At 40.5% G+C, this 72,089-nt stretch overlaps 3 protein-coding genes across 6 annotated transcripts in view; 1 reads left to right on the top strand and 2 right to left on the bottom strand.

Moving 5' to 3' along the window:
* Window positions 1-25,507: 25,507 nt before the first annotated feature.
* Window positions 25,508-47,767, bottom strand: LOC117491025 (kynurenine--oxoglutarate transaminase 3-like). Of its 4 annotated transcripts, XM_034140839.1 has the most exons (15): window positions 33,914-34,048; window positions 32,368-32,458; window positions 32,195-32,241; window positions 30,573-30,634; window positions 30,068-30,212; window positions 29,038-29,187; window positions 28,865-28,951; window positions 28,616-28,738; window positions 28,390-28,510; window positions 27,397-27,473; window positions 27,219-27,308; window positions 26,961-27,147; window positions 26,292-26,365; window positions 26,112-26,198; window positions 25,508-25,995 (listed from the first exon to the last, which is right to left on the bottom strand). In XM_034140839.1, exons 1-15 carry the CDS (start codon window positions 33,914-33,916, stop codon window positions 25,939-25,941), a joined length of 1,401 nt encoding a protein of 466 aa, XP_033996730.1. In that variant the 5' UTR covers window positions 33,917-34,048; the 3' UTR covers window positions 25,508-25,938. The 4 variants fall into 4 exon arrangements, with proteins under 4 accessions (XP_033996730.1, XP_033996733.1, XP_033996732.1 ...); XM_034140842.1 differs by lacking the exons at window positions 32,195-32,241; window positions 33,914-34,048 and adding an exon at window positions 47,727-47,767; XM_034140841.1 differs by lacking the exon at window positions 32,195-32,241 and having other exon boundaries at window positions 33,970-34,054.
* An 814-nt stretch (window positions 47,768-48,581) lies between these two features.
* On the top strand, window positions 48,582-51,658 carry LOC117490954. Its single transcript, XM_034140738.1, is given in 4 exon segments — window positions 48,582-49,829; window positions 49,919-50,134; window positions 50,283-50,401; window positions 50,403-51,658. Coding segments are annotated over 4 exon segments (2,799 nt in total). The 3' UTR covers window positions 51,619-51,658.
* A 16,647-nt stretch (window positions 51,659-68,305) lies between these two features.
* Window positions 68,306-72,089, bottom strand: part of LOC117490927 — a 5,069-nt gene continuing 1,285 nt past the window's right edge. The window contains exons 3-9 of the mRNA XM_034140706.1: window positions 71,782-71,892; window positions 71,539-71,691; window positions 71,152-71,406; window positions 70,442-70,826; window positions 69,919-70,160; window positions 69,630-69,805; window positions 68,306-69,363 (exon numbers count right to left, since the gene is read on the bottom strand). Of these exons, the coding sequence (XP_033996597.1) occupies window positions 68,430-69,363; window positions 69,630-69,805; window positions 69,919-70,160; window positions 70,442-70,826; window positions 71,152-71,406; window positions 71,539-71,691; window positions 71,782-71,892 (2,256 nt within the window). The 3' untranslated portion in view covers window positions 68,306-68,429. The remainder of the gene's footprint in view (window positions 69,364-69,629; window positions 69,806-69,918; window positions 70,161-70,441; window positions 70,827-71,151; window positions 71,407-71,538; window positions 71,692-71,781; window positions 71,893-72,089) is intronic.

Below are 72,089 nucleotides of genomic sequence, written 5' to 3'. Positions count from 1 at the left end.
GAAGAACAAGAGAAAGAAGAAAAAAGCAGCACAAACAATCCTTAATGGAACTGATACAAGAGGCTTTTTAATTATCTAACTCAATCAGCTAAAGACCAGTGGATCAATGAATCCCCATTACCCTCCCAGCTCTGTGTCCAGACAGCAACAGTTTACATCACTTCCAACAGGAGGCCTGCTGCAGCTAAGTGACAGATTACAGTTTGTGGCTAATCTAATGCCGCCACAGCATTGGAACCGAGAACATCTTTAATTCAGACTGCAAGCTTCTCTCTTTGTGACCGCGTCACTTAACTGATGCAACCTCTCTGAAATATGTATTCTCCCCCACAGCAGATGTGACTTTACATTTTTGAGGACTTGTGAGTTTGCTGGTTAATTGATATTTTTAGACTTAAAGAACAAAGGAGACCTGATCAGATTTCCTGGTTTTCATCATAAATACACAACAGAAATAAACAACTTCATAAAGGAGAGATCAAACTGCAAGTAAAATTGCTTTAAAGAACATTCATCATTAAATGTTCATTGTTTGGTTCATTTACAACACAAATAAATACTGCAACAGTTGAAACAGTATCTCTAACCTGTCTTTGCAATTATAGTGTTTTTGGAATCTTGTAAATTGTTCTTGAAATCTAAAGAAAAAAGTCAAACGGAAAAACAATAATACCAGGAACTGTTATTGGATTCATTGTAAACTAGATGTATTACATTTTCCATTTCCTTGTACCAGCTTGTAAAGTAAAAGTATTTGCTTCGTTTTATGTGATAGTGAACAGAAAATATCTATATTTTCCTTTATATATTTGGATATATAAATATATATATATATATATATATATATATATATATTCTGTATACTTTGATAGTATATATAATGTAATTTATAGTTAGAGCCCTTTTTTTGTCTGTTTACTCAAAATATCCCTGAGATCTAAATGATTTGCCCAATTTGCTTTTGATGTCAAATGATAATATGTTTTAAAAGAGAAAAGCATTGAATCCTCGCATTAAGAAGCCTTAAACCAGCCAACATTCGTAAATATGCTTGATGAATGCTTAAAGCTATTAATTGATTGTTGTGATTCATTATCTGTCAACCAATTCAAAATACTCTGTCCTTGAATAATTTTAAACAGGCAGCAGAATTTAAACATTAAGCAAGCAGCTCCAGATTTTTACAGCTAAACATTTTACTTAAAGTGGACCTATCATGCTATATTTAAATGATATATTGTAGGGCCATACCTATATAAGGTATATTTATATGTTTCTGTTTTCAAAATACCAAACAGATCATGCATTTTAGCCATGCCTCATTTCGCTCTATTTGCTGTTCTCCAGCACTGTTTTTGCACGGGGCTGATTCTGTGAGCTGCAGCTGACCACGTCCCCCTGCAGGAGAGGGGAGCCGTGCTCTGATGAAGTCAGAAGAGGGGGAGAAAAATAGATCTCCGTCCTCCGTGTTTTATTATATTATTATAGGCCTATAGAGTCGTTATTCATTTGTTTTAAAGCTCAATAAATAACAAAGAAGACCTTTGACCGGCACTTTTCTAATTTTGTCCGGAAGATTTAAACTTTAACGGACATCTTGACCGGCGAAAGAAACTGAAACTGAAACTCTGCCGCACGGTCCCCTCGTTCCTTGGAAGAGGCGGAGAGGTGGGTGTTTGTCATCTGCTGGTGGACTAACCGGAGAGAATTACAGTGCTTGCCTCGACGGGGAGGGATTGCATTGAATTAAAGCAGCTGGAGCAAACGCTTGCCTCGGGGAGGGAGAAAGAAAGCCACAGCGGAGAATAAACAGAAGGGTAACCATGGTAACCATGCGCGGGAAGTCTTCTTCGCTGCTTTTGTGGCAGACTACAGCGCCACTTACAGGCCTGGCATATGTACTACAGCGTCTCCAGCGCTTTCGAGCGGCAATGGCCGGCCGTGGCCCAACCCCACATTCCCCTGATAGGTGGAGAGTTGGCCCAATAGCCGTTGCGCCACTTCTGTGACGTCAGTGAAGTGTTCAAATCTGGATCAGTTTTTATCAGATCCGTTGCAGCCCCTTTTTTAGAGATTTGGGTATGGAGGAAAATAGAGAGGGTTGTGTTTTCTGACACTTGGTGAGTTCCTTGGAACACCGGGGACACATATTCATGTATAAAAGACGTACAAAAGTGCATTTTGCATGATAGGTCCCCTTTAAACAAAATACATATATATATACTTGTTATTAACTGTAAGTTATATGAGATCATTTAAAACAAACTGCAGAAAGCCACAAATATATCATGTGGTTTAGGAACAGAGTTGCAACGACACAGTTTTGCTAACCGTTAAAGAACGTCAACTTTTTAACTTTTAGATGTTATCCCCTGATTCCTGAACAAAGTTTGTTTCTCTGTTTTGATGCATCAAAATAATAATAATTGGTCATTATATTCCAACCTCTAAAATAATGATATCAGCCTGAAAAATCGAGTATAAATACTATCTAGCTTTAATTGCCACCTACAACTTGCTAACTCTTTATATACAGACAGGTGTGTTGGATTCTGGGTAAATTCTTCTAAACGCATCTGGATTTGAGTCATGCACTTTTTAAACTTTTCTACACAGATGTCCCGGTATTTGGGGGAATGATATAACCCCCATATCTACCCACTGGATTACTATAGGCTTGAATTTCAGCGTGTCGAGGATGAGTGCAGAGTATCTTCATCAGAGGGTTGTTGAGGGCCAACATGTCGATCATGTTTGGATTGCAGAGAATTCAATATTTCTCCAGAAAATCATCAGGATCCACACACATTCACAAGCTGACATACTTGTGAAAGTATCATAAAACCATAAGTTCACATAAACATCAATTCATTCCAAGATCCATGTTTGTCTCGGTGGATTCAGAGTGGTTCTTCTCGGTCAGGATGCACATGAAATGACTAAGATTAAATCAGAGTCTGTGCTCTCAGGATTCGGATGACAGAGCAGCATGTGATGTTGTTGGGCCTTGCTGATGGTGTCCTGCCTCGGTGAAGAATTAGTTTTTCATGTGTAGCCATCCACACAATTATTTTGGGTGGTGACAATTGAATATGTGATTGGGGTTAAGAATTCAGGGGATTAATTCCACTGCAACAATGCATCAATTGTTTCCAGTAAGAGCCGCAGAGGCGGTGTGTTGCTCAGTAAACTGATCATACACACAGTGTCCTAATGCTGCTGTGGTGGAATCCATTGATCTGCTGTCCCCCCCGCACTACTCTCCTAATGATATCTGAGATGCCACTGTTACAAAAACTGAGAACAGCATTTCCCCAGCCCTCCAGAGCAATTTATTGTGGGAAGGTAATAATAAGTCTATATTTGAAAAAGTGGCCTGGATGAGCCCCTGTCTGATGTGGGCTGTGAGCCTGAAACCACAGCGAGTCGTGAGGGAGAAGTTAAAGAGAAGCTGGATTTAATTTAAAATGCGGGCTCATTCTTTCTAGCTTCCTAATTCAGTCTGTACACTAATGATTGAGGTGGAGAGTATATGTAGATTCAGGTTTTTCAGCAATAAAGTTGACCCACAATTTAAACAACCGACAGACAACAGTTTAGTCTGAGAATCACATTACAATTGACTGAATAACTACATTTCAACAAGTAGGCCTTTAGCTGATTTGTATCCTTATGTGGATCAAATAAACCCATTGTTTTTGTTATAACTTTAAATGTGTTTTTCTTTTTTTGTAGAAACATTCCGTTAATTTAACAGGTTTTGAGTGGCTAATCCTGTTTTGTTTTATAATATTGAGATATAATACCGTCACCATAAGAAAAAAGAAATATTTTAAAAAGGCGATACAAGAGTGGGGGCCGTAGATTACATTGGTAGATGTATTCTATACAACCAAGTGTTCATAGATCATAAAATAATCATCAAGCTTTTCATTATTTGAACCTCTTCATTTTGCTCTAAAAGTACAGGAGATTGATGAATATTAGCTTCAAAAAGTTTCTGACGGGGGATAATGTCAGTTACCTGTCTCAGAAGTCCACCTACATTCATCTAGAATTGTTTGGGGAAACCCTAAATATTGATGATAAATGTGAATAGTATCACTAAAGCTGACTGTCTTGCTTTATTAATATATTCAGGTTTGTCATAGCTATAGATGTAATTAGCAGCTAAAACCACAGCCATCAGATCCTTTTCCAGAGCCTGTCCCCCCCCCCCCCCCCCCCCCCCCTGAGTGAAGTGTCAGCTGTTGTATGGTAAACACCACACTGAAACAAACCACAGGCCAGTTTCTGCTCATTGATCTTCAGTCATTAGCTGTGAGCTCCTGGCGCCGCTCAATGACTTCACGACTCTCGGGTAATATTAGTACATAACTCTGTTATTGATCCTCGTACGCCGCTTTTTGTGTCAAACATTCTTAATAGAGGATGTTAAAACATATGATGGCACCCTGCAGCAGGAATAAAGGCACTCTGCCCTGATCCGACAGATCTGTAAATCCGCAGATCATTTTTTTCTTTACCAACTACCCAGTACGAACACTTATTCAAATCATTAGGGTCTTAAAGTTGTAAAATGCGCTAAAAGCCAAATCCAGAGGTATTTCCCCTACATTCCTATGACTGAAACAGACCATGATGGAGCAATCGGAGGCGGGGCCCTACATGATCCAGATTCTTCTTGTACCTACGCCCATTTCTGGCTTCATGCTTTGTGCATTTACGCTCATGCCCCTTACAGGATGTGTGTGTGTGAATGTGATGATGTCAGAGCCCAGACACTAACAGGGTCAGCCGCCTTGTCCAGGATAATAATAATCAAATACAACTTGAAGCAGAAGAGATACCTGAGGAGTGTAAAGAAGAACAGCGGACAGGAAACGTCTAATTAGTCAGGAGAAACAATGTGTGTTAAACTGATGGATGCAGGTCGTTGAAAATGACTGAGAATTAAAATTGTAATTAAGGCTTTTGCCCATTTGTCCGTATGAAATTAATGCTGTCTTTGTTTATCAGTTGACAAAGGTTGCAGTATATTGTAAAAGTGGAGGCAGCTTTTGTTAAGAGATGTGCTAAAAATATTTATATACTTCAGTTGACAAAATAATACACAACAGACAGCCAGAAAGATGAATAGATTCCAATAACCCAAATGATTACCAGTTAAAATAAAATAATTCAGGTTGTATTTACTTTTAAACAGGACATATAGTGCTGATGTTCAGGTGTATATCAGTATGTAGTGTCTCCACTGGGACATGTCTCCATGCTTTAATGTTCAAAAAGCTCTTTATTTTTCTCATTCTGCCTGTGCTGCAGCACCTCTTTTCACCCTCTGTCTGAAACCAGAGCCCCGTCTGCTCTGATTGGTTAGCTGGCTGGCTCTGTTGAGATTGGTCAACTGCTTAGAGATGTCCCACCCCTTAGCTATCACGTACAATGTGCTGGAGCGCTAGCCAATAGAAGCGCAAGTGTAACATAGTGATGTCACTATGTTCTGGAAGTAAACAAAGGAGAACAATGGAGGTGTTTCAGGCAAGAGAAACTCCCTCTGGAGGAAACACAGGGATGTTAGCCTTTGCAGACCGCACACAAACCTACACTACAGGAAAGAGAAAACCCTAAAAAGCAAAATAGGGCCTCTTTTAAAGAACTCATCTGAATTTAGGCAATTGGATCAAGGCAAACCAACTCTGAGCATCAGTATTTCAAATAAAATGTTCTTTTAACTAAAAGATAATTGGATGATATCCTGAGTTTCTGAGATGTATTAAAAAAAGAAAACCTCACTTCCATTTCGCCAGACTTTGACATCATTTGAAGTCCTAATTTTCACCAAAAAGTGAAACTGGAATGGAGCACAGTTCAACCCCTGGGCTAATCGAGAGGCCTTTTATCTGACGCAGAGAGAGTGTCTTTTGACAGAAACAGCACCCCGAGTCTGGAGCGAGGAGGAGGAGGAGGGGGGGGAGTTCTGGGCATTGTCTCTCCAGAGGACACTAATGGGTTTTGGTGTCATGTGTTTTTCACTCAACACTTGACACATGGAGCCGTTCTCCTTCAATCACCCCACTTTAATGTCCATTACGATGAGGTATGGCAAAGTAACGGCATGACTCTTGGTCACTTACATTGTCCCAAATGAGAGTCTATTTTAAAGACTTCCCTTCTAAAACGCCGTCCTTTCTTTGCATCTTTGCACAAAGAGTTGTCATGGTAACACACAGCTGTGCATGTGACATGATTTTGTACTTAACAGCAGGGGTTTCAAACACACGGGATGATTTTGCAAAGTGTAAACATTTAAATGTGCAATTTAATGTCAGTCAGCAGCTTCAGTTGGTTTGGTGGAACCCTGTTTATCGTGCACTGCCACAACTTGTATGTATTTTGTATGTGCATGTTATTTACAAGGCAGGGGGATACCTTCTTCCTTAATAGATCCCACTTTAGTGTGTATGGTGGTGTGTCAGGATTATTACACAGATGTGGAGATTCATGTAAAATCATTTCTAGATCTTGACAAGTTGTTTTGATCATACAGTAAAATACATCTTTCATTTCCAGATGCTGACTAAATGTCTAGTAGTGCCTTGTAGACACACTGATCTGTAAGTTGTAATGCACGTGTGGAAATGATAAACTGAGACCCTGGTTTAAGAGTCAACGCCTGCCGTTCTAAAACACCTTTGTGTCTGGCCATGTAAGTAACACAAAACTCCTGCCTGTGTCTCTTTTCCAGGCAGCAGACTGTCTAGTGAACCCCTGCATGCCAATGAGGGTGGGGAGGGAGGGGGGGGGTTCACAGTATTTGGGGCAATAAAAGATGTATAAGAAAAAAAACACATTCTCCTGAAATACAACTTCTCCTTGTCCTTACCTGGCACAATTTAAATGATTGCTCCGTCCCAGTAAAGTAGGACACTCCATACCTCCTAATCCATTTGGCAATTAATTTGGGAACTTAAAACATGGCTGCAGATTCCTGCCGAGCCGCTAACGTAGTTCCACTCGACACAGAGCACTCGGGGCCAGACCCTGAAACTTGAGTAGATGATTAAGTGCATTTCTGCTCCGGAGAAGAGATGATGTCTTGTGCTAGTGCCCGAGTCAGAGGATGGAGCACGGCTCTGGAACTTGGCAATGGTCGAGGTACATTGAGATAATGATGTACCTGTCCTCAACAATAACGCTAATCATATCTCACCTCTAGGGTATCGCTTTAAGGTCAGAACAAATCCACTGCCATACATTAAGTCCTTGTATTGTTTTAATGAAGGTGCAGGACTCCTGCCGCTGCGAATTGCACTTACACCTCAAACAGTGTGTGTGTGTGTAAATGCCTCCAAATCCTAATTCTCTTCTCACTTATCAGAAACACCACGCTGGAATACGTCACATTATGAGTAAGGAGAGTGTGACATATAAGACTGCAGGATCGTTTTAATGAATGTGAAACCTGGACTGAGCTTACACTGAAGCTCAGTCCAGTCCTGACATTACACCATGCAACACCTTTCCACTCTACAAAATGGAATGAGCATCTGTGTCCACGCTAGGCATCATGGGAGTTTTTCTCAGAGGGAGCCATGGAGATATATTTATGTTTCTCCCCCCCATTACCAGAGCTTTAAATAATAAAGTAAAATAAATAGCATCCATTAAACTGATCACATTGTGCTAACTCAAATTGTGTTTATTATGCTAATGGTACATGAAATTAAGAAAAAGACCTTCATGCCAGTGGATTTAATTAATTGGCTTTGGAAAAGGCACTGAGACATAATTCATTTCTGAGTAAGTAAGTCTCATTTGCAGTTCCATGGGTCCTCGTGCTGCTGATTGCCTGAGTTATTCTTGCAGATGTGCTGCTCACAGCATGTCCCTCCATTAGAAATGAACACCTCATTATATAAACTACCTAATTAAACATAATACAGCTCCGCATTGACTCATTAATGCGGAGCCCTCTTTTCTCTGAAGGGAAGAATGTGAGGGGGGGAAAGGGAGAGAGATAAAGCAAATGAGAGATAGAGACAGAAGAAAAGGCAGTCCTCTCCGTCCCACAGAACAGAACAGGATCTTCGTCCTTTCACACATTTCAGCCATTGTTATAAACACAATAAAAAAGTGATGAAAACACCGGTTCTAGGTGTGAACCGGACTGCCGAACCCTGTTTTACCCTCCCCTGATAGCTCATTATATTTGGTGAAATACAGACAGAGCAAAATGTAAACTTTCAGACAAGCTGTGTCACGTTTTCATTTACGACCAAAGGCCAAAAACACAAACTCGTGTCTCAGATAGAAAAGTGGAAAAGGGCATAGAGGGACTATGCACGAAGAAGCTCAATGAGGGAAATGAGGCCGCCCCCCTCATCCCCCCCCCCCCCCCCCCCCCTCTCTGGCTCAATCACCCCCACAACCTAAAGCAAACACAGTCTGTGTAAGCCTCAATAATTCAACACTAATTAAAAAGACACAATATATACAGCAGCGACTGAGAGCTGCACAGTCATCAAGTGTTGACACACACTGCTCCATTCAAGGCTGTGCATGTGGTGTGTGTGAGGTGTGTGTTAGAATCCATGTGTTCAGAGTCAAGATATGTTTTCCATGATGGTGATTACACTCAGTTCTGCATGAAGCTATTTGAGCGTTAATGTTAGGCTTGAGTTTGGATTCAGGACAAGATAAACGTTTGTAATGATTAGGGTTAGGAGTTTGGGATTCATTTAGTCCTCACTAAATTATTATAATTTATTTGTTTGGGGTATTTTGTTTGGGAAATCTTTTCTCGAGGTCCACATACAGTATGACACTTCCTGTCCTTTTATCCACATCGTATGATCTACTTAAGCTGATGAGTTCATTCACTTGTCATTGGCTGACTGTGGCATGAGGCGAAACATGTGTCAAATCAGAGGGTCAGTGGTTCGATTCCAGCGCCTGCAGTCAACATGTTGAAGGGTCCTTGGGCAGGACACTTAACTCCCAATTACTCCTGTTAGCATGTAGTACGGTATTGAAGTTTATGTACTATGCTTTGGATAAAAGTTAATAAAATAATGTAAAATGGTGATTTATAATATAAAAATGGGAATACTCATCCTTAGTTCTCACTCCCAACTCGGCCTATGTTGACGTTATGTCAGGGTCCCTGTCGTCACTTTTCAACGCAAGGGGGGGGCCTTTAGCGTTGAGTTTCAACTTTCGGGGATGTCCATAGACTTCTATAGAGCTCCCTAAACGTATGTAGTAGACGACTTGAGATTGCGAGCGAATCCTTCCCGCTGCGTTGAAATTCAACGGCCGCGGCCGGTTCTCTGCTGAAGCATACGATGCGAGACTGCGTTGCATTAAAAACATTATGCTCTATTGTCTTTATTATGCTTTAAACGTTATGTCACGATCTCTTGGTGTCACTATCAAACGCAGGGGGGGGGGGGGGGGGGGTCCTTTAGCGTCAATATTCAACTATCAGGGAGTCCCATTGACTTGCATAGAGCTCCCTGAACGTTGGTAATAGACAAGTTGGGATCGCGGAGAAATACTCTCCGCAGATCCATTCTCACAGCGTTTATCAACCTTTTTCTTACTCAATATCAAGCCACACTTATTGTTTTTACTTCTTTATTTTAATTGAATAATTTCTGACTTTTGTTGCTGTCAGTTATGGGGAGAGTAGGGGCTCAGAATACTGAAATCTGTATTGTTTCATCGTTTTTTCCTTCTAATTTTGTATTATTTTCTAAACCACACACTGCTATTTACTCAACAATAAGACACAATTATCCTTGTGTTTATTTATTTGTTTGATTGTATAATGTCTGACTTTTGGAGTCCGTCATGACCGAGGGTCGGAGCAGCTCAAGAAAAAGGTGGATAAACGCTGTGAGAATGGATCTGCGGAGAAATGCTCCGCGATCCCAACTCGTCTACTGCATACTTTTAGGGAGCTCTATAGAAGTCTATGGACATCCCCGAAAGTTGAAACTCGACGCTAAAGGACCCCCCCTTGCGTTGGAAAAGTGAGGACAGGGACCGTGACATAACGTCAACATAGGCCGAGTTGGGAGTGAGAATGTGTTGGTATTGTGTCACCATAGGCCATACTGTATACCCCACAAACTCCTCAGATCCACAGATTTGGTAAACAGTAAAAATACATTTTCTCACGGCACTGTTTACACTGTAAATGTATGGCGGCCGACAGGTGCAAACGCACTACACTTCTAAATGCTGCATTTGTTGTCCAATGGTTCACTCCAAAAATATTAAAAACATGACATTTACTACTTTTATTCATGTATTTTTTCTTTTAATGTTTATTTTATTATCTTTGCTCTTTAATGACTGTTTTTAAATGCCATTTTCTTAATGTCTTTCATTTTTGTAAAGCACTTGGAATTGCCTTGTGTTGAAAGGTGCTATAAAATAAACTTGCCTTGCCTTGCCTTGCCTTACTATTGCCCTTAAATCATATGTAGAGCTCAGGACCAATAGCAGACTTTCTGACCAGTCAGGGTCCTAATATAAGAGGGAGAATAATGATTTAAGTGTGTGGAAGAATTGTATAAAATATACATCAAAATAGTATCTCTTTGAGAATATGGCATTATTATAATATAGGGTACAAAAATACATTCTAGAAGAGGCAACCAGCCATCAGTTTTCAGTTGCTAAAGTCAACAGAATAGTTGCTATGTTTACATTAATAATAGCTTAAAATAATAAAACACTTAATAATCATGATACCTGTGTAATTTAAAAGATTATCTTTCTTTTTAATTCAGTCAAACATTTTTATCTAGTGCTTTGTCAGATTTCTAAGCTGTCTCATATTTGAATGTTGCAAGTCATTTAATATACCCGCAGCACAAGCTATTTTAGGTATGTCACTTTAAAGTATATTACTTAACTTCAAACATTAGAGTAAATCGGTAAAGTAAAAGCTAATCCTTGTAATTATTTGTAATGTATCCACAGCAGCACAATGCCTGCTGCTAGCATTAGCATGAAACAGGCTTCTAATAAGAATATACCTTTTTAATTATGCTGCAGTTATGGCACAGCTTTATGGCGCAGTTATGGTCTATGGTGTTTTCTAAACATATAACGACTCAACCCTGCACTATAAACTCTTTATTAAAACTTCCCCCATAGTCACAAAGAGAATTCACAACAATTCTGAATGCAGATAATTAGCCTGCGATTGCTGGAAATTAGGCCATTATGAAAACTGCAACCACCCCCGCTGACAACCTCCCTCCATGATTAACTGTTAATAATGTTGCCTCCATGCAAAAACTGCTCCAACTGACTTTGTTACATTCTCATACAGTAACAGTACAAAGTGACAAAGCCTAGAGCATCAGTTCACATACTGTATATGTTCCTTTATCCACACTACATAGCCTATATTTTCATTTTGTTTAAGTCATCCCAGATCAACAGAGGCATAAAGCCAATCCAGTGTAACAGAGGGAATCGTAATCCAGGAGCTACACCTTGAATTTAAAAAGACTGAGTTGTCTCTGGAAAGTGTGGCTTGCCGCCTTTATAAAGTAAGTCACAACCAAAGTGTCAGAACACACTTTCTGTAATCCACTTCTCCTAAATGGGTCATCATGCTCAGTTTATTCATTCAGTGCATGCATACATCATGCCGTTCTTCACTGGGTCTAGGTCAGGGGTCACCAACCTTTTTTAGGGTGAGGGCTACTTTAAAAAAATAAAACAAGTCGGGGGCTACTTTTACTCCTCTTTTTTTTGTTTTTTGCAGTGTATATATTTAGCACATTTTAACATTATTATATGCTGACCTTTAACCTTTGTGTGCTGTTTGGGTCTGTGGGACCCGTTTGCAGTGTTTACTAAAATAACATGTATGCAATTTAATTATTTTAACCTGCTTTATTTGGGGGTGGACCTCACCTCCTCTAGGGGGGTCCTCACCTCCTCTAGGGGGGTCTGGGGCATGCACCCCCGGGAAGATTATTTTAAATGTTGAAGTGAAATGCATCAATCTGGTGCACTTTGAGCACAAAATGAATTGATGGATACAGCTCTCAACACTCAGATGAAAGGGAGCTGTATACTTTTCAATAATCCAAACATCTTTAGAATATGATCACAACCAATAACAAATCATTTAAAACTGGTTTATTCTTATCTTATGTTACATAGTTAGCATTCTGTTCTTTTATGTATGCATATTTACTAATCGCTCCCCTGTTTAACTGTTTTTTTGTTTTTTTTACTGTTCCTATAGTACACATTGGAATGATTTCTTACTTTATCTATATTAAATAGATAAAGGGGGGAGCTTCCGGAGAGAAAAATAAAGGGAGAGAAATAGAGAGGGAGGAGATAAGAGAGATAGCTAATACGCGAGCGTCAGATCGATAGGCGAGTGGTGAGAAGCGAGAGCGCTATCTCTCTCTCAATCTAGCGATCATCTCTTATCTCGTCTCATATCTCGCTCTCTATCTCCTATCTCTCTCTCTCTCTCTCTCTCTCTCTCTCTCTCTCTCTCTCTCTCTCTCTCTCTCTCTCTCTCTCACAGAGGCTGTGTGCTCCTCCGTGGCGATGACGGCTTGCGTTAAAAAATAATAATAAACATATTTGTAAAGTGGGGGGACACAAACGGGATTTCGAAAAGAGCGGGGGACATTTCCCCCCTGTCCCAGGTGGAAATTACGCCATGCGTGTGTGTGCGTCAAGTGCAATAAATATATATGCAAGTTGCAACACACAGAGTAAAACTCTGCCCCCCATGTGTTGTATAGGCTGGCACGATAGGCTGTTCAATGGGGCTGATGTGTTGTGTAGATTCTGCCAGAAGGAAAATCAGCGGGGAGGTGCCACATTGCTTTTCTTCCCGACTGCAACGCTGGTCCCGCAAATCAAGCAAGAACGTGATTGGTCGATATTCATTGTGGGGGTGGGGGGAGGAGGGGTGTTAGATAGATATAGAGTTGTAGTAAGTAGATAGAGTTCGCTATGATTTAGGTTTCGTTTATGCATAGGGTAGATTCTTTTAATCACATTTCCTTTTTTGTTTTGTGTATTTTATACATTTTGGATTTGCTTGGTGAGCTATTTTTAGAACATGCCCCGCGGGCGACTCACGTTGCCCCTGCGGGCGACCAAGTGCCCGCGGGCACCGTGTTGGCTACGCCTGGTCTAGGTAGTCCAACATTCAAGGCAAACATCCTAGAACAAATGTCCCTGTGTCATGGTTTTTAACCTGTTGTGTATGTCCTCCATTTCTCTTCATAGCCATATTTACCTGTTTCTTCACACTTTTGTACTAAAGACTAAAATGCGAAAAGAACACATCATATGTATAGGGTTTTGTCTCTATAAGCCGCGTTCACACCGGAGTACTTTTCCCCGTACTTTTCGCATTTAGTTCCGTTAGTACCCCTTATGTCGTGTTCACACCAAAAAGAGTACTTTTACCCCCATTTTTAGTGCCTGCTGAGAGATGGTATTTTCCTGGGGGAAAAAAGTGCCCCAGTTCTGATTGGCTGGGCGAATTGCAAACCACGCCCCGATTTACTCGGAAGGCTTCAGTAGAAGCTGCTGGGAGTCCCAGCAGCTTCTACTGAAGCCAGTCCCCAACTCCGGGGACTTCCGGCCGGGGACTTCGGGTGGCAGTATACGCCGTGAAGTTGTTTGCGGCCTGCCAGTAAACCCAAAGCAGAAGAAGAAGAAGTGACGTCAGCGGCTCATTTGCGTAATCTTCCCTCAGGGAACTTATTCTGGTGTGAACGCGATCTGTACTAAGTGCCCTGGGGTAAGTGCTGGCACTAAGTACGGCAAAGTACTTGGTGTGAACGCGGCTAATGTCAATATGCAAAAGTGTGTCCAAATTCAAAGTATGGCAACTCGTACTTGTACCCGAATGTGCACTCAATACGTCCAAAAGGTGAGAACTTCTCACACTCAACAACCGCCAGCATATAATAAATGTTTCACTATACTGTGTGTATAGTACATTAGTGTTTATGTGTTAACCAAGCAGTCTGCAAGGATTTGTTATCAGAACGATAACATTGTTAGCTAGCTAGATAGCTCGCAGTGTTACAGTCCTAGCTAGCAATGTTACATTCCTGCTATTTCTCAATGTAGATACTTTCCTCAGTACACTGCCATATTGTGCACTGTGAACACGCAGTGTGTGAGTTTCAAATGTGTAGTTTTGTCTCACATCGCGTACGGCTCCTCCGTTAGATAGCTAAAAGCGGATATTAGAAAAAATATCAGAATGTAGTTGCAGAAAAGGACTGTAGCACTTACCTGATGTGGAATAGATGCAGTTTCCCAAGCTTGGCAAAGCTCACAGTTATGGCTGGCTCTTGATTGAAAATAATAAGAAATTACCAAAGCCTGGATTTAGTTTCAATATAAGTTTTGAGTGTCCACGGTAATAAAATTAGAAAATGTTAGAGTCACACGTAATACAATGGGTGGAGTCCAACATGGTCAGACTGAGGTGAAAATCCATGCTGCTTGGAGATTAAATAAACAGCATACTACCATTATAATGTTTTCTTTATTCAATGTAGTTGTCATTATAGAAGAATTCTAGTTCTGAATATAATGTAACAAAACTATATTGGTTAACTTTAACGATTAACAATACAAGCAATAAAATCAGCAGGTAAAGGTGACATGCTGTTTGCTACAAACTGCATGTGTAAGTGAGACGAGTCATTTTACAGAAAAGAGTACAAGAAACGGCAACATATCCAACTTCTTTTATGCCATACTAGCAAATCCTAACATAAAAGTTAAATGTTCTGAATTATGACATTTATGCTTGTTGTTTTAATTACACAGTGTGGATCGTAATCTTTTTATGTCCCGTTTTTATTAGTGTTCATGCTCTATATATGGCGTTTTCTGAATGTTGCAGGGAGAGCCTCTGGTCATTGCATGCCAGCCTTTTGGATGTAATGCAAGACCTTCCTGAAACTCTGACAGTGCTTGACGTGAGCTGTGTTAATTACAGTAATGGCACGCATTCTCATTAAGTCATTGTTTACGTATCCCGGGGCCTCGTGGAGCGGAGTGGTGCTCGGCCTCGCTGGTCTGCGTGGCGCTGGCCTCGTTAACACGGACAGCTGTTCCTCCCAGCACAGCCATGGAGGACATGACGAGTGGCGCCGGACACGCCGCCCAACACACCGACTGTCACAAATAGAAGACTCCAACGAGGCAGGAAACGTCAATGAGTAATCAGCGGGAAAGTGCTCCTCGGGTCATGTTTTCCAGGCCCAGCCCCCAACCCCCCGACAAGCAGCCGCCCCCCTTCATTAGAGGCGGGCTCATGACCCCGTACTATCCCTTTAAATTGGTCAAGTCAAAGGTGGCGTTGGTGTATAATACCACCAGTAACCTGTGCTAGGAGAGCCATGCTCAGATAAACAGTGTCACAGGAATCCAATAAGATCTCTCAGGCGGGGCAGGCAGGGGGGGAGTGATGCAGCAGGAGGGGAAAAAACTCTTAGAAACGCCTCTCCAGCTACAAAAGAAAGTAAATCAAATATAAAAGAATAAAGCTGTCATTTTGCTTGTTAAGTTAAGAATAACATTTATTTTTCAAACAGTGATGTTGGTTAAGTGCGATGCTCGATGAGTTAAAGGTGGGTTATGTAATTCACTTCAGAAACACTTGTTGTTATATTCCATGGAATGCTCTTAACATCCCGATAGCAATGAATACATTAAATGTATTGACAATAAATACATAAAAAAATGTCATCTGTGGAAGCCGTAGTACTGTAAAAAGCACGACCAATCATCTGAGCCGGCCCGGCTAAAATAACTGGATGGCCTACCTGCCTGTCAGCCTTCCATCTGTGCACAAACTTATCTCGTGCCCTCATTGGTCATGTGCACGTTCATGTGTGTTGGAGGAGGGGCTCTGTAAGGAAGTCTGAAGGAAGAGGCAGATTTTTTCCGGTTGTGTACTTTCAAATTCTAGCGCACTCGAGCTGGTTTCTCCATTCTTACCTACCCTACCTTTAAGCACATCTTCTGATACATGATATGATATGTCATTATGAAAAATATGTTAGCTTGGGCAATATACTTAATTCAGAATAGGTTCTTTTTAGCTTGACAAGAATAAAGCTGGCACTGATTTTGTCCTCAACTTTGCATTTATTTTATTGCCTGAACGGGTCAAAGTTGTGTCTTTTAAATATGGCTTCATGTTATTTCCACCCTGAATGTATATGTTTGTATGCATGTATGAGGATGTTGTTATATAGATTTCACACAATGAATATGACGTTTTTAAATGTTCTAATTACATATGTATTGCTGATTTTATTCTCACAGAGATTAGGCAATATATCAGATTTAGGGCAAATCCTCGTGTCCATCCTTATTTTTAATCCCAGCATTCATGTGATCAATAATGTGATCATTAAAAGTCATTCAAAGTTGATTTTACAGTAGGCAGAAGTAATCATGGAGTAAATGTGTGTTATTCTCACACTCCGGAAACAGTTTTGTAATCCTCAATTACTTCTTTAGAAGAGTTCAACACAAATGGGACTTGCCTTGTCAAATCACATCATAGATTTTTAGCAATATTAAGATATGGCCATCACACTTTCCACATTAAACCATTTTGTGATAGCATTTGACATTTCTTTTAATAAGCACAATAGTTTAAGATTATGATTATTATGTCACTCACCTGACCTACTGCATTTATTTGAATGTGTTTTTATTGTGTTTTTGATCTGATTAATGATTTCATAGCTTAGTGTGTTTGTTAATTTAAGTAGATTTTTTCAGAAAGGTTTATTTAGGAACAAGGTCATGTTCTTGTAATTGAAATCAACCAGATGAAGCTGCATGTGAAAAACAAGAGGATTAATGTGTGCCGCAGCACCATCTCCTGGAATGTGAAAACAAATATATGACTATTTATATTGAATTGTTCTTTAACAAGGTTATAATGTTTTAGTTCTTTGAAGAGTATTGTTTTGATTTGGTTTAGATTCCTCGTCCTGTTTCCCTATTTGCAATTATGTTCATTCTCCATATCAGCGCACTGTGATACAAATACAGTATTTCATAAAATAGCTTTGATTGTTCAAATACTGGGATCAATCGGTATGATCAAATCATAATCAGAACATCTACACTGACAGATTTCACACAACCTCAAATAACCTGAAGCAGTATCAGGAAAGAGTTTCAACTAATTGATTAGCTAAAAATATATTGCAATATTTAAATGTCCAACTTATCGTGTCAGGGAAGGAGGGAGGGAGGGAGGGGAAGGAGGGAAGGAGGGAAGGAGGGAGGGAGGGAGGGAAGGAGGGAAGGAGGGAGGGAGAAAGGGAAGGAGGGAGGGAGGGAGGGAGGGAGGGAGGGAGGGAAGGAGGGAAGGAGGGAGGGAAGATGGCAGCGATGGCTTCCAAAACCGGGGATTGAAACGTCTAATAAGTGAACAGTGCCTTTCCTCTGAGTGTGTGAACTGTGGAAGCTTTCATTTCCCTATCATCACCGGGATCTAATACCAATCTGTATTCTTTATTCAGGCCGTCTGTGTTGCTGCCAGACAAAGCCTTTGAAAAGCCAATTCCTGGGAATTAAAGAAAAGAGATTAAAATATCATTAGGTGCTACATAATTGAATGTCAATTTTGAATAAACTTGAATTCAATTCCTGGTCATTAAACTGAATATGGTCTGCTTCTTTTTTCCAATCACAGTTTTAAAGCCACAGATGAGAGCGAGGTAGGAACTTCAGAATCATTAAAGTGATGGAGTTTGTTTGGCCTTGGCAAGCCAGACGGCTTTGATTCTCTGAGCAGCTGGAGGAGAGATCGAATTGAAACAAAGCTTGGCCAAATTGAAGGAAACATGAGCATAATAATATTTAATAATTAAAGTCTCCCAAACAATGGCAACGGAATGAAGTAATCTGCAAAAGTGTGGAACATCATTTGCATAATTGACACAGTCCCCCCGTCTCCCCTCCTGTAAATGAATGATGAAGACAATAAAAGATGTTGCTAAAATTGGGAACAATAACAGCAAAATGTCATCAAGGCCCCCATGCTCTGATTAATCTGCGCTTGCAAATCAGTGCAGGGGGAAGAGAGAGGGAGAGAAGCAGCAGAGAGGGGGGGTGGGGGGGGGCAGGTGATTAACAACAGCAGGGATCGCTGCTGTGGACACTGTGCCCTGTTTTTGCTGGGCTGGAGGGGCACCATGCAGCCCCTCTGCACAGCTGCTGCAGGCCCTGGATCAGCCCTAAAGCCTGAGTGCAATCATTGGGATTGTCATTAACCCCTCGTGCCCCCCCCCCCCCCCCCCCACGCCTCAGCACCACAACTCCACTCCTGAATACCTCACATGTCTCAGAGAGAAGGCAGTTTGATGCAAACTTTAAAAAAACGCTGGTATTATATCATCCTGTACTACACTGAAAAAACTGAAACTTTAATGACCTGTTTTATGTCAACAAATGTCACATAACTGGTCTAGTTGAGAAATCTGTTGACGTAATACATTTATTAAAGTCAATGTTTCAGTTTTTCACTGCATCCTTAACGTTTCTAATCTTTCTCAGCTACTTATTTGCTATCTGACTCATTTGTAATTATTCAGTACAAAGGAACCGTTAAATAAAAACATAATACAATGAGATATCTGGTATATAATCAGGATTTCTAATTAATTGGTTTATTTTTAAAAATATTCTCCATCTCTCTGATCATTATGATTATATCATCTTTTGATGTTTAAAAAATATAAAAACTAGGCACCATCTATATTTATGCTTATCACATTTGCAGTTAACTTGATTATATTCATATTATAAGTCTGAGTCACGTTACTGTTAGGTGAAATAAAAGCAGCAAAATGACGTGATGCAATGACGTGTAGGTCAAGTTCTATAATGCTGTTAACAACACAGCACAACATATACAAGCAATGCAACCCATGTAAGACATGTCTGTATGGAGACAAGTGTCTTTCCTTTTGGGAAGATACGTCCTGTCTAAATGATGATAATTCATATCTACATCTGTGGTCATCAGCATGTTGTCCTCTGCAGACTTCAGCACATGCTCTTCTGAAAGCATTAATACAAACATATGATTTTTCACCACATTCCTCCCACTGACCCCTCTGATGTCCCCCTGTCCCCACACCCCCTGAAGCAACCTCTATCTTGTAAATTCAGCGCAATTAGTGGCCTTAACAAACCCAGAGACACTCATTGGATTTTAACCTCCTCTGTCCAATTAACAAAATGTAGGTTGGAAATAAATGGCAGACGCCTAAGCAAATTAATTATGTGTCCACCAAGCTGTTGGGCCGTGTGCAGAGAGCAGGGCTGGCAGTGGAGCGGCCATATGGCCTGTGTGGGAGCGTACGGGGGGGGGGGGAGTTGCTACACCCCTCACATTCTCACAGATATTTATGTCTCGGGCACAATACAACATGTTGTGAGATGCTGTGGAATTAGTCTAATATAAAGGTCTTTATGATTGTTTATGAGGATTGAAGCATCTGTGATCCCTCCAGGCCATTTGGAATGTTTTATTGTAAATGTAATTAAACTGTGACATGGTTTTAATGACAAACAATTGTCTTTTGATGATGCTCTAAACAACAGTTTTTGTTTCCTGGACTTACGGAACTACTCCAAGAATTATAAAAGAGACACACGCCCCCAATTGTACACATGAGTTAACTGATGATGATGTCATAGTGATGTCATCGGGGTTATCTTGGCTCATTCTCAACAAACAGCCTGGACCACAAACAGGAGAAAAGATATAGGGTTTAGAAAGAAGTGGCTATAGAATATATATATGTTAATAGAAGATATAGAAGAAAAAGTGCCATTGAGATGAATGATGGGATATGTAGGATCCAGAATTGTTTTTGTTTTTCCTATGATATAAAATAAAGTCAGGAATATTCAACCTCTGCTGCTTCCATAAAGAGGCCTTTAACTCCATTGGACTCTTTTGTTTTCTTCCTAACATTGTGACATCACTACGAACCGGCCAGCTAACCAATCAGAGCAGACTGGGCTCTGGTTTCAGACAGAGGGTGAAAAGAGGTGCTGCAGCACAGGCAGTATGAGAAAAATAAAGAGCTTTTTGAACATTACAGCATGGAGACATGTCACAGCAGACACGGAAAATATGAACCTGAAAATGAGTAGAACAGACCCCTTTAAGCCATTTTTTTATTGTTTTAAATCTATATATAGTATGACCCTCAACAGGAGGGAGTGCATTTATTGAATGAATATGATTTTGACCATATTCTGCACTGTCTTCATCAGACTCTGTTTGGCTAAATGTGTTCTTGGATCAGGAAGAGGACACAAAGCTCAGCTGTGTCTCAGAACATGATCAACATGGCCACCTAGAGGCAACATTTAATACCACAAACATCTGCTCTCATTTCAAGGGCAACAATAACCTAAATCCGCCTCCATAGCAGCATCGTGACATTAGATTATTGGCAAAATAATCATAATTAACATAAATGATGATGGTAATATGCAGACAGACCTCTAATCCACAGGGATCTGTTAACTGCACATCATATATGTCTAATAACAGCAGCCTATAATAATCCTATTCACATTTTTAAAGCAGTTGTTGTGTTCCCAGCCCCAGTTTTCATACTACACTACAGTTCTATGGTGCACAATATTCCCACACTTGAACAATTCAATCGATATGACATGTTGTGTGTGGGTAATACTAGATACTGGGTACAACAGAAACTGGGCAAAGGAGAAATCAGTAAATGCAGAACACAGTGACTGTGTGTGACTGAGGCGTTCAAAAGAGACAAAACATGAAATGATATGAAGTCAAATGAATAATCCAATACAGAATTGTCAGGGTTATCAGATATCATTAGAAATGTGTGCTGAAAATGATACAAATATATTGATATCATATATATTCAGCAGGGTGATCATCCATGATTGTTATACATTTTAATTGTCTTTATTTAAATACAATGTGCATGCCCTTTGTGGGATAAATAAAGGAATTGTGATTCTGCTTAAGTTTCCTTCATCACAAATCCAACCAGTTTTTAAATTATTCTTATTAGTAGACTGAAACGGATAACAGTATTTGCAGTATTTGGTTTTTATTTTACCAAAGTTTACCATTACATATACCTGAGGCTTTTATCCAAAGCAACTTACAATGTGAGCGACAAACCATACGGATTCAAACTCAGAACAAGAACAGTGCAGATATACTGTATGAGCTTCAATGAGTCAGACTAAGTGCTGTGCGTTAAACTTGTAACTGCTACTTTTTTAAATGTTCAATGATTATTTATTTATTGGCAGAGGTACAAGCAAAACAGGTGTTTTTTCAGTTTGCGACGGAATTTGTGTAGACCTTCTGCTGTCGTTACATCAATGGAGAGCTCATTCCACCATTTAGGAGCGGCTGATGCAGAGCGAAGTGCACTGGCTGGAATGTGTGGTTTGACAATGTCCTGGATGTAAGACACGTTTGTAGTATTAACACAGGGGTTTGAGCCTTTGCAGACCATTTACATGCACAAAATAACACTATAACACATTACAGGAGAGGGAAGTTCCGGGCCTCTTAAAACATTGGACAGAGGATTACTGTATAATAGGGGAATTGTCTTTAATTTGAAAAAAGGCAGATATTTCCTGGGTACAGAAGGCTCATGCAACATAATGGCACTGGGATGAATGATGGTCTTCATTGTCTGAAGAGTGTCTCTGCAATTTGACACAAGAAATGTCAAACATAAATCTATATTATCCATACTTCCAGCTCCTAGAGTAAACCCCAGTATTGCACCTTAGTTATAAGGAAACATGATCTGCAGAAATGTTTTTTTCATTGTAGCCTCAGAGTTAAGAGTTAACGTTCCGAGCTACTTGGCATGAAATGATTCTGTTATTATTATCATTCAGTGGGGATGAAGTGTCTCTGTTCTGTCAGAACAACAGGGGGAAGGTGAGGAATGGCCCCTCTCACCTCCACATTAACATGTACACTATCACTGTGTGAACGTCTGAATTTAAACAGCATCATGATGTCATGGAAACAAGGCGCCAGGTTTATGCATAACCACAGAAATGCATTACACCTGTCTGCACGGACAAAAGATCTGTTTCTTTGCATACACATGCAAAGTGATTACTCTTTCCCTGAACTGTGCCCACCGCGTCATGGTTAGGGAACACAGCTCGTCTGCTCATTTGATCCTCTGGGCTGTGTTATGAAGAAATTATGAGGTCACATTCAATCACTTTTGAAGTTTTACCTTCATTTAAGTGTAGTGAATTAAAAACATTGAACTGGTTAGAGCTGCTTTGCAGTTTATCTATACAATGTTTGGAGCCCTCCCCATTTTTGAAATGTTTTCTTTTTACTTTGAATTTTAAGATAATTCTGAGACTATTGTTAGAAAAATATTGTAACGAGGAATATTCCATATTTAATCAATATGTATCTGCTACGAAACCATATGTTACAGTCTGTACTTTGTCTCCCTCAAGTGGTCAGGAGGATATAACACAACGTTCTTTACAGTGAGGTAATGACAAAGATAAAACTGAGGTAATGGTTTTTGGAGCCAAGGCAGAACGTATAAAAGTTAGCGCTGAGCTTCAGTCTGCAATGTTCAAAACAACAGATAAAGCCAGAAATCTAGGTGTAGTCATGGACTCTGACCTGAGTTTCAAGAGTCACATTAAAACAGTTACTAAATCAGCCTACTATCACCTAAAGAACATATCTAGGATTAAAAGACTAATGTCACATCAGGATTTGGAAAAAGTTGTCCATGCTTTTATCTTCAGTAGACTCGACTACTGTAATGGTGTCTTTACAGGTCTCACTAAAAAATCTATTAGAAAGCTGCAGCTAATTCAGAGCCCCGCTGCTCGAGTCCTCACTGATACTAAGAAAGTGGATCACATCACTCCTGTTCTGAAGTCTTTACACTGGCTTCCTGGGTGTCAAATAATTGATTTAAAAAATATTGCTGCTGGTTTATAAAGCTTTGAATGGTTTAGGCCCAAAATACATTTCTGACCTCCTGCTAAATTATGAACCATCCAGAACTTTCAGGTCTTCAGGGACTGCTCAGCTTTCTGTCCCCAGAGTCAGAACTAAACATGGTAAAGCAGCGTTCAGTTATTATGCTCCAAATATCTGGAACAAACTCCCAGAAACCTGCAGGTCCGCTGCAACTCTTACTACTTTTAAATCCAGGCTGAAGACTTTTCTTTTTGTCGCTGCTTTTAAACTATTCATATCTTAAACTGCACTGTAACTTTTATCCATGTATTTTTTCTTTTAATGTTTATTTTATTATCTTTGCTTTTTAATGACTGATTTGGAATGCCATTTTCTTAATGTCTTTCATTTTTTGTAAAGCACTTTGAATTGCCTTGTGTTGAAAGGTGCTATATAAATAAACTTGCCTTGCCTTGAGGGACTGATGAAACAAAACGTTTAAATGTTACATACAAAAAATACCTTTTAGTACATATAATGACAAGTCCTATTAGAAACCTCACAGGTGTTAATAACTGTTAAACAATGGCTGCATTCTATTCAGAGGAGTCAGTAGGGGAACTGTTGTTAGTGTTATTTATTAGACCTGGCTTGTCTGCTGTGATATAGATATAATAATAATACATTTAATTTAAAAGCACAAACCACCCAACCAGTGGCGTTTTTATATGTACAAAAGTGGTGGGGCACAAAAAACGTAGATGTCTATATATAAGCTTCTGCAGTGACGTGCAGTGAGGTTCATGGCTGGTGAGGCACTGGCACTGACTCTTCAGGTTTACAAATATTATATTTTGACCTAAACCAAAATATAATATTATTTTCAAAAGCTTTTTTTGTCTGATGCTTCGATTAATTTTAAACAGACAGTTCAACAAAAGGATACCCAAAAAATGTAATTTGATCATTTAAATATTGAATTGTTCTCTCTAAGTAAGATCCCATTTTCAAAAAATTGCGGTCTTACCTTGACTTGAAGATGAAGTCCATTTGCCTATCCTTCTGGACAAAAAATTCTATAACTTTTTTGTAAAAGTCCTCCTTATCATCTTGTAGTTTCAAAAGTCTATCATAAATCTAATCGATAGATTTATGATTCGAAAATGATAAAAGTAGGGTAGACATGTGGATATTATCCGGCTGAACAAAACGTGCATTTATCTAACAGGTACGTTTCCCACAGACCTTATTTCAAGCTATTTTCTAAAATCCTATAGAGAAACCTCATTGCTTTTTTGCAGCTTACTTCCTGGTTTTAGGACGCGTCACTGCAGCTCTCGTCTCCTCTTATTATACACACCACACTTTTCGCGGCACACGTACTTACAGCCAATCAGCTCTGAATGATGTGAGATGACGTATGGTGGGGATGGCAGCTCTGTGCCCCTATGGTGTTTTTTTTTTTGCCACACACATTACATTGAAAAATACTCTGAGCATGCGCAGTGTAGTTTTTACAGTCACTGTTCACTTTGACAGCGAGAGGGTGGGGCATGATCAGGTTTTGTCCCACATGGCTCAAAACGGCACTGTAGACACTAATTAGAAGAACACAGACTAAAACAGCAATGTACAGACGAATCAGATGATTAAACATGACCTTAAAATATATTTTATATATTTTTTTATTTCTTTTTTTGCATCTCTTTCCATTTTTTGTAATCATTATGTGTAATACTTTCTGCTGACACTAGGTGGGGCTGTGCCCCACCTGCCCCTAATGACCAGTCGCCACTGCACCCAACGACACCTTGCAATTCAGTAAATATTCTTTAAAAAAAAAAAAAATGTATATATTATAAGTCAATACTTCTTTTTGCAGTCAGAAATGACCTTCAGAAAGCAACAAAAGCGCTCCAGGTAAATATAAGGACATCATGTAGTTGAACCAAAGTCTAAAGTTAAACGGTGCTAAATGGAATACAGTATGACACCTGTGTTTTTCCTAGTGTGACGTGTGTTTTTGGACCTTAGATCATCCATAACAGAACAGCAGTAGAACAGGTCTTTTACAAAGCTTTACATTGAAACAGTTGAAATCAGTGAAGGTCTGACCCTGAGATCAACACTCATATGTCTGCAATGTCCGTACTAACATTATTCAATCAAATACTAGTTGTCATACCACTGTAATGCTGTATGTCACACACGTCAGCCACAGGAAGACATTTTGACTCATTCAGTCAACTTCACAACTAAGATTAAATATGGTATTAAGATCAGATATGTCAGAGTCCTAAAGAGTCCTTCAAAGTATGTGGAAGTGATTATCAACAGCGAATTCAAATGTGTCATCAATGTCACAATACAAACATTTTAAGTTGCATTTCATGAAAAAAACTAAACTAATTGGATTTAAGAGTGAAAAACAAAAGCAGGATTTAAAAAATAACAATCAAAATTCAATACTATTATTATCACATTGGTTTTTATTCAAAATATTATTCAAAAAACTAAAATATGCATTATTTGTGATTAATTCTGTCAGGGAAGTTTGACAAAGTCCAAGCAGCGCAACCAGTAGCATCCAACTAAGTGCTTTGTAATTAGTGTCTATGTACACATCAAAAAGGCTGAAAACACAATAACTACACAAAATGAACACCTTGCATAAACCGGTTTTCATAACGCAGTCTCACACAGGACCTGCTGTGACTCTGTGAGGATTCTCTCAAACAGTATGTCAACATGTGGAAGAGCATTTAGCTCTTAACTTATGAACTTCAGCTGTTAGTATTTGACTTTTCTAAGTTAACAGTCATATCTCATTCCCTCAGTTTGACCACAGAGTTGTTCCTCCTGCCTGAAATCGAACTGAAGTCTTCAGACAATTCATCATATTAAACTTTCCTCCAGTTTTTCAAGATGGCCTCTGCTGCGTCCAGAGTGCTGTCTTGCTGTTAGGAGAGAGACAGTATGAGCATTCTTCACAAGAGAAACAAACTAAAGTGCACCTCCGCTAAAATGAATAGTTAATGTCCTTTAGGTTTGTATCAGACACGTTTGTATTTACCTTAATGAAGCAAAGGCGAATATATTTCTCAAAGTGCTTCTTGGACTCCTCTCCAACAAACGCTGTGACGGGAATGGCTGCCAGTTTCTATAAGAAATATAATAATTATTAAACAATAAAAAACTATGGGTTAAATGTGATATTGTAGACAGCTGATTGAAAATAACCTAAATCATTTACCTTTTCTTTAATCATCCACTTCACAAATTTGTAGTCGTAGGCTTCATCCTCCTCCATGTGTGACAGGTCCTGATCTGCAATGAGAAGAGACAGTAAAGTCCATCAAACAGCAGGAGTTACTTTATTCACTTCTAATATACAATTATGATCTAAAAGCTATTTGCTATATTTCTGAGGGTCAGTAGTAGTCCACCCTGGAAGAGTTTTATGAATGTCAATCATGGAGTTAGGCTAAACACATTTTTAGAACTAATTTACTGATAACTTTAAGTTGCTTTTTGTTTTTGCACAAATACAAAAAAAGACAGTCTTTTATTTCAATATTCAAATAGTGACTTATTCTCCATAAACGGATCGACTGTGCTGTACATATCCACTAACTCTTCCATCAGAATGTCCATTTGGAGATTTCATTTCTAAATTGAATGCATTTATTTTAATGTATGCATTACCTCTGTGAGCTCTAACTTCATTTGCACTTCTTGAATGAACTGTTCAGTATGAAAATCTGAGATTGTTACCAAGTAAATGTGTGAAGTAGAATGTCTTTGTGCAGTCCAACCACCTGCCTCTTTAGAAATGAGCCACGGAGCAGTATTAGTCCTCACTTGTAGCACGCAGCAGCAGAGTAAATGTAAATGTAAATGTGTCAGTTAAAAAGTAACTCACTAAGAGACGTGACGTCCACCAGCATGAAGTACCCCCCCTCTGGAATGACAGGGGTCATGCCGGCCTCCTGCAGGATGGCAGCCATGCGGTCCCTCTTCAGCTCCAGCTCCTCTGGCAGCGAGGAGAAGTAGCACTCCGGCTGCCCCATCAGCTCCAGGTTCCTCTGGAAGCCCTGAGCCACCGCCTCCTGGGGACAGACAGATACAAGTGTCAGAGTAAATGATTGGTCAGGAACCTGTGTTAGAGCTGCACACTTGCCTGTAGCGGTGTGGGGCAGGTGTACATGGTGTTCTGCATGACGGTCTGGAGATGCTTTATCAAGTGCTCAGGTCCTACAGACCAGCCCAGCTAGGAGACAACAACATCAACGTCATCAAGTGCAACAACTGATTTGTGAATATTCAAAATGGTGTTCTAAATAAACTTTTTTTTTGACCTTCCATCCTGTGACACTGAATGTTTTTCCTGCACTGCCGATAGTGATTGTTCGATCCCACATTCCAGGAAGAGTGGCTGTAGAGACAGAAAACAGGTCATTGACAAATGGGAAAAAGGTCAGAATGACATATCATCTTTTAATGCCATAACTTCATGCAAAAGTATACAATCATACAAGAATATTAGCCTCAAATAAGCGAAAAAAATGTAAGTGCTATATGCAATATTTATATATATATATATTGTATATTTTATTTATTTATTTGGTCCTACTTGTAGTGAGACAGCACTATAAGTTAGTAGCATTGTCTTCAGGCAGCCACTGTTTACTTATGAGAAACTTTGTTTGTCTTGTCTTTGTGATGTATTCTTTTAATTTGTTTGTCTTCATGCATAACACTCAGACGTTTTAGTTGCATTAAACAATTGTCTTTTCAAAAGTTGCACTTACTGAATTTTATGATAAACTGTCTCTTTTTTAATTCTCTGTTGTTAGCTCTATTGCAGCTTGATTTCAACCATATTACATTTTCTTGATTGTTGTCTGGCATTTAATATGGAAAGTGGCTTTCTGGACACAATTAAATGAAAGGGGTGTGCGTCCCCTTGAAGTACTCAAAAGACAATTTAATGCTACTCCTGTGGAACTGGCTGGTTTAACTCGGATCAATTCCATTCATCGTTGCAACTCAAATGTTTCAACAGCCTTTACCCTGGCAGAGGTGCTGGGTAAATGTATTAAGTTACTCCCTGTGTTTGCTAGCTTCATGGTAAATGGCACAACACTTCTCTCTGTTAGCTACTGAGCAACTGGTTAGCTTGTTGCGGTTACCAAGCCTCCCATTACCTTGGTGGAACATTGTTACTGGCAGTCAGCCAAGAGTAGCTGCTTTTTTCAAGGTTTCCATCCCTGTAGCTGTTTGTAAAGGATCTTATATAAGATGGATAACAGTGCTCTACTCTTTTTGTACAGTGGGTGTGTTGAACGTACCAATTTTGACATGTTGATGTCCTTTGTAGATCAGCCACTCATAAACCTCATCACTGAAGCACAGAGTGTCGTGTTTGATACAGAGGTCAGCGATCATCTGCAGCTCCTCTCTGGAGAAGATCTGCAGGGAGACGACAGGAACTACTGAGAGCTTTGTTTTCCCATCATGTTAGCAAGCATTTACATATCTCAGATGAAACAGGTAATGGCTGTGATGTAGACTTACCTTCCCAATGGGATTGTTGGGGGTGTTGATGATGATGGCCTTTGTCTTGGAGTTGAATTTACTGGAGAGCTCGCCTGGATCAAGAAACCAGTCGGCACTTGTTCCTGTCTTCTTCCCGGACTTCTGAAATGTATAAGAAATGTTGTGTCATGGCTCCTATAATGTATTCATATCCTTAAGATATGCAGTAAGTAAAGTAACTACTTTACTACTGTAAAAGTGGAAGATGTATGTTTAGGTTTAACTTACAAGGCGTAGCGGTATTAGCACAGGCTTGCCCCCCGCCATCCGCACCATGGGTACATAACAGTCGAAGAAAGGCTCTATTATGATAACCTCAGGAAAGAAACAGTGTACATAAATATAACAAATTACAGGGAGCATGTTTGTAAATGTTTATGGTTTTAAACACCTGTCCTTACCTCGTCTCCCTCGTCCACCAGCCCCTGCATGGTGCTGAATAAAGAACCGTAACCTCCCACTGTCACCAGGATCTCTTTGAAGGGGTCGATCTGCCGCCCGCAGACCTTCCCATAGACCTGAGACAGAGCTTTCACCAAAGATGGGTGACCCTGGCAAATCAACAAGAGACAAAAGTTTAAGAACAAGCGGGGTTCTGGCAGTAGCAAATACTGTATGTTAGGGAATAGTGTATTGTAAAAAATGTAACATACTTAGGGCTGTACCGAATAGTTAAAAGCTTCAGAGCTTAGTTTATAACGTTAATATTTGATGCCTAAATAAACATTTGAATGCTGCACAGCTTCTTCTTTTTTGATATTCCCATGAATAGTGTGTAAAGACAGTATTGTTGCAGATTAAGATGAAGCTGCACTAACATTAGTAGAATTACAATTGGAATTGGTTTCCGGTACGATTGATTCAGACTTGTGATTTCCAAAGAGTCAAAAAGTCAACATTCATAGAAAATAACGAAATATCCTGCTTCAATCCATATTTGTTAACGCTCAAAACTGTGTGCTCTGCTGTTTGCCACATCTGTACTAACGGGGATGTGCAGCAGCAGTAGAACTGCACCAACAATTACACTTCCATATAATGACAAAGGGTAGTTTTGTTATGGACAGATATTCTGCGCTTAATTGAAAACCTCAACAGAAGTTTCAAATAAAAAAATAATAATAATAAAATGTACAGCCTAATCACTAGATTTATTAAAAAATGACCGCTTAGCACTATCATACCAATAAATGATAGCTACATTGCAGTTGGTTTATAATGCTGTTTTACCGATTGGGATATAAAGCCCCAAATCCCACAGTGTAAAGGCCCTAAGGTTAAACAGAAAGTATTAAACTCTTTCTCCATTATCTCAGCAACACTTTTCCTTTTCAAATGGATTCAAAATAGATAATGATGGGTACTAAAAACATTTTGTGATGGTAGTAGTGGATCATGAGTGAGTGTGTACAGTTAGTGTATAAGTCGTACAAAGCCTCGGGTGTACTGGTTCATCCGGTCCACTGAAGAAGCCTCTGCTAGGGCCTCCTTGACGTAAGAAGGCGGGGGGATATCTGGAAAGCCCTGACCCAGGTTAACAATGGACGGGTCCGCTGCCACTGAAGTGAACGCCACCCTGATCATAAATAAATATAATAAAATAGGCCATTACAAGACATTACACATGTGACTACGGATAAATCAAACTATCCAAAGTATCCCTTTAAAACCCCAGAATGAAAGAGACAAAGTAAATTGGTTATACAAATACATCTGTCATTTAGTAAAAAGTCCCCCTACTTTCTTCACATTTTGTGTAAAATTAGACAGCATAAAGAATATAGGTCTACTGTAACTACAGTAACACCCTCACTGAGAGACTGACTTAGCTCTTGTATACAATCAGAAATCTGTCTGGCTTTAACAGTAATAACAGTATTATATAAAATGTTAACCTGATCAGAAGTCTGAGAGAAATTTTGTATTTTTCACTTACCAGACATTCTTGTCCAGTCCCTCGATTCTTTTGGAGTTCTTGTGCCTTGATGTCATTTTACACTGCAACACAAAACCAACATACATGAATGAATATCTGATTCACTGGCCTTTTACATTTAGCAGTCCCAACTACTTCCTTGCATGTTCAAAAAGCTGTGTGTTGGGACTACAACACATCAGCAGCCAGTGTACATTAACACACCAGAGGCCAGTGTACATTAACAGACCAGAGGCCTGTACTACGAATCCAGTTCAACAGACCCTGGATATGTTTGAGTTACCCGGCTTACCTAATCCAAAACAAGCGCGCTCTCGCTAAACGGTCCTACGACGCTGGTTATCAACTCGGTAACTCAAGCCAGGATTTCTCTGTCCGGCTGAGTGTGCGTTCACAGGAAAGGGGCGGGGTTAGCAACATTTGACCAATCACAAACATGGAGAAGCGTACTGACAGCGCAGCGTCATACTTCCTGAATGAAAAGTGAACTATAATATTAGACATATGAAGAAGTTAAAAATCCATGACTTAAACACTTTATCCAGGATAAAAGCCACATAGCTGCACCTGCAAGGTGAATACAGCTGGTAACAGAAAAAGTGTTTGAATACGTTCATTAACAGTTTTATGATATCACTGCCCCGTCTAAGACACGATCTGACTTTAATTACATTTGACTCGAGTGTTTCGTCAACTTAATGTGTTGCTTAAAATAATACTTCTGCATACAGTATGTGACAAGGGTCCAGCTGCAGCCGCAGCCGGTGGAGGTTGAACCTGTAGGAAGTTGTACTTCCAAATATGGTCAGAAGAGAGCGCGCCCAACACGTGAGACGCTGACGCAAGGATATTTAATGAGACATGGAGGTTTACAGAGAACAGACAACAGACAATATGGCGCACCGAGTACAGGTAATTAACGTCTTGTGGGTTTAGATATAATTACATACTATTTAGTAGTGATGGGCAAAGGAATCTTTGAATGAAGCATCAAACCACTTGGACAATTGTTTCGAAAATAGGTTCATTTCTCGAAGCTTCAGTTACAGCGACCTCTCCTGGCGAAGTGCAAGGCTGCAGTGGGTTTAACGTATCTTTGCCTTGAAAAATATTCGATGCACACACACACTAAGACTGAATATCATGTTCTATTTGCAATTAAAGATTGATAATTGTGTGTATTGGGTTATTGAGAAGAGAGTGGTTGGGTGTGCTTGTGTAATTATGGCAGGGGGTGATTATGTGGGAGGGGGACCCTCAAAGATCTTTATTGAGGTACATTATTCTTTTTATTTTGTATTTTTCTAAAGGCATTTTTTTGGCCGGAGAGGGCCTTTTATCAGTTATAGTATTAAAGTTGAAAAGCGGGCAATGATTAAAAGTTAATCCATTCCAGGATTTGAACCAGTTGCGCGGAGGACATCGCTGCATGCGGGCCGCCGGCTCTATCCACTGGGCTATCTATTCTTTAAACTGCTGAACCTTTTTTTTTTATACTCATAATTGTCTTTTTGTTCACAACTTCTCCACATTTTGAAGTGTTTCCCGAGCCAGAACGACCTATCTTTCTTCCTGGCTTGCTCTATAGAACGATACATTTGACCATTTTAAGCTTGGCCTACCATTTTATTGGAGCGATGAGGAACAGGTTGGGCTTGAAAAGGCCCACCTGTTCAAAGTGGGGAATGACAGAAAAGGTTTCAGAACCACTGCTTTAGAGGCTGATTGGAAATGAGTTAATCACCAACCACAACTAAATGAGTCGTTTGAATTGATAGTTTTAAGGTGGACTTACCTGTGAAGTAGAAAAGCTTCTGCTGCAGTTTAGCGTAGTTGAATAAAATGCAAACCTGGAGCACTTCAGGACGTGTCGAGCAACGCTCATTCTGCACAAAAAAAGAAGGATGAAAATGTAATAACCCAAATGTGTAGTATACACGTTTAATATTGAACCAGGCCTTTGATAAAGAATGGTTTATAGACAATGTTTAGATTTTGTTAATTACGTCATTTGAATAATTGCATACAATATTATTTTAAGTGGGTAAAATGTCATTTTATTTTATTAAACACTAACTTACTCTTTTTTTAAGTGGTAATATGTTATTTTATAGTTGTAATGACTACCTTTATTTTTATAAATGTGTAAAAAAAAGTGTTCTGTTGTTATAATAAATGACTCTCTTAAATTGTATTAAAGTTGTGTTTTGTTCTAATTGTGATGTAATAAAATGTTATATAATGTCATCTTAATTTTTATTTGACAATTGCTCTGCTATAACTGTTAGCTGTTATTGCATGTAAATCTTTTTATTACATTTCAATGTTTTGTCTCGTGGTGTGGGTTTCATATTGTTTAATTGTTTTTCTTTTCAGTTCATTTCCCTGTCTACACGTTCTGCCTCATATGTTCACTGAAGACACTAACCTGTATGAATGTACAGGAGCTCTCTATATTCAGTATAAATAAATACATCTTTGAGTTTTGTAATCAGACAAAATTAATCTGAAAAGATCACTTTGGGCTCCAGCAAATAGGTAGATGGCATATTCCTACGATTTACATGTCATGGAATCCTGCAAAACAAAGACAGCAGATGGCGCCATTGGCTTTTCATAAACCAGCAGGGTGCTCACACAGCTTCAGATGCTTAGGGAGCCCTCAGAAACTACACATGCACACAAAGTCACAGCGATGGCTTATTACTGTTAGAAAATCTATTCTTAAATTAATTCTATATAGAAAAGCAAATTATGCAAATGATGCTAAACTAATTAGAACAAAAACAGAAGGCATTTAGATAAAAAATGTAACAGTAATATTAAATTCAAACAAATACTTGAAATACTATGAAAACAGACATACTGTTTAAAAGTCAAGAGAAAACATCAATACTTTTTTGGGGGGCAAATATATTTCCTCCACCCAAAAAAATAACTGACAGAAAAACGTGTGTCAACTAAAAAAGGGGAATAACCAATGAAAGGAGAGTAATGTTCAAAAATAAAAAATACGGTGGCCGCCATGTCAATGTGGGGGAAACTCTCTGGACTTGTCAACTGATAAAAGAGTGCCAGTAAAACACCTTAGGGGATGGTTTCACCCTGTTATTTATCCTCAGCAGGTTTGTGTTGCTCCACTGAACCACAGGAAGCATGTGTTACCGTGAGCTACAGCCGAATAACACTGACCACCTATTTCTCTAGCTAAGGCTAGCATGCTAGCTAGCTTTAGCTAACAACATTACTGCTAAACGAGCTGACCGTTGTGTTAGCCTTCTCTTGCAATGACACAAGGTAATGGCCGCAACTGCGTTTAGTCCTTATTGAAAAACACGTACCATGTAAGAATACTGGTAGAAGTTAAGGCACCACCAGGTCAGCTCGCACAACTTACTTGTCGGTGCCCTTTAATAGCCTACTGCGGTCAACTCAGCCGTCTGTCGCGTTCGCTTGGTCAAATCAGCAGCTCTTCATTTTTGAGTGCGCGATTAATAGCGCCTTTACGGTAATCGCTGTACAAGAGTAAAATAATGCATGTTTTTTTCTGCTTTATTTGCAATACAAATCATTTGTACCATACGTTCTTAATAAAACTGGCACTGTTTGACTCAGTCCTAGTTTGACTGCTACCAACAATAAAATGAAGTAGGTTTTTTACTGTGTACTTTTTGGATAATAGGCTACTGAGAACAAAATCATGCCACTTCTGCTGTATTTGATGAGAGATAAAATGATTTTAGCCATACATTCTAAATAAAATTGGTACTGTTGGACTCAGTAGGCTACTTGTTACACTACTACCAAAAATACAATGAAGTACTTTTACTGTGTACTTTCTGAGTAATACTCTGTCAAACTCCCTTCCCGAGTACAATAATACATGTTTTCTGCTATTTTTGATGAGATATAAAATGATTTTTTGCCATAAGTTCTTAATAAAATTGGGACTGTTGGACTCAGTACTACTTGGACTACTACCACAAGTACAATCAAGTTCTTTTACTGTGTACTTTTTGAGTAATACTCGGTCAAACTCCTGTCCTGAGTACAATAATTCTTGTATTCTGCTATATTTGATGAGGGATAAAATGATTTGTTGCAATAAGTTCTACATGAAATTGATACTGTTGGAGTCAGTACTACTTGGACTACTCCCACAAATACAATCAAGTATTTTTACTGTGTAATTTTTTTGTATTTTGTAATCCCGTCAAACTCCCCTCCTGAGTACAATAATGCATGTTTTCTGCTATATTTAATAAGCGTTAGAAAAATGTTCTTCACAATACTGATAATGTTAGACAGAGTATTTTAAGAGGATATGGTAGACAGATGACATCAACACTAGATCCACTAGATCAGTACTCCAGCAACAGCATTCGTTACCCCTTGGAAAGTCTTTAGAGACTGGGCTGGATAGCTGTTCACAACCTTCCTTCAGCACAGTGACACACCCCTGCCACTCTTGTTGGCCTCTTATGATGCTGCTAAAGTCCTTCTACTGCACCTTTTTAAGACTCCAATACAGGCATTTTTACTGTATGTGTTTGGAGAAATGACACAATAAATGGCCCAGATTTGTACACATCGAAATCTTGTAGTGCAGGAAGAAATTACACTGGCTAAGCCTGCAGGTGATATAGGCTTTGTTTTGCAATATGTATTCAAAGGTCACTTCTTATTCAGGATAATGATTGACTGTATTGCCAGACCTAGTGTCAATAATCTGCATTGTAAACGTGACACAAGGTGGCGCCATATGCATGTCATTCATGTCAGTGAATGTACTACTTATCTACGAATTTACCCTCTGTACGTGTTAAGTCAATAAAGTTGCCTTGCCTTGAATGAAATTCACGCAACTCTTAATATTAGATACTGTGTTTTTAAGTGGCGATGGAGATTTATTTGTTGATCCTGCTTTAAAGGATATTTTGCCTTTACAAATGGTGCGCTTTATCACTGCCTGGGTTTTGGTTGAAGTGCATCCAAATGCTGCTGCGTTTTCGCGTTTGGCTCATTTTCCATCCGAAAAACACGTCGTCTACCTGTCCTGTACCACTTGTTATGACTTCTCTCTCTCGCGTATTCCATTAAGACCCACCCCATCTCACTCCTCATGCTGAAACCTACCAATCAGAGTAGGGGCGGGTCTTCACAGAATACGTTTGGAGAACAAAATCAAGCTTTTTAAAAGGCGAGTGGATTTTGGCAGGCAGTGAGTGCAGACCAACGATTGAACGATAAAAAGAACGGCTCTCACCAAGTACGACTCGGTTCCCCTCGTTCGTACCAAAGAGCCGTTCAAAAGAATTGGCTCGTTCGCGACCGACAGATCACTAATTCACAGAGCCTGCCGAGGCAAGGCAAGGCAAGGCAAGGCAAGGCAAGGCAAGGCAAGGCAAGTTTATTTATATAGCACCTTTCAACACAAGGTAATTCAAAGTGCTTTACAAAAATGGAAGACATTTTAAAAATGGCATTTAAAATCAGTCATTAAAAAGGAAAGATAATAAAATAAACATTAAAAGAAAAAATACATGGATAAAAGTTAAAAGTTACAGTGCAGTTTAAGATATGAATAGTTCAATTAAAAGCAGCGGCAAAAAGAAAAGTCTTCAGCCTGGATTTAAAAGTAGTAAGAGTTGCAGCGGACCTGCAGGTTTCTGGGAGTTTGTTCCAGATATTCGGAGCATAATAACTGAATGCTGCTTTACCATGTTTAGTTCTGACTCTGGGGACAGAAAGCTGACCAGTCCCTGAAGACCTGAGAGTTCTGGATGGTTCATAATTTAGCAGTAGGTCAGACATGTATTTTGGGCCTAAACCATTCAAAGCTTTATAAACCAGCAACAATATTTTGAAATCTATTCTTTGACACACAGGAAGCCAGTGTAAAGACTTCAGAACAGGAGTGATGTGATCCACTTTCTTAGTGTTAGTGAGGACTCGAGCAGCGGCGTTCTGAATTAGCTGCAGCTTTCTAATAGATTTTTTAGTGAGGCCTGTAAAGACACCATTGCAGTAGTCGAGTCTACTGAAGATAAAAGCATGGACAAGTTTTTCCAAATCCTGCTGTGACATTAGTCCTTTAATCCTAGATATGTTCTTTAGGTGATAGTAGGCTGATTTAGTAACTGTTTTAATGTGACTGTTGAAACTCAGGTCAGAGTCCATGACTACACCTAGATTTCTGGCTTTATCTGTTGTTTTGAACATTGCAGACTGAAGCTCAGCGCTAACTTTTATACGTTCTGCCTTGGCTCCAAAAACCATTACCTCAGTTTTATCTTTGTTTAATTGGAGAAAGTTCTGACACATCCAGTCATTGATTTGTTCAATGCACTTACTCAGTGTTTGAATTGGAGCATAATCTCCTGGTGAAATTGTTACGTAAATTTGTGTGTCATCCGCATAGCTATGGTAACTTATTTTGTTGTTTTTCATTATCTGAGCCAGTGGTAGCATGTAGACGTTAAAGAGAAGAGGCCCCAAGATGGAGCCTTGAGGTACCCCACATGTCATATTTGTCAACTCAGATGTGTATTTACCTATAGAAATAAAGTTTTTTCTGTCCTTTAAGTAGGACTCAAACCAATTTAGAACTGTTGCCGAAAGTCCCACCCAGTTTTCTAGTCGGTCTAGTAATATGTTGTGGTCAACAGTGTCAAATGCAGCACTGAGATCTAATAATACTAACACTGAAGTTCTGCCACTGTCTGTGTTTAAGTGGATGTCATTGAAGACCTTTACAAGAGCAGTCTCAGTGCTGTGGTTTGGACGAAATCCTGACTGGAACACATCCAAACAGTTATTTAAATGCAAGAAGTTACTCAACTGTTGAAATACTACTTTTTCAATGATTTTACCTAGAAATGGCAGGTTTGATATTGGCCTGTAATTGTTCATTACTGAGGCATCTAGATTATTCTTTTTTAAGAGCGGTTTAATGACTGCAGTTTTCAGGGCCTCTGGAAAAATACCTGAGTGAAGAGATGTGTTTACTATATGAAGTAGATCTGAGGCCATGCAAGGAAAAACATCTTTGAAAAATCCTGTTGGAATAATATCAAGGCAGCAGGAGGAGGATTTCAGAAGTTGAATAATGTCCTCTAAGTTTTTACCATTAATCTGATGGAATTGTGTCATGGTGTTTGAATTGATATTAGGTGGACATAGGGACAAAACATTTGCTGTACCTGATGTAGAGGCACTGACTGCTTGTCTAATTTTCTGAATTTTGTCAGTGAAGAAGGAGGCAAAATCATTGCACGCCCTGGTGGATAGAAATTCAGAGGCTACTGACACTGGGGGGTTAGTTAGTCTGTCGACGGTAGCAAACAAGGCACGTGCGTTGTTTTTGTTTTTGGTAATGATGTCAGAGAAGAAAGACTGTCGTGCGTTTTTCAATTCCAAATTATAAAGGCCAAGTCTCTCTTTATAGATTTCAAAGTGAACCTGGAGATTTGTTTTTCGCCACCTACGTTCAGCTTTTCGACACTCTCTTTTTTCTGTTCTCACGGTCATGGCCTTTCTCCATGGAGATATTTTCTTGCTAATCACTTCCTTTACCTTAGTTGGAGCAATGGTATCTATAACATTTTTAATTTTTGAATTAAAATGATCTACTAGCTCATTTACTGAGATGTTAGCAGGGGCAAGTGTGGATGAGAAATTATGAGTAAACATTTCCCTAGTATTTTCAGTTAAATATCGCTTTGTGGTTACCTCTTTCTGAACATTTTTGTGAACAGAAATACAGCTCTCAAAGAAAACACAGGAATGATCAGAGAGTGCAACATCAGTCACCACAACCTTTGAGATATTCAGACCCTTTGAGATAATTAAGTCCAGAGTGTGCCCCTTATTGTGCGTGGGCTCCGCCACATGCTGAGTCAGTCCATAGTTATCAAGAACACAAAACAGTTCTTTAGCCCCTCTGTCCTTGGGGTTGTCAACACGGATGTTAAAATCACCAACAATGACTAAACGGTCAAAGTCAATACACACTATAGACAGCAGTTCAGTAAAATCATCAAAAAAGCTTGCACAGTATTTGGGTGGTCTATAGATATTTAGGAACAGAGCTCGAGAGGAGCATTTCAGCTGAAGGGCCACATATTCAAAAGAAGCAAAGTCCCCATAAGATGTCTTCCTGCATTGAATGGAATCATTGAACAAAATAGCAACTCCACCCCCTTTCTTATGCATTCTTTCCTGACTCATAAAACTAAAGTTGGGAGGGGTTGATTCGATAAGAACAGCTGCACTGTTATTTTGTTCAATCCAAGTTTCCGTTAAAAACATAAAATCGAGATTGTGCTCAGTGATAAAATCATTGATTAAAAATGTTTTTCCTGCCAAAGACCTGATATTTAATAAAGCTAGTTTAAGTTTGTTAAATACACTATCAGTAAAACGATAAACGAGGCGATAAATTACTTTGATTTGTTGTTTAAATAGGGGGCCTACAAAACCCATCAGCCCCAGGGCCTGATGGCAGGTTAAGGCGGCCCTGCATGTGGCAGAGACAAGTGCAAAGCAACAAAGCCTAGGTGTCCAAAATGTGACGGGCGAACATGAATATGGTAGTTGTGCTGCAGGTGCTAAGGTGAAATGTTGTAACTGTGGTGGGGAACATAGTGCTGCGTATCAGGGCTGCCAAGTGCAGAAAAAGGCCAAGGAGGTGCAGAGATACAAAGTACAAAACAAAGTCTCATATGCTGAAGCAACAGAACAGGTATTACAAAACATAACTAGGAAATCCCAAGTAGCAGCAAGTATATTCTCTTCAAAAGATTTTCCCAAACTCCCACAGGCAAAGGAAAGCTCCACAAAGTGTTCACATAAGTGTGTGATAGGAGAGGATGCATTGATTGTTAATAAGTACAAATGTGTGGCCTTTATTGGAAAAGTGGTGAATGTTGCTTTGCAACAAACAAAAAAGAGGTCAAGACTGAAAACAATAGTGGAAGGAGCAGGTGCATTTTTGGGGATAAAGGATATAACCGTTGAAATGCTACATGATATGCTAGCCCCCAATAATGATGATTCACAGATTAGTGAGTAGATTGATGTTTTTTCTCATTCTGCAGTGGAATGCAAGAAGCCTTATTGCAAATGGACAAGAATTCAAGACCTATATATATATCAGTTAAAAGAAAAACCAGATGTTATTTGTATTCAAGAAACATGGCTGAAGACTCATTTGGACTTCATAATTGGGGGACATAGTGCTATAAGACAAGATAGAAATGATGGTCAGGGAGGGGGATGTGCAATCTTTATCAGAGAAATAATGTCTTATAGTAGGCTAACATTTAAGAACAGTCTTGATTTAGAAATAGTGGGTGTAGAGCAGGGGTCTCCAACCTTTTTTAGGATGAGAGCTACTTTCAAAAAATAAAACAAGTCGTGAGCTACTTTTACTTTTACTCCTTGTTTTTGTTTTTTGCTGTGTATATATTTAGCACATTTTAACATTATGATATGCTTACTTTTAAATGTTGTGTGCTGTTTGGGTCTGTGGGACCCGTTTTCAGTGTTTACTAAAAGAAAATGTATTGAATTTAATTATTTTAACCTGCTTTATTTGGGGGGTGGACCTCACATCCTCTAGGGGGGTCCTGGAAGTTGTTGAAGTTAAATGCATCAATCTGGTGCACTTTGAGCACAACATGAATTGATGGATATAGCTCTCAACACTCAGATGAAAGGGAGCTGTATACTTTTCAATAATCCAAACATCTTTAGAATATGATCACAACCAATAACAAATCATTTAAACTTGTTTATTCTTATCTTATGTTACCTAGATAGCATTCTTTCTTTTTATTTATGCATATTTTAATAATCACTCCCCTTTTAAACTGTTTTTTTTTTACTGTCCTATAGCACACATTGGAATGATTTCTTTATTTTGTACAACTATAGGCTATATTAAATAGATAAAGGTGTGCTCTCTCTAGCTCTCTCTCTCTCTGTCTCGCTCGCTCACAGAGGCTGTGTGCTCCTCCGTGGCGATGACGGCTTGCGATAAAAAAGAATAATAAACATAGGCCTATTTGTAAAGTGGGGGGACACAAACGGGATTTCGAAAAGTGTCACGGTTAAACTCCTTATGAAGTGGTGAGATGCCGCTCCACATTGCTTTTCTTCCCGACTGCAACGCTGTTGTGTGAGAGCGTTTCACATGTGTGTATGAGATATTTACATATGTCTGTAAATGATTTTGGTTTCAGTTGTGTGTGTGTGAGCAGGCTCGGATTGGCCATCGGGAGATTCGGGACCTTTCCCGGTGGGCCGCTGCCTTCGGTGGGTCGCTGGCTCTGGCATAGGTGGGCCGTGAACTTTCACAGCGCCGCTGCGCCGGTACCACATCCGCCGTCGCAAACACCCGCCGTTGCGAGCCTCCGGCGCAGCGGCGCTGTGAAAGTTGCGAGTCTCCGGCTGTAACAGTCCACTACCTCACAAGGATTTCCTAAATACCGAGGTCCAAACATGTTAGGGGGATTCGGGGGATACCCCCCGAGATTTTTGGGAGCTTTTTAAGTCCTGTGAGGGGTCACACATTGGATAATATATCGATTTCAAACCATGTCAGTGGGCTGACAATGTCAGCATAAATTATTTTTGAAAGTGTAATACATAAGAATCAGTTGATTGTTACTATTAATGATCTGGACGCAGAAGAGGCTAAAATGATCACAAAACATTGTCAACATTCATTTTCCATGTCTCTCTCCTTTCCATAACCTGCACCCTCTCTTCCATCTTCTTTAGTCTCTCTGTCTTCTTCCTGTTCATTACTCTCTCTGTCCTCTACTCTTTCTCTTTGTTCAATCTCTCCCTCGTTGTTCACTGTTTGCTCCTCCTCACTTGTCGCTCCTGCCAGTGAATTAAAAGCAATTCAGCAATTTAGTTCATTTCACTTGTTTGTTTGCATTATTTTTTTAATTTAAATCTGTTTTGTTTGATTCTCAAAAGAGAACAAAGATGTAAGAAAATTGTGTTTTATACAATTCTATGTTATGACATCATAACTGCAATAGATGTATGTGGTTTTAAAATTATGCCTATTGTCTATTATTGTAAATGAAGACTATTGTTATAGATAAATAGATAGATAAATAGATAGATAAATAGATAGATAGATAGATAGATAGATAGATGGGGTTATTAAGCCTACATTCTTTTGTGTGACTGTACCTGCAGTTCCTCCCTGACTTCCATCACTTTCTCTCTCTCTCTTTCTCTCTGCCTGTCCTGTCTCTTCAGTGTAAAAAGAAAACAATACAATGTTATATCTTAACCTAGGGCTTTTTAAATCTACACTAAAAACACACTTCTTCTCTCTGGCCTTCTAGTTAGAGCGGAGCACGACTCCTGACTTTTCCCTGTGTTTTTTTTTTATCTGTTGTAATTTATTGTCTTTTATTGTGATTGTAGTAATGTGTTTTTATTACATGTAAGGCACTTTGGCTCGACCAAAAATCGCTTTTAAATGTGCTTTATAAATAAAACTTGATTTGATTTGATTTGATCTTCAATGTTTTACTCAAATTGAAATGAAAGAAAACCATTGTGGTGGTAGTGGAATACAGAGCTTCGTGACCGCGGAGCGTGTGAACGTTGTGATCAGCTGTTTTAGCGCAGGGCTGCTGTACAGACCGACGTTAACAGCAGCCCTGTCTGTGCACACGGGGACCGACTCTGTCGTCCGGTGATCTAACCGCCTTCTGGAAAAGCTTCACAAGTACGTCGGTACGCAAATGCGCTTTGTGACACAAGTGACGGTACGCATTTCAGATTGTTGCCGCGCATGCGTACCTGCGTACCAGTTATGTGCACCCCTGTATATAACAGTCGTGACGCACGGCCGGACTTATCTCAGCCAATGACAGCTCTGCATGCATCCCCTGGATATTATTTTATTAACTGCTTTCATCGCGACGCAATGTTTACAGTGAGAACAGCTGTGAGGTCCGTGCAGAAAGCAGAGCAGTGTGTATAATATATATCAAATCAAATCAAATCAAATCAAGGTTTATTTATAGAGCACATTTAAAAGCGATTTTTGGTCGGGCCAAAGTGCTGTACATGTAATAACTACAATCACATAAAAACACATTTCTATAATCACAATAAAAGACAATAAATTACAACAGATATTTAAAAAGAAAACACAGGGAAAAGTCAGGAGTCGTGCTCCGCTCTGACTAAAAGGCCAGGGAGAAGAAGTGTGTCTTAAGAGTAGATTTAAAAACCCCTAGGGTCTGGGCCGACCTCACATGGAGGGGCAGAGTGTTCCAGAGCCTCGGGCCAGCTGCTGCGAAGGCTCGGTGCCCTCGGGTTTTGAGCCTGGTCTTGGGCACTATCAGCAACAGCTGGTCAGCAGACCTTAAAGCTCTTGTTGGGGTGTAGCGCTGGAGGAGTTCAGCTATATAGGCCGGAGCCAGCCCATTTAGTGCTTTAAAAACAAATAAAAGGAGTTTAAAATCAATTCGGAACCGAATTGGAAGCCAGTGCAGTGAGGCCAGAATTGGGGTGATGTGGTCACGCTTTTTGTGGCCAGTGAGTAGACGTGCAGCTGCGTTCTGGACTAGCTGCAGGCGTTTAATTGACGCCTGGTCCATACCCACGTACAGAGCGTTGCAGTAGTCCAACCTCGAGGTAACAAAGGCATTAATAACCCTTTCCAGGTCCTCAAACGATAAAAACGACTTAGTCTTGGCCAATAGTCGTATTTTAAAAAAGCAGGTTTTGACTACGCTGCTGACCTGCTTATCGAATTTAAAAGCGCTATTGAAGGTCACTCCAAGGTTCGTGACAGAGGGGAGGATATTATTTTTGAGGAAGCCCAGAATATCAACCTGGGAGGCTAGAGGTTGGGGTCCAAAAAAGATAACCTCAGTCTTGCTCTCATTGAGGTTGAGGAAATGTTGGCTCAGCCAGGATTTGATCTCTGCTAAGCAGTCCATCAATAGCTGTAATGAGTTAACATTTGAATTGAGTGGCAGATAGATCTGTACATCGTCAGCGTAGCAGTGGAAGGGGATGTTGTGTTTTGTGAGAATTGAACCAAGGGGCAGTATGACAGTACCAAAATCGAGCCTTGGGGAACCCCACAGGTAAGAGGGGCTATGGCTGAGGAGAAGGCACCTAGCTGCACTGAGAAGCTACGGTCTGTCAGGTAGGACCTGAACCATGCAAGGGCAGAGCCTGTGATGCCAACGGACTGTTCAAGCCGTGACAACAGGATGCTATGGTCCACAGTGTCGAAGGCAGCTGTCAGGTCTAACAGCACCAAGACAGCTGGGCTACCTGAGTCGGCGGCTAGGAGCAGATCATTAAAAACTCTTAAAAGGGCTGTTTCAGTACTGTGCATGGGTTTGAAGCCAGACTGAAACTTTTCATGGATTCCATGCGTGGTTAAAAAAGACTGCAGCTGGGCGTAGACTACTCGCTCCAGGGCTTTTGATAAAAAAGGTAGCTGGGAGATGGGCCTAAAATTTGCGAGAATGGAAGGGTTTCTTTTTAAGTAGTGGCTTAACCACGGCATGTTTGAAGGCAGCTGGGACACATCCTGAGTTAAGAGAGGTATTTATAAGTAATAAAATACTTGCTCCAACTGATCCTAAAACATCTCTGAGAAGGCGAGAGGGAATGCTGTCTGAGGTGCAGTTTGTCGGCCGCAGGTGCTTGACTACATCCGAGCGAGAAGAGAGGCTCAAAGTGGTCGAGGACAGCAGGGCACAGAAAAGGAGCAGGATCTGGGGTAGCACTAGTGTGGGCTAGCCTAAGAGCAGATACTTTTTCAATAAAAAATGTAAGAAACTTATCACAGAGAGTAGTCGATGGCACAATTGGAGGAACATCACAGGGATTAATGATCGAGTTGAGGACATTAAAAAGAACTTGAGGTTTATGGCTGTTTTTGGAGATGAACAGAGAAATGTGCTCTGTTTTGGCTGCTTTGACTGCCGTCTGGTAGTCAGAAAGGCAAGCACGAAGGATTTCTAAGGAGACATGGAGTTTATCGTTTATCCATTTTCTCTCTGCACGCCTGCAGGTGCTTCTAAGAGCGCGAGTACAGTCATTGAGCCACGGCTCTGAGAGAACTTTGGTGCGTCTAAGCGTAAAAGGAGCAACAGAATCCAGTATTAGTGTACATGTCGAGTCAAACATGGAGATAAGCTCATCAGCACTAAAAACACAGTTCACCTCTAATTTACAGATAGGAGAAGCATTAAAAACATCAGAAAACTGTGAGGCAGTCAAGGGGTTAATCGAACGCAGACGACGCGCAGGGGCACGTGATTCGACTCCTGCGGAAGGGATCGAGGTTGTAAACAGAACCGGTAAATGGTCTGAGATACGCGTTGCTGCACATATTTCATCCACAGATACAGACAGTCCAAACGATAATACTAAGTCCAAGGTGTGTCCTTTTTCGTGTGTTGGGCCATCCACGGACTGAACGAGACCAAAAGAATCAAGGAGATTTAAAAAGTCCCTAACCAGAGGTTTGGACTCGCAACACACATGGACATTGAAGTCTCCGGAGATCAAAACACGATCATATTTCACCATGATCCCGGACAGAAAGTCAGAAAAGTCATTTATAAAATCCTTATTGCACTTTGGCGGACGATACACGACTGCGCAGTATAGGCGAGGCCGGGTTCAGTTCAAAAAGCTGCAACTCAAAGCTAGCATAGCTAGTTACAGGGTGAAGTAATCGGCATTGGAGGCTAGCTCTAAACACTGATGCTATGCCCCCACCATGGCCGGTGGCACGGGGGGAGCTGAAGAATGTACAGTCAGGAGGAAGAAGTTCAGAGAACGGTGTATACTCGCCAGCGTGGACCCAGGTCTCCGTCAGAAACATAAAATCCAGTTCACGAGAGGTGAAGAAGTCGTTTAGCAGGAACGTTTTGTTTGCTATCGACCTAGCATTTAGCAAAGCCATGCAAAGTTTTCGCTCCGGGCTTGCCGAAGGTGTAGTGCGTCTCAGCTGACGAAGATGTGCGTGTTGAACGCCGCGCGGGCCGGGAGCAGTCAGTCGGGCAGGAGGAGCTGCCAGCGGGCCCAGCAGATTCCCCATCTCCGGAAAAACAGGGCGAATCCATCGATCCCTCACATGGCGTGCAGCGGGAGGGCCATGACATCCGAGGCGTGGATAAGTCCCAGAAGAAGCCGTCAGGTATGCCTTAAGATGGACCAGTGCACCACCACGCTTTCCCCGTCGTCTAAAGCGCTTTCGGCGAGGCAGGATGCAGGGCAACCGGCGCAGGTAGGTGGGAATATGTTTGGGCAGCAATATCAACTCCAGTGAGGGTCTGAGGTGGAGGAGAGCTTGGCAATCGTAAACGAGCAGAGCAGAGACATTCTGACAAACATAAAACAAAAACAGGATAGCTAAAGGTAGAGAGCTGGGAGCGGCGAGCCGACACAGGCGCCATCTTGAATCTAAGTGTAACGTTAGTGTCGGTACCAGAGAGAAGATCCCGGTATATCACTCAGTATAACAGGCCTACTCTCTTTATTTGCTTTAGTTTAGTAGATATCTACAAACAAAGAGTCGATATTTTTCTAAAACCATTTAGTGCTTCACATAATAAAATACACAACGGCTGTAGCCTGATTATATGCTTTAGGAGCTGTAGGTGTGTGTGGTACAGCATACCTGCCAACCCTACCGATATGGGCGGTAGTCTACCGCTTTTGACATGTTTCTACCGCCTACCGACTTAGCTGACTCTCCCTACCGATTTTCAATCTTCCCAAACTATAACAAATAAAAATGACACTACATAGACACTGGACTCGGCTTTTGGCGGACACCGTTTGCAGCGTGTCTGTGATCCCATCATACAAACAGTCCTCTGTGTTTCAGTCGATCGCGAGATGTGTCTAAAAATAGAACGACAATATTCTGTTTTATCGTTAATGTCCTATAACATAATCTTCCTGTGCCAGAATAATGCACTTGAACGCATCAAAGCTTTTTGATTTATCGGGGCGTGGCTGGTAGGCAGTGGGCACTAGTTTGCTGTGCAGTCCGCACACACAAGACCACAATTATGGCAGAAGCAAAAGAGCCCAAAATATATAATTTTCACTCCGAGTGGGGAGGATGATTATTTTTGTATCTATTCCAATTCAAAGTCCATCTGTCTCATCTGCAATGCGAGCGTGGCTTTATCGAAGAAGGGTAATTTAGGAGCGGCATTTCAAAACAGTGCACAAACGCTACGAGACGGAATTCCCTCCTAATTCTGCCCTACGCTCCCAAAAGGTGAGGGACCTGAAAGGACAGCTAAATGCACAGCAGTCAATTTTCACCAGGCCCAACAACAAGAGCAAGGCTGCTACCATAGCATCTTATCGTGTCAGTCACGTTCTTGCAAAACACATGTCTTGTCAAGTCTTTCAAAGACGGCGAAGTTGTGAAAGAAGCATTCCTGGAGGCTGCCGACGCCCTTTTTGGGGACAGTAAAAATAACAGTAGCATTTCAACAGGTTTTTGATATAATAAAAACTCAAGTTAGATACCGTTATTAATCAGCTGTAAGTTTTAGTTTGTTTGAACTTATTCATTATAATTATTGTACAAAATGGTATAAGAATGCAAACTTTAAGATCTGTTCTGTTTAAATTGATTATAGTCTATTATCAATTCAGGTTAAGAAACTAGTGTTGCTTGCATCCTATTTTAAAGGCATTTCTTTTTATACTCTACTAAAATGCAAAAAAAAGAAAAGGGTTTGATTCTATTAATTTTGTCTTTTTTATTGCACTTTGGCAGCAGATTCCTGTGTAGCTTCAGATCTGAGTTGTCTTATTAGTACTAATTTATACTTTTGTAGCAACACTATTTTTATATAATGACAAAGAAAGGGTTCAGTCTTTTCTTTTTTTCCTGTGTCATATGTGGCAGCACTGTTCAATGTTTCTTGAAAACATTACCCACTGTAGTTTGTGACGTGTGAATAAACTCCAACTCTGTATCAACAACACTGTTGTGTAACTTCAGTTAAATACTTGTATGTGTGTAGATTAGAAAGAGGTAAGATAAAGGATCTGCAGTATTTTATGAAGTATTAATCGTACAAAGTCAGTTTTATACAAGTAGAAGTGTGTATTTACCTGGTAGTCGGCTGTCAGTAATGGCTGCGCCTCTCTAGTTGGACTGGTAGATCTCGGCAGACTGGCCACTTTAAAAGTAGCTCTCGGTTCAAAAAAGGTTGGGCACCCCTGATCTATGGAGCTAATTTCCTGCCATAACTCCACAAACAAACTAAACAGGTTTTACTAATGCCTCATGATTCACTAACAAACACAATGTGGTTTGCAAATACAAAACACCATCTACAAACTAATGCATTTAGTTTTGCAAAGAAAAAACGTATCTATCAAATAAACACATACCATTTTTCTAATAAATCATGTTTCAGAGACAAATTCAGCATAGGTTTTACAAGTACACACATTTTTTTTACAACTACAACACTTCTTTTTACAAGTACAAATCTTGTTTTTACAACTACAACACTTTTTTTTTACAGGTACAAAACTTTTTCTTCTCACGGCGGAATATTACTGCCAAAAGTCACGTGACTCACTCACGTGACTTTTGGCAGTAATATTCCGCCGTGGTTGTGCTTGTCACTACCCGATCCGTCCACCTGCCCTGTGCGAGATGGTCCGCCATATTGGACAAATGAAGCTCAGCGCAAGTTCAACCAGGAAGACCGTCTTTACTCATTCACGTATCTCTATTCCCATGTTACTACTCTCTCTCCTCTCAATAAGTGACCGGGGGCGTCACTCTTCAGTTTAACCAATCACTCGCTCTATTCCCAAGAGCCTATCATAGCGTTCTGTCAAACCTTTTAAGTCTGCTCTTCCCCCTCTGACAGCTGTCATTTCAGGTGACTCTACGTAGTTGGTAGTCGCAACAACCTTCTAAGTAAAAAACGCTTCTAAAAAGTAAAACTCAACATGTCCAGTTCGGACTTCTCCGAGAACGATCCCTTTCAGGAGGATCCCGATCCTGGCCCCGACATGCTGGCTGACACAGCTTCGACTTCCTCAAGTTACCGGCGCACGAGCATTTGCTTGCTTGCCCGCAGCGGCGCAGCTTCACGGACAGCAGAGGCAGAGCTCCTCACCTCTCAACTTCAGCAGCAGGGCATCGTACCAGCACCAGGTCTCCCTCTCTCCCAGCTTCGTGAGCTCTCGGACCAAGTCCCACTCGTCGCTCCCCAGCCCATGCCAGCAGCTCCAGCCGGCCTCTCTGACAGACCAGGGCGCGGGCGCGGACGCGGGCGCGGGGGTAAAAGAACAAGAAAGTCGAGCCCTCCAGCAGCTCCTCCCTCAAAGAAGACAACTCCTTCCCAGCCTCGCCCCATCGCTGACCAGCCCGTAAGCACTTTCAACCAGCCATACATGGATAACAGCTTGGCCAACACCCTGCAATCCCTGGCCGATTCCATGCAGAGAATCGACACTCGCCTCCAGTCCCTGGAAAGGGTTTCAGCCGAAGCCTCCACTTCAGCAACCACCAGGGCCGTACTTTCTGCCATGGCGCAGCCAGTGCTCACGCCGGGTCAGGCCCTTTCAGTCCCACACACAGATGTCTCCCCTCATTCTCTGGCTTCTGCCATCCCACCCCCTCCTTCAGGTAGGCCTTACATCCCCCAAGCTGCTAATATTTCCCCCCGGCTCAGGGCAAAAATACTTCAAGGGCAGGATATTAACCTGGTCAGCCTTATCCTACCTTTCCCCGAGTGTGACAAATCCATCGCCACCGGGGGAAACATCACAGCAGTGTTCAAATCATCAGACCCCCGTCTCAACAGAGACCTTTCCATAGGCCAGTTCCTGGTTGCATTCGGCATATATCGTGAAGTAATATGTTCAGTCTACCCGGGAAGGAGGCAAGAACTAGACGCTTATCTGGGTCTGATCGGCGATCTTAATCTCAAATACGGGAAAAGTGTGTTCTACGCTTATCACAAGAGCTTTTCAAGCAAAGCCGCCCTCCACATAGCTCACTCAAACATCCGTCTGGACTGGTCCATGCTGGACACCGAGCTGCTCGTGATGACTACAGGCGGCCACCAAGTCATCTCGTGCAACAGCTGCGGGACCCCGGGCCACCTCTCCCCTTTCTGCCCTTCAGTGCCTCTCTCTGCCTTCAAAGCCCCTTCTGCGTTTCAAGCCCCAAATGACAGACAAGGCCGTCAGGTGCAGCGCTGGCGTGAGATGCAGATCTGCAATAATTTCAATGAGAATGTCTGCACTTACTCAGCCTGTTCTTTTCTCCACATCTGCAGTTTCTGCAAGGACTCGCACCCGAGGTCTGTGTGCCCCAGGCGCGGCGGCCGTCCCAAGATCCCTGCCCTGCTTCAGAAACCTCCTGGCGGGAAAATCTTCTGAACATTCACCCCTCCACTCCAATTAACATAACACACTTAGCAGCCGTCCTATCTACTCACCCAGATCCCATGTTCGTTGACTATCTCCTCTCAGGGCTTTCCCAAGGCTTCAGGGTAGGGGTCCTCTCTTCCCCCACAGTGACCTTCGTTGCAAAAAACCTGCAGTCTGCCCTCAAAGAACCCGCAGTTGTTTCTCAGCTCATAGAGAAAGAACTCAGCAAAGGGTATATCATCGGTCCTTTTCACTCATCTCCATTCTCAGTGTTGCACCAGCCCAATAGGAGTAGCCACTCGCAAATACTCAGAGAAAAAAAGGATCATTTATGATCTGTCTGCACCACGCTCAGGCCCCTTTTCCAGCGTCAATAGCCTCATCCCATCAGCCATTCTCCCTTCACTACGCCTCGGTCGACAACGCTATTAAGTTAATTAAATTCGCCGGCCAAGGAGCCTGGCTCTCCAAAGCAGACATCACCGATGCTTTCAAAATCATTCCCATTCATCCGTCCCAGTGGAACATGTTCGGCATCAGGTGGGAGTCCAAGCTCTACTTCGCCGTCCGCCTCACTTTCGGGTGCAGAAGTAGCCCATGCATCTTCAATTCCTTCTCCGAGGCTCTTTGTTGGATCCTGCTGAACGTTGTCAGAATCCCATCCGTTGTTCACCTGCTGGATGATTTTCTCCTCATAGATCCCCCATGGGACAACTCAGGCGCTTCCCTGCTTAAACTGAAACACTGTTTCCAAGAGCTAGGCGTCCCCCTATCCACGGAGAAAACCATAGGCCCCGACACAAGTTTGGAGTTTCTGGGCATCACTCTCAACTCCATAGAGATGAAAGCGTCTCTCCCCAATGACAAACTGCAGCGCATACGCGACATCACGAAGTCCTACTGTGCGCAACACATCATCACTAAACAGCAGCTGCTCTCCCTCCTCGGGCACCTCAATTTCGCCATGCGCGTCATCCCACAGGGACGCTCATTCATCTCCCGCCTCCTGGACGCAGCATCAGCTGTAAAAAACCTTCACGATCATGTTCCCTTAGATGAAGGATGCCGCTCAGACCTACGCTTCTGGTCCCTCCTGCTCGACCAATGGAACGGTGTCACTTTCTTCTACAATGACATAGTGCACTCCTCAGACTCAATGAGGCTCTTCACGGATGCCGCCCCATCCGCTGGTTTTGGGGGTTTCTTTCAGGGAGAGTGGTTCGCAGGTCCCTGGTCCCTCTCCTTCCCTAATCATGCCACATCCTCTGCCCTGCACGAGATCTACCCAATTGCAGTAGCTTGCTATGTGTGGGGCCACCTCTGGCTCCGGAAACGCATTTCAGTGTTATGCGATAACCAAGCAGTGGTCGGGATCATTAATAAAGCGCGCTCTCCCTGCCCGGACATTATGCCATTCATGAGAAGCGTCACGTGGTCTTCCATCACCCACAACTTCATTATCTCAGCCCGTCATGTTCCCGGCCACCTCAACGTAATCGCTGACTCCCTCTCTCGCTTTCACTTTCAGACATTCCGGAACCTCTGCCCAGAAGCCAGGCTGCAACCTGTCGGGATTCCCCCTCTTCATCTCCTTTCCCTCTTCTAAACACAAGCCCCTTAGTTAGGCACCTCGAGTCCGCCAGGTTTCTCATGAGGAAGGGCTTAGCTGCTTCCACTCTCAAAACGTATGATTTCGCCTGGAGAACCTTCGCCATGTTTTGCTTTTCGTTATGCATCCCCCTCAAACCCGTTCTCATCCACACTGTGTGCGCCTTCATGAGCTACTGCTTCACCGACCGTCACCTTAAACCCCAATACATTCGGGGTTTGGTAGCCAGTTCAACGTCCGATGCTATGATCCCAGTTTTCCTAGTTTATTTTCTAACCAGGCTCATTCTCAAAGGACTTACTAAAGCTTCCCCTCCTGTCTCAGACCGCAGATTACCTATTACCCTCTCCATTATGCGCCTTATGCTTTCCAAACTCAGAGAAGGAATATTTTCTCCTTATATAGACGCACTACTCGATGCTCTATTTCTTTTAGCGTTTTACGCTTTCCTTAGGCCCGGCGAATTCTCCACAGCTTCCCTCTCGTTCGACCCCCATCGAGACATCTGTTTTTCCGATCTGTCTTTTTATGCGAGTCACTACAGCCTAAGCCTTAAGCACTCCAAGTGCGGAGGCGCTTGCTCCGTCATTGCGGCTCGCATCGATTCCCCGTTTTGCCCCCACAAATCTATGATCAATTACCTGCGCTTCAGATCTTCCTCTAGTCCCCTCTCACCATTATTTCTCACTTCAGGGAATCTTCCCCTGTCACAATCTCGGTTCAAATACTACTTAAAACAAGTAGTCATCAAATGTGGATTATCACCCCAATTATATTCGGGGCACTCTTTTAGAATAGGCGCAGCTACTTCTGCGGCTAATCAAGGCATATCATCCTCATCCCTGCAACAACTCGGGCGGTGGTCCTCCGCTGCCTTCACCTCCTACATCCGCCCCGACATCAGTTCTGTCCTGGCAATCCAGAAATCTCTCAAGCCTTAACTCGGGTAAATATGCATATAACTGGTGGTGGTGCTTTAATAACATATCGGCATAACTCATCATGTCCTGTCCGTACATTATTACGCGTGACATTTCATGTCCACAGACAGCCAAAGGTGTGCAAGTGACACTTTATTCGTCTTTTTCTCGTTATTTTTTTATCTCACGCTGCGCCTCCCCTGAAGCTCTCTGGCGCCCCCCCAGGGAGGCGCACCTCACACTTTGAAAACCGCTGCTCTAAGGTACTTGGAAGGAGGGTCCGGCCGATACTCAAACCTCAGATTGAGGAGGAACAATGCGGATTCCGTCCTGGCCGTGGAACGACGGATCAGCTTTTTACTCTCGCAAGGATCCTGGAGGGGGCCTGGGAGTACGCTTATCCGGTCCAAATGTGTTTTGTAGATTTGGAGAATCAGAAAAATATATTTTATATGTATCTTATATTAGTTTACATTTTCTTTTAATCATATTTTATCTCATATGTCAGAATATAGCAGAAAAGACCAGTTGTTATTTTTTCCACAGGCCAAACAGATAAATTCAACAGTGAAAAGCCCAAAGATTTTAACGTCAAGACCATATATAACAAGGAAAAGCATGAAATATGTTTATCTTATCTTAAAAGCCGACACAGCAATTCAGCTTTAAAGTTCATCCCTCTTCTTCTTCTTCTTCTCCTTCTGGAGGACTTGTCCATCCGGCTGCTTCCTCCAGACCAGTTTGACGTTGTCGTCCTGGGCCCTGAGGTTATTTTTCATCTGAGACAAAAAACTCATCGTCATTGTATTATTATCACTCAAACATTGTATTATTATCAAACATTGTATTATTATCAAACATTGTATTATTATCACTCAAACAGAGAGATGGATATACAATTTAGATATATGTAAATGTTTTCTCCCCTAGGATGATGCTGACCTATTTTAGTTTTTGACATTTAACTTGTTTCTTCCAAAGTTTATTATGGCATTTACCATATAACATTTCTCAGATGTGTAAATTGTATTTGTACATCTTCCTGGTTCATTTTATGGCAGGCAGCTAAGTCTCTGTTGAGTTTTCTGTTTTTGCATAAAAGTGGAAAACATGATTTACCTCAACCAATAACTCATCCAGAAAAGCGGGGTCGTTCAGATCCACACCGGAGTTTGGTTTCTGCACCCTCACCTTTATCACTTGCATTGAAACAGGCACATATTCTAAAAACACAAACAAACTTCATCAGTCATTACATTTATGGTGGCTTATTTTTCAGCAGACTCAATATCATCACTTGCTTTGATATAGGTGTACATTTTACTCACGTCCATAGCAAATGAATGGTTTCTTCACTCCACAGTCCTCCCATTTTGGAGTCATGGAAAGCTGCAGCCACAAACCTTAAAAGCTCTGTGTTTAGGTTCATTTTCTTTCCAGTACTTAAAGGGGGAGTTACTTCCATCGGACCACTTCCAGGAGTCTCTGTAATGGCCGATCCAATAATAATACCCTCCAGGTAACAGCTCAACAATCTGCTGGTTCTCCGCCGGGTTTCTCACACTGGCCAGGTCTGTGTAGTGTTCTCTGCAGTAGCTCTGGGCCTCAGTCCATGTCATTTGGCTGTCAATGCGGACAAATGTTGCATTCGGCCCTGAAAATGGACCCCAGAGAAGCTGAGTAGAGGCAACACGACATACTGCCTGACATCAATGCCACATCTCTGGTGGTATGTATGCCTTTATAATATAAAACATTACATTTAAATCCCACATATTTGTACTTTGTCATTTGTAGTGCTGGGGTTTTTCAACACATGAATGTTGGCAAGAAACTTTAGTAGTACCAGTGGTGGAATATTCAGATATTTTAGTAAAAGCAGGAGTACAACAATGTGAATATACTGTGTTACAGGTTAAAGCTTCATTCAAATTATATTGATTCTATATTATTCTTATTCTGTTTAGCACAGATGTATAAGATGTAAAACGTACCTACAATCCTAAAACAAGTTTGCAAAAAATGGTGTATGCATATTATTTCCTTTTACGTTATCATTTAAATGAAACCATGTGAGAATCTTAGTGAAAAGGGAAATGTCTTTAGTGGAACTGCTAACAAATCCTAGACAATCATGACAAGGAAACACGGGTTTTTGTAAAAGTCACAAATAAATAAGGTTGGGAACCGCTAGTTAGATAAAGACCAATGCATTGTATTTCAGAAGCTTAAAATGTCATTTTAAATGTGTAATATTAAAGTGGACCTATCATGCTATATTTAAATGATATATTGTAGGGTCATACCTATATAAGGTATATTTATACGTTTCTGTTTTCAAAATACCAAACAGATCATGATTTTAAGCCATGCCTCATTTCGCTCTATGTGTTGTTCTCCAGCACTGTTTTTGCAGGGGGCTGATTCTGTGAGCTGCAGCTGACCACGCCCCCCTGCAGGAGAGGGGAGCGCGCTCTGAACAGCTGCTGGGCTGTCAGAAGAGGGGGAGAAAAATAGATCTCCGTCTTCCGTGTTTTATTATAGCCTATTATTATATAGAGTCGTTATTCATTTGTTTTAAAGCTCAATAAATAACAAAGAAGACCTTTGACCGGCACTTTTCTAATTTTGTCCGGAAGATTTAAACTTTAATGGACATCTTGACCGGCGAAAGAAACTGAAACTGAAACTCTGCCGCACGGTCCCCTCGTTCCTTGGAAGAGGCGGAGAGGTGGGTGTTTGTCATCTGCTGGTGGACTAACCGGAGAGAATTACAGTGCTTGCCTCGACGGGGAGGGATTGCATTGAATTAAAGCAGCGGGAGCAAACGCTTGCCTCGGGGAGGGAGAAAAAAAGCCACAGCGGAGAATAAACAGAAGGGTAACCATGGTTACCATATGCGCGGGAAGTCTTCTTCGCTGCTTTTGTGGCAGACGACAGCGCCACTTACAGGCCTGGCATATGTACTACAGCGTCTCCAGCGCTTTCGAGCGGCAATGGCCGGCTGTGGCCCAACCCCACATTCCCCTGATAGGTGGAGAGTTGGCCCAATAGCCGTAGCGCCACCGTCCTGACGTCAGGACAGTGTTCAAATCTGGATCAGTTTTTATCAGATCCGTTGCAGCCCCTTTTTTAGAGATTTGGGTATGGAGGAAAATAGAGAGGGTTGTGTTTTCTGACACTTGGTGAGTTCCCTGGAACACCGGGGACACATATTCATGTATAAAAGACGTACAAAAGTGCATTTTGCATGATAGGTTCCCTTTAACTTGAAGTTTATATTCTTACCTCTGACATCAAAGCAGACCACCCTGAGGGGGTGATTACAATCCTGATCACCCCATGTTCCACCAGAATTAACAAATGTGCATTGTTCATGGTGCCAGGCGCCTGGTTCTCCAGACCCCCATTGTCTGAACCCGATCTTCCCTGGTTCGTAGAAGCTTGGGTCTGACATCGACCACTTCCAGCTGTCCCGGTCATCGTACAGCCCTATCCAGGCTGACTGAAAGCAACATTCATTGTGTTAATAAAGAATTAATCCTGATGTATTAAGGTCTTTCTAACGGGCCGTCTCCACAGCAGCGTTAAAAAAATCTTGGAGGTGGGCGTATCTGAAGCTTGAGGATTTTTTGCGAGCAACCAATCACATGAATCTCCCGCCCGGGACATACGAAGCAAAAAAGCCTGAAGTAAACTGGATATAAACTCCCCAAAACAGGCGAAAACCTACCACTGTCTCTGCCACCTCCCTCCATGCCTGGCTCCTCCGGTTTATATCCCGGTAGGTCTGGTCATAAAGCACCGGGTGATTGATTCGCTACCGCTAATTTCTCCTCCATTTTTTGGAATATGAGGAAATGATCTGCGGTATGTCTCTCCCAGCATACACGCCGTTTGATTGGCTAGAGCTTGAACTGCCAGATTTGCGTACACGGGATTTGATTGGCTGCCGCTTCCACCTCAGCTTCAAAAGTTGAACATTGTTCAACTTTGAATCTTGAAAATCCTGAGAATCTCCCACAATGCATTCCGGCGAAAAGTGAGGGAAAGTGACGTCACCCCATTCAAAGTGAATGGGCAGAAGCGTTTCAAGATTTTTTAACGCTGCTGTGGAGACGGCCCGTAATACAAAATGTCCTCCTTTTGTTACCCTCACTCCTCAGAGTAAAACTCTGTCTGGTGAAATACAACAGGGGAGGTTTATACTAAAAACACTTCATACTTCTACTCTACTACATTTAAGAGGGACATTTTGCACTACAGTTAAGTTATAAGTGTTTTATGTAGGCAAAGCTTTAAAAAAGTTTGAACCTATATACTATTATAACTACCTAATATTCATTATAGCTTTGAAAGGAAAGACAGAGAAAAGTGACCTCACTTGGTTGTATTGGCCTGCCATGTCGTTCAGGAGCTTCACAACCTCCATGCTGTCTACAGTGGCCAGGTCTGTGTGTTTCTCTCTGCAGTATCTCTGTGCTTCAGACATGGAGGAGACAGCGCTCAGCCCTGTAGAGACACAGACATTTTGATTAGATTCAATATCAATTACTGAACCAACTTCTCCAAATTACATTAAAGTTAAACTGTAAATTAAAAAACTTAAGTAATTGTCAGAGGGAAACCACAATACAAAGTACTAAAAATTGGTAATGGAACAACATGCAGTATTTTCAATAAAAATATATAAAACTCTTGCCTGAAAGAGCGATGATGATCAGAAGAACTTTTTCCATCCTTGTCTCTTCCCTGTTTTTCTCTTTTGGACGGAGACTGTAGATGTGCAGCTGTTTACATTATACATTAGGTTAAACATTAACTAACATTATGCGTTAGTTAGCTGCACTTTCGACTTAATGCAAAGTGGATATGGAACGGACAGCTTTTTTATATCAGGCTTATTTACTTACATTTGAATGGAGGTGCCAACTAACAGTGAATCACTGGCTGGGTGGGCGTTACCATGAGTGACTACCGGTGTTTACCAAGCCCCCAGGAAGTGCGCCGGACTCAGATGAAAATATTCGTAGTGGCCAAACGGCGGTACTACACTTCCTTTTGGTTGCCAGGCCCGCAAACACTTTTTCCCATTGACTTACATTGGGAAAGAGTGGTCTGTAAATCGTTGGATAATTTTTTTTAAACTAAATAAACTACCCAGTATGAAAACTTGTATAACCCTTATTAAAAACATTCGTTCCTCAAGTTGCAAAAATGTGCTAATAACGTTATTCTGTGAGTTATTTCCCTCTGCATTATGAACGCGCATCTAACCCACGGGACCGCGCCGCCCGGCACGTTCATGTTACGTGTTCAGCACTACGTGCGTTTATCTTTACCCATGGATGCACAATAAGAACGGACCCATATCGCCTTAATGCCAGCCCACGGAGCTGTAATAATGGATATATTGCACATGTTTGCTGTAATTCATCATTTGTAAAATATTATACTACATGGGCTGTATGCAGTGGCGGCCGGCCCATAGGGGCGCTCGGGGCGCCGCCCCCCCGCTTCCCACATTAAAAATAAAAATATATATATATATATTTAAAAAATATATTTTTTATTTTTATTTTTATTTTTAATAAACAAGGTAAATATTATATAATTGGTATCAGTAAAATGTATAATCTACAATAAAATCTCGTTTAAAATTGTGTTACGATGTCTAAAGTTACTGATAAGTCACATGTTTCCTGCCTGGCCTTGCCCGTGTATCATTACTCCCTCTCGAGAGTGCAGCAAGTGCAGCAGAAGCCAACTGTTGCTATCTTTAAACTATGCCGCCGAAACATAATTTCAGCCAATCAGCGTCGTCAAATCTGATGGTCACAGGGCTCCTACGTGAGCGCCCGGTGCAGTCTGTGAGTTGTTTGGACTCGTATCCAAGGAGACAAAACAGGAAGCTGTCATACACTCTGGAAGCTACCATTAGCAGCTAATGAAAACTCAGTTTTTGACATAAAAATTGAATTATGGATCATCAATCATTTTTTCAAAGTGACAGACACATTGGATTAACCTTCAGCTGCGTTTTTCTCGTTTTTGATCAGAATTGTTATTCTGCAAAAGGTGAGCATATCTCCGTGTTTTGCTACCTAAAGCTACGTCGTGTGATGTCTGTATTTGCTTCCCCTGTCGCGAGTTCTGATCGCTCAGTGATGATACTTATATTTCTAGAATCTGTGGAATCTCAGTTTGTTAGCACAGTTTATGCTGTAGAAACTATATGTCCAGGACAAGGTGTTTGGAAGTTTTGGAAGATTCATAGCTAACCACACTGAAGTTATGGAGGTATTGATCAGTCTTCTCATATTTTTAAGCCTCAAATTGTGGGCCCCCCCCCCCCTCTAACATCACCAGAAGTCATAATTTAGGGGGTCTTTTAAAAAAAAATGCCCCCTAGTATTGTTTGATCACCATTTCCACAGCCCCACCTAAAATATTTTCCACCAGCCGCCACTGGCTGTATGATTAAATCTTGTACCGTAAATGTTGTATTAAATAAAGTTAATATTATCGATGTAGATTAACGTCCCTGTAGCTTCTTACATATATATATATTAGGGCTGTCAAGTTAACGCGTTAATAACGCGTTAACGCAAAAAAAGATTAACGCCACTAATTATTTTAACGCGATTAACGCATGTGTATTTTTTGTCCTCGGCCGCCGTAGTTTCAGAGCGCATCGAGTGTAAAATACCATCGACAAGCTGATGCTGACAGCCCCGCTCCTGCCGCCCGCTTGTGGCAGACCACACTTCCACGCTCACTGGCAGGCCCGGACTGGCCATCGGGAGGACCGGGAGGGAGTGTGTATGTGTGGCGCGACTCGCGCGAGCGAGGCACACCTTACGTGTTGTTGTTGTTAGCATCTGGTGCTAGCTAGCTGCGCTAACGGATATAAGGAGCTGTTTCAATGACATTTCGCCGACAACTGCGCCGAGCACTTGACTTTATGCAGGTAGCCAGACAGTGGGACATTGTACGAAAAGTCAGCACACTCAGCACGGATAGTACGCGCAACATTATTGCAGCGTCCAGGCAGCTCCCATTCGAGCATATATGCCTTGAGCTGCACATAGCTCAACGATCCATCACAGTGTCTCCACACACACACACACACACACACACACACACACACACAGTATTATTGTATGAGAGAGGTTCCAGGTTGAATTGAGGCGAATATTTGTAATGTTCAGAGGTTGTTGTGTTTAATATTCATGAGAATATTTGTCATTGTTCAAATGATAATAAACAAACATATAAAGCATATTTGTCCACTCATATGTTGATAAGAGTATTAAAAACTTGAAAGATATCCCTCTAAGGTACATTTAGAACAGATAAAAAATGTGCGATTAATTTGCGATTAATCGCGATTAACTATGGACAATCATGCGATTAATCGCGATTAAATATTTTAATCGACTGACAGCCCTAATATATATACATCTATATATATGTATATAGATGTATATATATGTATATGTATATATATGTATATGTATATATATGTATATATATATATATGTATGTATATATATATATATATACAGTGCAATAATTCTTTCATGCTAAATGAAGCTCTGTTGCTTGGATATCACTAGATCCTGTTACAGCGTAATATAAATGTACATAACGATTGATGTGTAAATTAGCATAATTACTAGCTAACCGCTAGCTGCTAACTGCCGCCTCGTTAATATCAAATCTATCATAATAACATCCATTACTATGCTGTCATGAACGTGCGGTGCTGTTACATGTACGCAAATTGACGTGCTTGATGTGAACAAGCATTTTGGGGGGCATGGTTAAAGTTGCGCATGCGCTATGAGCGCACATACGGGTACTTCTCAGGCATGCCGGGTAATCTGTGACGTTTCGCTCTCTCAAAAGTTGGGCCATTTTATCATCATGCGCGAATGAGCAACTCTCATAGGCAGTGGCGATCCGTCAGGGCCCTCTAGGCCCTCTGTGAGGGCCTAAGATATTCTAAAAAAATAATATTTAAAAACATTTAAAAAAAAAAAAAAAAATTTAAATATATATTTTTTTTATATTATTTTTGTTATATTTTTCATTAGTTTTACCGAAAAAAAACTTGATTTAATTGTATTTAAAATAACATTTCCAAATAAACTCTGTTGAATGTGAAGGGTTACATGAAAGAAGCTCGTCTGGCCCTCTCTGCGATTCACAGAGGGCCCTGAACGAGAGAGTAATGTCAAATGACAGTACAATTGACCAATCATATCTTCCCTCTAAATGGGTGGGTTTTATTATCGCGGACTTCATGACAAGTTCCGCCCGCTGTGAAACTTTTCTTGTTTCCATAGCAACAACAACTTCCTGTCAACAGCGTGAACTCGCCTTCAAAATAAAAGCATGCCAAATATGGAGCTAATTTCCTGCCATAACTCCACAAACAAACTAAACAGGTTTTACAAATGCCACATGATTCACTAACAAACACAATGTGGTTTGCAAATACAAAACACCATCTACAAACTAATGCATTTAGTTTTGCAAAGAAAAAACGTATCTATCAAATAAACACATACCATTTTTCTAATAAATCATGTTTCAGAGACAAATTCAGCATAGGTTTTACAAGTACACACATTTTTTTTACAACTACAACACTTATTTTTACAAGTACAAAACTTGTTTTTACAACTATAACACTTTTTTTTACAAGTACAAAACTTTTTCTTCTCACGGCGGAATATTACTGCCAAAAGTCACGTGACTCACTCACGTGACTTTTGGCAGTAATATAGAGTGGCGAAGTCACGCCCATCTACTCCCCATGGGACCTTATTTCGGAAAAATAATGTATTGAAGTCAATGGAGAGAGAAAACTTATCTTTCGATCCCGTTTGAATTGTGCCATGAATTACACATATGATGTTTGTCAATCTTAAAAAATCATTTCCATGTCAAAAAAGTCACAGTTTGTCGTAAAACTGTTGAAATATAAGACTATGAAAAATACGCAACTAGAAAGACTACAAATCCCAGAGTCGCGTAAGTGATGTCACAATTGTTTTCCTCCACCCCATTCACACCAACGGTGTAAGAGATAGCTAAGATCAGCGCCATATAGATGGAATCTATCTATATGGCGCTGGCTAAGATAAGATAACTTTAACAAGATGCCTGTGTGCTTAGTACCAGGTTGTTCATACCAGCAATGGGTCTTGCTCGTTCTTTCGCTTCCCGTCTGATGAAAGGACCAGGAGTGTCTGGATCAAGCTAGCTAGTAGCTAGCACGTTAGTTAGCATTACAGCCTTGTCATTTGTATTAGCCTTAACATGAAGTAACATTAAGTAACCCAAAATGTTAAACAGTAAGGGTAGTAGTCATATTTCGTGAACCCTTTGAAGAGTACTGTCACACCGGTGTGATCATTCTATAATACACAATGTAAGCCCGGGGGAGAAATGCTAACGCTAACGCTAGTGATCTTCTCTACTTCATGCTATCTGCACAAATGGTTGACATTAAACATTAAAAAGACCAGGCAGTTCAGAGAGAATCAAAGGAAGGCAGGCAGGCAGCTTTGCATGACTTTCTTCAGGACGTGTTTCATTGTGGTGATAGTGAGGGTAGTCAATCGTTTTGTTGACAAGACAGTAGTGACGGCCATCTTGGTGACGTGTGTTGTTCTGTGAGACCAGCGATGTAGTTCATTGAGCGTTTCACACAAACAAATGTGTTACTTCACAGTTTTACGACACTTTTTTTTTTTTTTTACTTGCAAAATTATCTTTTAAATTGACAAACATCATATGTGTAATTCGTGGCACAATTCAAACGGGATCGAAAGATAATCTTTCTCTCTCCATTGACTTCAATACATAATTTTTCCGAAATAAGGTCCCATGGAGGTCCACCGGAAGGGGAGGGACTTCGCCACTCTATTCCGCCGTGGTTGTGCTCATACACACTCACACATGCTCACTCACACATGCTCCACGGCAGCAGGGGGCACTACTGAGTCCATTGGGAAGGCGGGAGGTTGAGCAGAGCATGGAACAGCCCTTGCCAGCCTGATGACAGCGGTGTTTCTAGCGATCCAGCGATCTGAATTTAGCGATCACAACGAAAACAGCCAAGACACATATTGAGCCCAGAAAATGAATGTTCTTAGGGCTGTAAATATAATAAGCCTTTGTCTAAAATGGACAACATTGTAACTAAGGAGATTTAAACTATACAGCGATTCTGCACTCGGTCAATCAGCTGCTCTTCATTTTCTTTCCTGCTATATTCAATGAGTGATACAAATATTTTTTACCATACGTTCTGAATAAAACTGATACTGTTGGACTCGGTACTAGTTGACTGCTACCAGAAATAAAAGGAAGTACTTTACTGTGTACTTTGTGAGTAATCCTCTGTCAGAGTCCCCTCCATAGTACATAATGCATGTTTTTTGCTATCTTTGATGAATGATAAAAATAAAATGTTACCATTGTGGAGGAAACTTCTGTGTAGCAATGCATGGAGTCACCGACTCAGGAAGGAGACACGGTGAGAGTTGGAGCTTTGATGTCAAACACTGATGGGTTTATTCAGAGTATTCGGCCGGAGGATTCACATCACAAATCAAAGAGTCAGAGGTTCTGACTACACGGTAGAGTTGCCACGTCAATTCTGAAGAGCCTCTCTATGCTAGACCTTTTAACTGGTTCACAGAGAGAAATCAACATCTCTGAAGGAGTAGACTAAACAGCTGGGAACACTGAGCCACCTGCGTCCGACACTCATGGCCTCAAGGATTTCACATCTTAGAGTCCACAAACACCGATAAAGAAGTGCCTCAGCGTTCTCACAACAATTACCCTTCGTGCCAGACAAGTTGACCGGTCACAAACTGATGACAACAACACATATGGCACCAATGCCTTTCCTTAAAGGAGATAACAGACGTCAGAGTAGATCATAAAACGTCACAGAGCAAAAGGTTAGATATCTAGAAGAATTATTCCTTAACAACCATTAGTTCTTAATGAAATTGATACGGTTTGACTTTGTATTAGTAAGCCTACTACTAACAATACATTGAAGTACTTTTACTGTGTATTTTTTGAGAAATACTCTGTCAAAGTCACCTGCTGAGAACAAAATCAAGCCACTTCTGCTAAGTTTGATGAGGGAATTCTTTTTTGTTGCCATTAGTTCTTCGTGAGATTGATCCTGTTGGACTCAGTACTACTGAAACTACCCCCACAAGTACTATGAAGTACTTATTGTGTACTTTTCCAGTAATCCTCTGTCAATGTCCCCTCCTGAGTACAAGAATGCATGTTTTTCTTTTGATAAGCGTTAAAAAACATTTCTTCCTGAGACTGATATTGTTGGACAGAGTATTTTAAGAGGTTGGTAGACATGATATCAGCAATACTTCCAGTCAGTACTCCGGCAGCAGCATTTTCACACCTTGGAAAGTCTTTAGAGTCTGGCCTGGAATGGATAGCTGGTCACAAATATCCTTCAGCAAAGTAACACACTCTGTCACATGGTTGCCCTCTTATGATGCTGCTGTCTTTTAATATATAATTATTCCTCTGCCGCTAGTTCGTTCCTCGCAGATTCTTCAGTCTCATCAGCCTCATCCTTCCATCAGTCCCAGTTAACGCCTCCAGCACACTTCCAGTATCTGACTCCATATGATATTGTCCTGATGCTGTAAGGGTGATGCCCCATGATCACAAAATGACCCCTCTAAAGTCTGAGTGCCAAGGACCTCATATTATGTCTGTCATTAATGTTACATCACCCATTATAACCATTTTCTTTCCTTTTTTCTCTTCTCTTAACTGAATAGTCCTGTCTTTAAGTATAACCAAATGTAAAGTCCTTTTCCTGCACCATTTTAAGGCTTCATAACAGGCATGTTTACTGTATGTGTTTGGAGAAATAACACAATCAATGGCCCAGAATTGTACTTTATAAACTATGAATCTTGTGGTGCTTGAAGAAATACAGACGGGTTAAGCCGGCCAGGTTATATATATATATATACATATATATGCCTTTTTTGGAGCCATTTTTTTCAATATTTATTAAAATATCACTCGTTATTTAAACAAACCACTATCTGAGGATAATACAAGCAACCATAAAACACCCTTTATCTAGAGAGCCATTGAAGCCCATGAAGAATTTATCCTTCCACAAATCTTTTCAACTGCTGTATTAATAAAGTTGCCACGTGTTTTCAAATTCAAGTTAAGGCACTATCTGTGTAAAACATTACAAATATTCTTCATTTGCAGTATTTAAAAAATTTTCAGAAAGACTGCATCAATTATATGCTATATATATTATATATAAATATATATATATATATATATATATATATATATATATATATATATATATATATATATATATATATATATATATATATAATATCAATATTGTTATTAACTTAACAAAAATGGGATAATTGCCATGGATGTGGTGTTTGATATAGTTTACGTTCAATTTTAACTATTTTAGGCAGAAAAACGTATATTGACGAAACCTTTTTTAATAATTTACTATAATTTAGAAAGGTTTTTGTGAGAAATCATTTCAAAAGTAAACTTATTTTTCAACATTATTAATTTATACATTTTTATAAACATTTTAAATTATGAATCCATTCATTTTATTGTATTTCCTTGAGGCTGGGGAAGATATCCAGCATGTGGTTCAACATGTAATACAAGTAAGTATATGTACAACATGGAAAAGTAAATAAAATAAGTTTAATAGGAGGATGTGGATTTATTTTCTCACACCTTGTAATTACACAATCAAACAATCTATAATTTAGCTCTGACCTTCACAAAAACATTTTGTTGAATTGGACACATTTTTCCAAGCTCTATTGACAGACATGCAATGACTGGGACTGATGGAAGAATTTGAGAGGAATGAACTAGGAGCAGAGAAATAATCATATTTAAAAGACAGCAGCCCCATAAGAGGCCAACAAGAGTCACTAGGGTGTGTCACTTTGCTGAAGGATATTTGTGACCAGCTATCCAGGCCAGACTCTAAAGACTTTCCAAGGGGTAAAAATGCTGCTGCTGGAGTACTGACTGGAAGTATTGCTGATATCATGTCAACCATCCTCTTAAAGTAGGCTACTCTGTCAAACAATATCAGTCTCATAAGAAAGGTGTTTTAACGCTTATTCAAAATAGCAGAAAAACATGCATTATGTACTATGGAGGGGACTCTGACAGAGGATTACTCACAAAGTACACAGTAAAAGTACTTCCTTTTATTTCTGGTAGCAGTCAACTAGTACCGAGTCCAACAGTATCAGTTTTATTTAGAACGTATGGTAAAAAATATTTGTATCACTCATTGAATATAGCAGGAAAGAAAATGAAGAGCAGCTGATTGACCGAGTGCAGAATCGCTGTATAGTTTAAATCTCCTTAGTTACAATGTTGTCCATTTTAGACAAAGGCTTATTATATTTACAGCCCTAAGAACATTCATTTTCTGGGCTCAATATGTGTCTTGGCTGTTTTCGTTGTGATCGCTAAATTCAGATCGCTGGATCGCTAGAAACACCGCTGTCATCAGGCTGGCAAGGGCTGTTCCATGCTCTGCTCAACCTCCCGCCTTCCCAATGGACTCAGTAGTGCCCCCTGCTGCCGTGGACTGTGGAGCATGTGTGAGTGAGCATGTGTGAGTGTGTATCATGGATGTATAATAAGAACTGGATACAGCGTGGGAGGCGGGGCCTCATTAATTCCTATGAGAGTTGCTCATTCGCGCATGATGATAAAATGGCCCAACTTTTGAGAGAGCGAAACGTCACAGATTACCCGGCATGCCTGAGAAGTACCCGTATGTGCGCTCATAGCGCATGCGCAACTTTAACCATGCCCCCCAAAATGCTCGTTCACATCAAGCACGTCAATTTGCGTACACGTAACAGCACCGCACGTTCATGACAGCATGGTAATGTTTGTTATGATAGATTTGATATTAACGAGGCGGCAGTTAGCAGCTAGCGGTTAGCTAGTAATTATGCTAATTTACACATCAATCGTTATGTACTTTTATATTACGCTGTAACAGGATCTAGTGATATCCAAGCAACAGAGCTTCATTTAGCAGGAAAGAATTATTGCTGTGTATATATATATATACACAGTGCAATAAGCTTCTTAGTGCAATAAGAAGCTACAGGGACGTTAATCTACGTCGGTAATATTAACTTTATTTAATACAACATTTACGGTACAAGATTTAATCATACAGCCCATGTAGTATAATATTTTACAAATGATGAATTACACCAAACATGTGCAATATATCCATTATTACAGCTCTGTGGGCTGGCAGTAAGGCGATATGGGTCCGTTCTTATTGTGCATCCATGGGTAAAGATAAACGCATGTAGTGCTGAACACGTAACATGAACGTGCCGGGCGGCGCGGTCCCGTGGGTTAGATGCGCGTTCATAATGCAGAGGGAAATAACTCTCAGAATAACGTTATTAGCACATTTTACAACTTGAGGAACGAATGTTTTTAATAAGGGCTATACAAGTGTTCATACTGGGTAGTTTATTTAGTTTAAAAAAAATTATCCAACGATTTACAGACCACTCTTTCCCCATGTAAGTCAATGGGAAAAAGTGTTTCCGGGCCTGGCAACCAAAAGGAAGTGTAGTACCGCCGTTTGGCCAGCACGAATATTTTCATCAGAGTCCGGCGCACTTCCTGGGGGCTTGGGTGTGTATGAGCACTGTCACTACCCGATCCGTTCACGGTTAGTGCTAGATCGTATACCTCCTGGGTTTTAGGCGGAAGTGACGTAATCTGCCACCGAGGACAAGAGACGACGCTGGCTGCTGCCGTCTTCACACAAATAAACCCCTTAAAACCTGTATGATTTAGTTTTCACATGTTTATTGAAATTAATTCGTCCATCTCTTTATATTATAGTATTAAATGTATTATTTTCGGTTGTGTATTTGTGTTTTGAAGGTTTTTTTTGGATGTTGCGATTTAATTTCTCCAAGAGAGACAAAAAATCACTAAAAGATCTGGTGGATATCTGACCAGTATTTCATCATGGAAGTTAAATCACAATCATTTCATTATCCTGTGGAGGATAATGTTGTTTTGTGACAGTTGCTCAATTTTAGAACAAACAAAATAACATACTTAATAAATAGCTAAATGTATATATATATATATATATATATATATACACAAGAAGTAAAAGTGAATTTCAAGATAAGAAAAATATAATAAAAAGATTAATGTAATTATAGGAAATAAAATCAAAAATTGGCAATGCAAAATAAAATAACCATATGTATATAAAGATATAAAACAAACAAGAAATGAAAGCAGAAATGTTAAATATGATTTTAAATAACAATATTTATGTTGAAATAAGAAGTGAAAGTAAAAGAGGGCAATACAACAAAGATATAATAAAATACAATTAAAAGATGTACATTAACATAGGAAGTAAGAATACAAATGTGCAATACAAGATAAATACTTAATAAATAGCTAAATGTATATATATACACAAGTAAAAGTGTGAATTTCAAGATAAGAAAAATATAATAAAAAGATTAATGTAACTATAGGAAGTAAAATCAAAAATTGGCAATGCAAAATAAAATAACCATATGTATATAAACATATAAAACAAACAAGAAATGAAAGCAGAAATGTTAAATATGATTTTAAATAACAATATTTATGTTGAAATAAGAAGTGAAAGTAAAAGAGGGCAATACAACAAAGATATAATAAAATACAATTTAAAGATGTACATTAACATAGGAAGTAAGAATACAAATGTGCAATACAAGATAAATAAAAAGACTAACCTTACAGAGTTAAAGTAAAAATGTTGCAATACAAGTTGTAATTAAATAGAATAAAAATATGTATGGATAATTTAATAGGGATTATTTTTTTTGTTGAGACATCAGGACCCTTCTCTACTCCCTCCACATTCATGCTGACCCGGAAGTTCAACCTCATAGCTTCCGCAAAGCAGCCTACCCTTTTTGTGAATGGGTGCTTTTGTGGTACGGTTTTCACAGGTAGGTTGGCCATCTCCTTCTTCCTTTTCTTAGGTGTGAACGTCAGAGGAAGGCTCTGATCATGTGGAGTGTGTAGCTTCACATCTTCCAAGATCTCGGTCATTTGGTCAGTTAACGTTTTAAGGTAATCTTCATCTTGCAGATGGTATGTTAAGTCAGTAATCTCACGCAAAAGACTGGCACATTCCCTTCTTTGTTTAACCTTTCTTGGTCTTTTCCTTTCGGGCAAAGCGTTACATGGTGACTGCATTTCCACTGATACCGGTGTGTATGTATGATCTGTGATGTCTGATCTGCCGCTGTCATCCCTCTCACAAGAAGTCTGTCCCAGACATGCATTATCCAGGGAGAAGAGGGGGTTATCCCTGTAATTAGATGCCAGTTTCTCCCAACCCCATTCATGCACATGATTAAAAACAGCACAGAAGTGCTTGCAGGGCAACTTGTGCTTTGCCCAGTCTTTGCAGGTGCACGATGGCATGATGATACTTTCACCAAAGTTGATGTGGTGCTGTGTGCAAGGATGACTTTGGCTTTTGACATGGAACATGCCATTGCCCTTTGCAACAACGTCATTCGCCTCATAAAACTGGGCTTCTGTAAGCCTTGACATCACATGGTCTGCTACACTTCTTGGTCTGTCTTTTAAGAACTTTGGCATGTTCTCATTGTACCTTCTGTAGAATGAGGAGTACTTGACATTGAGTTCAATGTACCTTCAATAAGAGATGAGAACAATATCTTAGAAGTCTCTCTGTGACAGTTTGCTTTCTCTGACATATAGATATGGTATTTGATAATACAATTGTCTCAGAAACATATGCAACAATGAACAACATCAAACAAATATGTTGGAAACAAAGCTATCGAACATTACATTTATATATATATAAAAATGTGTGTGTGTTTGTGTATGTATGTATGTATGTATGTATATATAAATATATATATGTATAATCATAGTAATTCTTTTTTAGCTCACTTCCGATATGTCCTTGGTAGGAAGTCAGTTACCAACACAGTGAGCATTTCACTGAGGCTGCAGTTCTTATAACCTTCAAGATGAGAATGCTTTAGGGTTTCATTTTGTCTTTCCACCCCATTGTTGGTGTAGATGGCCACCTTGAGATCTTCATCCCGAAACACGTGCACCCATCTCTACACAAGACAAAAAAAGACAAAAAAAATTAAAAGGAAGACTCTTCAAATTCAACAAATGATATAATAAATATAATATAAAAGTAAATATAATATTTGAACTTGATACACACCTTAGCCTCTGGGAGCCACTTATTTGAAAACCACGCCCTCACTTTTTCATTGTCCTTCCAGACTTTGGCCTCCTGCAGGTTGCAAAGGCGTGTGCTGAACTCCTCTGGAGTTGAAGCAGCTGCAATGCTTCTCAGAAGCGGTAGGAGACTGTCTTGTGCGTGGCTCACTCCATGATCTTTCTTCCTGCACCATTCAACCCAAGCTTTCTCCCTATGGAAGTCGCAGAGAAGCACCTTGGAACCTGGATAAAATATAAGAGATATATTACCTGCACCATGTTGTCATTTTATTTTGTCGCGTTGCTATTACATAGTATACGCGACAAAATATAGGCCTGCTTTTTATACATCTGTCTGTCAGTGGAGGTGATGACTTTATTTTGAAGTAGATTGTTGCATACATTTGCATGTAAATGGTTATATTTTGGAAGTTGGTGGAATACTATGTAAAATGTATCCTTTTTTTTAATTAACGTTTCATATTATGTGAATTAACAGATTTCTACAGTTACTGCAATTTCACCTTGAAACTCTTCCTCCAGGGCACCGATCTCTACCTCTGAGAAATCAACCATGAAGTGGCTAGGGCTCCAGTCAGGGTTCCACTCCTTAAACACCTGGAGGGCTTCTTTGACATCTGCTGTTGTCTCACTCTGGGTCACAAAGAGGCCAACCACTGCATAGCACACATTTGTACGTACACATAGGAAGAAGAGGGGAACAGAATAACGACACGTCCGGTAAGTAGCATCAAGCAGGCACATCTGTTGTCCATACAGGTGGAGAAGCCTTCGCTGCCAGGCTGTCTGGTAACAAAACAGCAGCTTTGTGACAGTTCCGTCCTCCTGTAGCTGGCTTGGCCTGTACTTGATTTTGCAGTCATCAACTAACCATCTGGGCGTCAGAAGCTGTGAATGAAAGTGTAACTGGACATTATCATCATGTAGCCTCATGGCCCAAACATTAGGAACATTTGTTGTCATATCAGGGCAAAAAACAGTTTTGAAGTTTTAGTTGCATTTTGAAAAATGGTCATACCCTGCATATGAACCAAATACTGCTACTTTGCTTTGCTTACTTACACCTGCATTCAGAGGACAATGTATCATGTAAAAAAAAAAAAAACTGACCATGCTTGGTGAAGTCACAAACTCTGTAAGTTGTGCATTAACCACCCACACAAACTTGCATGGCTTGAATAATATTAATACTATTCTACTCTCAGTGTATTACCTGCAGATTGACCTGGTCATTTTTGGATTCACGTATTCCCTCCTTCGTTCTTGATAAGATATTCCTGATATCCTTGTCTGTGGGGTAAAACCTCCGACGTGTTTGTGGAGGTGGCTGCTCCCCCCGGAATAGCTCGTCATTTACAAAATTGAACAGTTGACGTCTAATCTCACTAAGCTTTCTGGCACCAGCCAAGGTGAGCTTCACTATTTGTTGTTCAACTCTGGAATCCATCGGTTCACGCAGTTCAGCTACCTGTACATGACGTTGAACAGGGTAATTATAGATGTTTAAAGCTGTCTAAAGAAAGTCCTCTTTGTACAGCACAAATTGTACCTCGCATCATGTTTCTTACAGCAGCTAAAGGAATAGATTTTGCATGGTTACCTCTCCAACAGTTGGATGGTTTTGATGGTCACTTTCTGGGGTGAAGCATGTGTGGTATTCCATGACTACTTCAACTGTTGAAGGATCAGCTGCAACTACAGCCTTTAGTGCTGCTGAGAGCTCCCTCCTCTTTGCTTTACTGTTCTCTGCAATCTGGGGAATATAAAAATGACATGGCAATTGGGATCATGACACGAGAGCAATTATAGCATTGAACGCACTTGTGCTGTGCTTGTGCTGTACCTTGAAACCAGGACATTTCATGACCTGACTGACAGTTATCTGGGCAGGGCAATCCATCTTCTTCGTATTTTGTACGAGATGGCGTCTTGCATTGAAGACATGGTCTTCAAGCTAAGAGAAAAAAGGTGTATAGAAATACAATATTAATATATGTATACATTTTCATGGTCTCCTCTCCATAACGTGGAGAACATAATTTTTGCTATGGTTCTTTCTTTTGTCTTCTTTAAAATATTTGTAGGTCCTGCTAATATAACTATAGTGGGACATTATGTCATTACCCCTGCATCTGTACTGTTTGTGTCTAT

Source organism: Trematomus bernacchii, unplaced genomic scaffold (genome assembly GCF_902827165.1).
Source record: "Trematomus bernacchii unplaced genomic scaffold, fTreBer1.1, whole genome shotgun sequence".
NCBI classification, from domain to species: domain Eukaryota; kingdom Metazoa; phylum Chordata; class Actinopteri; order Perciformes; family Nototheniidae; genus Trematomus; species Trematomus bernacchii.
Note: the sequence above shows the minus strand (reverse complement) of the source record. Positions and strands in the feature narration are given on the sequence as shown.

Bases quoted from the DNA above. Each gene is read 5' to 3' on its own strand.
- LOC117491025 (XM_034140839.1), bottom strand. The intron at 27,474-28,389 runs GTACGTTCAACA...CTGTCTCTACAG, and splicing joins ACATCAACATGTCAAAATTG to CCACTCTTCCTGGAATGTGG. The intron at 25,996-26,111 runs GTAAATACAAAC...CTCTCCTAACAG, and splicing joins TTCGCCTTTGCTTCATTAAG to CAAGACAGCACTCTGGACGC.